Raw genomic sequence first — 72,089 nt, forward strand, 5'->3', positions numbered from 1 at the left:
GTGTATTTCACAAGCATTTAAATCATTTGGTGTGGGAAAAAGAGAAGTAACTAAGTAGAGACAAGGTGGGTGGGGTAATATGTTTTATTGGACCAACTTCTGTTGGTGAAAGAGATAACCTTTGAGCTTACACAAAGGAAAAGGTATTTGGCGTCAGTTGGCATGCATGTGTGTGTGTTTTCTCTCGGTCCCAGCTCTGAGCAGAAAGCTGGTTCAGCAGACCTCGATACTACTACCCAGAAAGACTACAGACTCGGTGGCGAAGGCACTTATCTAGGTTTATTGCTGACGAAGCATGGTCCTACTACCCTGGCTCTGTGGTTACAGGTACACTAACATGCATGCCTGTGACAATGGACTCAGCTCAGTCAGCAGCGGGACTTTCTGCTGCCCCCTAAGCTGGATGAAGGTGACCCTCCTATGATTTCTCTTTTATCCATTGATACAAACAAGTTATGTATAACACTCCTGACATGTTTAGTTACTATTCCTACACCTTCTACCTGATGGTTCAAACAAATATCTCCATCCATCATCCTGTCCTCCTATCCTTGTCTTACTCAGGGTCGGTGTGTTACTGTACCATCTCCCAGGATTGTGTTTATGCCAGAACTCTATGTTGGGGTGTAACTGTACTGGCCTTCTGGCCATAGGCGCAACTCTGTGGGTGCTCTGGGGCTGGAGTACCCACTGGGAAAAAATGGTGGGTGCTGCACACCCACCGGCAGCCCCCTATCAGCTCTCCCCATCCCCCCAGCATCTCCTGCCCACCGGTGGGCCCCACCGATCAGCACCTCCCCCTCCCTCCCCACCCCTCCCGCCTGACACGATAAGCTGTTTCGCGGTCTGCAGGAGGGTCTGGGGGAGGAAGGGGGAGGAGCAAGGATGTAGTACATTTGGGGGAGGGGTCGGAAAGGGGTGGGGTATGTGTGGCCTTGGGGGGAAGGGGTGGAGTGGGGGCGGGGCCTGGGGTAGAGCTGGGGGTCGAATACCCCCGGCACACTGGCAAGTTGGCACCCGTGCTTCTGGCATTTGTTTACATGAATACCTAGTACTTCTCAGAAGTGCTGTGTTTTAGCAATGCCAGCCATGCTTTTGCCAAGTTCATGTACCGGACAGTTAACTTGTAAGCAAGCTTCTGCTTTATGACAGGGCCTGACTTTTGCTCATTGCATGGCTTTTGCTGACTTTGGTTCAGGCCTCAGGCCTTGCACCAGGCCCAGCGCTCTAGGCTCTCTCTCTCTCTACTAGAGTACTCAGAGAGTAAATAAATAACCAAGTAAGTAGATAACTCAGCAGAACAATGTGCCTTCTGTAATACATGTTATGAAATAGTGTAGAAACTCTGGTGTGAATTCTTGACTAATGTTTTACTGAGGATATCCTGCCTCCTGGAAATTTCTTATTTTGCAATACATGGATCCTTGTTGGATGCAGATTCTATAATAAAAGAAGCTGACCCGTTTAGCTTCAAAAGAAAACATTTTGCAATCATGTTGGATAAGGAAATGTCCTTGCCAAAACCCTTATATGATTTTTAGTCAATATGACTTAGGAATAATGTTTTCTCGCTGTTTTTTTGGCCTTGGGTCAAAAATACATATTTTGGGGGGGCGTATTTCACAAGCTTTAGACAAGCTTTGTTAAATCCACAATATACAGTGTACTGGACAAAACACATTGGACGGTTGAATTTATGTTTCTGGGGCTTATCTCTTCTGTAGGCAAAACAGCAGAGCCTCTTTTACATTAGGCTTGCAAAATGTTAAGTACAATGCAATGTACTCTCACACTGAACTATTCTATCAGGTTAGCACAATTAAATATTACATCCTGGTTTGGGGTATTTATTTAAAAAAAAGTCACGTCATAAACCTGAGCTGCAGCTGGACTGTAAACACTTCACAAACAATTTGGAAATCTCAGATCAATTAGATTACATGCCATTTGACAGTGTCTAGCAGGTAGAGCCGAGGTTTAGAAATTATGGGACCTACATTCTCAGGGCTTAGAATTCTCACACACTATTTCCTGGAGCCTCGGGGCTTGGGGCTTCTGCCTCGCAGGGTGCGCGAAGGTTCGGAGGCTTCTGCCTCGTGGGGCTTGCTGGGGTTAGGGGCTTCTGCCTCGCGGGACATGCCGGGGCTTGGGGCTTCTGCCCCATGGGTTTGAAAATATTTATAGGAGCTCTTCTCTGGAGGGCTCTAGCTGAATTTAAGCTCTGTCTGCTCTTCATTCTGCCATTAGCCTGCTATATGTCCTTGGGCTAGAGCTGATGGGAAGTTTTCTGACTAAACTTGGTCCTGGTGTTCCAGGCTGGGCAACCCAACAGCAGACAGTCTGGCAGCCAGGGGAGCCTTGGCTGGAGCCCAGTCTCTAGGAGCTGTTAGGATTGCCACTCCACAGTAGGCAGCTTCCCAGCCCCCAGGGCCCTGGCTGGAGCTGGGACTCTCAGGGCTGGCTAGGGTCCTTGCTCTGCTGCAGCAGGGACCAAATCAGCACCGGAGCTGGGGCCCTGAAGCTTCTAGGCTCCCAGCTCTATCAGGCTCCCTGCTGCGGAGTAGGAAGCATAGGAACCATGAGAATCCTGGTTACATCAACCATTACAGGGCTTCCTGAAAGCCCTGGGAGCCCCAGATCTAGCTGGGCTTGGTTCTCAGCTCTGCAGGAGGAAGCCTGGAAGACATGAAAACCCTGAGAGCCATGAGAACCCCAGGCATGTGGGAAAAGCCCGCATACCCCACGAGGAGTTTCCCTCCTTGCGAGGCAACCAGCCCTAACTTCCCAGGGCAACAAATAGATAGAATGTTTGCAATATCCATGGATGTCATAGAATCATAGGACTGGAAGGGAACTTGAGAGGTCATCTAGTCCAGTCCCCTGCACTCAAGGCAGGACTAAGTATTATCTAGACCATCCCTGACGGGTGTTTGTCCAACCTGCTCTTAAAAATCCCCATGATGGAGATTCCACAACCTCCCCATCTCAAAAAAGATATATTGGAATTGGAAAAGGTTCAGAAAAGGGCAACAAAAATTATTAGGGGTATGGAACGGCTTCTGTGTGAGGAGAGATTAATAAGACTGGGCATGAGACTCATCAAGCCCTCGGATCACTACCCCTTCCTGCTTCTCCATGTGGGCACCAGTGATACCCCCAAGAATGACCTTGAGTGGATCACTGCGACTACGTGGCTCTGTGAAGAAGATAAAGGAGTTTGAGGAACAGTCAGCATGGATTCACCAAGGACAAGTCATGCCTGACTAACCTAATTGCCTTCTATGATGAGATAACTGGCTCTGTGGATGAGGGGAAAGCAGTGGACGTGTTATTCCTTGACTTTAACAAAGCTTTTGATATGGTCTCCCACAGTATTCTTGCCAGCATGTTAAAGAAGTATGGGCTGGATGAATGGACTATAAGGTGGATAGAAAACTGGCTAGATCGTCAGGCTCAACAGGTAGTGATCAATGGCTTGATGTCTAGTTGGCAGCTGGTATCAAGCGGAGTACCCCAAAGGCCGGTTTTGTTCAATATCTTCATTAATGATCTGGAAGATGGTGTGGACTGCACTCTCAGCAAGTTTGCAGATGACACCAAAGTGGGAGGAGTGGTAGATACTCTGGAGGGTAGGGATAGGATACAGAGGGACCTAGACAAATTAGAGGGCCAAAAGAAACCTGATGAGGTTCAACAAGGACAAGTGCAGAGTCCTGCACTTAGGACGGAAGAATCCCATGCACTGCTACAGACTAGGGACCGAGTGGCTAGGCAGCAGGTCTGCAGAAAAGGACCTAGGGGTTACAGTGGACGAGAAGCTGGATATAAGTCAACAGTGTGCCCTTGTTGCCAAGAAGGCTAACAGCATTTTGGGCTATATAAGTAGGAGCATTTCCAGCAGATCGAGGGACATGATCATTCCCCTCTATTTGGCATTAGTGAGGCCTCATCTGGAGTACTGTGTCCAGTTTTGGGCCCCACATTACAAGAAGGATGTGGAAAAATTGGAAAGAGTTCAGTGGAGGGCAACGAAAATGATTAAGGGGCTGGAGCACATGACTTATGAGGAGAGGCTGAGGGAACTGGGATTATTTAGTCTGTGGAAGAGAAGAATGAGCGGGGATTTGATAGCTGTTTTCAACTACCTGAAAGGGGATTCCAAAGAAGATGGATCTAGACTGTTCTCAGTGGTAGCAGATGACAGAACAAGGAGTAATGGTCTCAAGTTGCAGTGGGGAATGTTTAGGTTGGATATTAGGAAAAACTTTTTCACTAGGTGGGTGGTGAAGCACTGGAATGGGTTACCTAGGGAAGTGGTGGAATTTCCTTCCTTAGAGGTTTTTAAAGTCAGGCTTGACAAAGCCCTGGCTGGGATGATTTAGTTGGGGATTGGTCCTGCTTTGAACAGGGGGTTGCACTAGATGACCTCCTGAGGTCCCTTCCAACCCTGATATTCTATGATTCTAAGTGCCATGCAAATACCTGTTCTCACTTTCAGGTGACATTGTAAATAAGAAGCGGGTAGCATTATGTCCCGTAAATGTAAACAAACTTGTTTGTCTTAGTGATTGGCTGAACAAGAAGTAGGACTGTGTGGACTTCTAGGTTCTAAAGTTTTACATTGTTTTGTTTTTTGAGTGCAGTTATGTAACAAAAAAAAATCTATGTTTGTACATTGCACTTGAACGATAAAGAGATTGCACTACAGCACTTGTATGAGGTGATTTGAAGAATACTATTTCTTTATCATTTTTACAGTGCAAATATTTGTAATAAAAATAATAATATAAAGTGAGAACTGTACACTTTGTATTCTATGTTGTAATTGAAATCAATATATTTGAAAATGTAGAAAAACATCCAAAAATAGTTAATACATTTCAATTCGTATTCTATTGTTTAACAGTGCAATTAAAAGTGCAATTAATCATGATTAATTTTTTTGAGTTAATCGCGTGAGTTAACTGTGATTAATCGACAGCCCTAGTTTAAAGCAAATAGCCTAAGAGTGACACTTTGTGGTCACAAAAAAGTGACAGCATTCATCTTAGAGAAGGTGGAGCTTGAACTGATCTTTAAGCTAGAGACTTTGGTTGGATTTTCAGAAGTACCTAAGTCACTGGGAGTTTTGCTCTCATCAGTATTTTCAAAAATTCCATGTCTTACCACTGTTTAAATCATTGCTTGTATATTATATTGGGGGTTTAATGAACAGTAATATTGTATGTGAGAGAGTGAAGGTCTTAGCTATGAGTATTACCTTTGGAAGGATGATTTTGGACAGAATTGACATTTTTAGTAATTAGGTAACTGACTAAATTCCTAAGTTTTAACTTTAGCATTACACTGGTTGAACTGTTATGGATGTTCCCATAATATAATTGGCATATAAACTTAATTGGTAAATCGACAAGGGCTGGGAATCTAAGGGAATCCCTAATTCTTGGGTTGGGACAAAAATTGCTAGCCCAGATTTATATAGAATAGGATAGTTTCTTTATGTAACAAGACTGTCAGACTTGGAGTAACTGATTTGATCTATTGCCTATTGGACAAATTTTAACTTTTCTTGTCAAATTCATTCTTTTTAATTTTGTAAAAAAACCCTACCAAATAACCTTCTTTATTTTGTTTTCTGTAATTCTCTCAAATTATTTTTGCTAATGAAACTTGTACATTTACAACCCTCCTCCAGTCTGTACTTTAGCTAAGGAACAGAGGCACAAGAACCGTGAGAAAGGTGACATAGGTAACTGCTTAATTAAAACTACTTAACTAATGTGTGTTTTATACCTTTATTGTCCTCTCTGATTTGGCACCTGAAAGATCTTCTAAAGACAGATTTTAGAGGTAGAGACACAATATGGGTAAGGTACAGAAAGGTCTCTGGTTTTGCCTGAAAAAACTGAGAAAGAAATTAGCTCTGAGAAAATAATTAGCACGGCCATTGACTTATTCACAGATCATAAATTATAATGAAAGATCTGGGAAATGCTACCCAGAATCTAGAATCCGAAAACCAAGCCCTATGAAATTAATTGAAATGTCAGAATCCCCAGAGACTGAGTAATATATAAACTCAAAAGAAGTCCAGGAGGTAGACTATAAGGTGGATAGAAAGCTGGCTAGATTGTCGGGCTCAACAGGTAGTGATCAATGGCTCCATGTCTAATTGGCAGCTGGTATCAAGCAGAGTGCCCTGGGGTCAGTATTGGGGCTGGTTTTGTTCAACATCTTTATTAATGATCGGGATGATGGGGTGAATTGCACCCTCAGCAAGTTCGCAGATGACACTAAGCTAGGGGGAGAGGTAGATAAGCTTGAGGGTAGGGATAGGGTCCAGAGTGACCTAGACAAATTAGAGGATTGGGCCAAAAGAAATCTGATGAGGTTCAACAAGGACAAGTGCAGAGTCCTGCACTTAGGAAGAAAGAATCCCATGCACCGCTATAGGCTGGGTACCGACTAGCTAAACAGCAGTTCTGCAGAAAAGGACCTGGGGATTACAGTGGACGAGAAGCTGGATATGAGTCAGCAGTGTGCCCTCATTGCCAAAAAGGCCAACGGCATATTGGGCTGTATTAGTAGGAGCATTACCAGCAGACTGGTGAGGCCACACCTGGAGTACTGCATCCAATTTTGGTCCCCCCACTACAGAAGGGATGTGAACAAATTGGAGAGAGTTCAGCGGAGGACAATGAAAATGATTAGGGGACTGGGGCACATGACTTACGAGGGGAGTCTGAAGAAACTGGGGTTAATCAGTCTGCAGAAGAGAAGAGTGAGGCAGGATTTGAAGCAGCCTTCAACTACCTGAAGGGGGGTTCCAAAGAGGATGGAGCTAGGCTGTTTTCAGTGGTGGCAGATGACAGAACAAGAAGCAATGGTCTCAAGTTGCAGCGGGGGAGGTCTAGGTTGGATATTAGGAAGCACTATTTCACTAGGAGGGTGGTGAAGCACTGGAATAGGTTACCTAGGGAGGTGGTGGAATCTCTATCCTTAGAGGTTTTTAAGGCCCGGCTTGACAAAGCCTTGGCTGGGATGATTTAGTTAGTGTTGGTTCTGCTTTGAGCAGGGGATTGGACTCTCCTCCACCCTGATATTCTATGATTCTATGACTCTATGGTCTCTAGTTGAAGGGAATTGTCTCTTGATGCCAACAAATTGAAGCAGTATGAATACTCCCAAAAGAGGGCACTGGTCCAGGAACTTATAACACTGACCCTGGGTAAAAATGTCACTCTCAAACAGAGCTGAAGAGATTAATAAACATAACAGGAATTAATCATACACAACACGCATATAAATGATCTTATAGGCCTTAATTTTTAGGTAAACTTTGAGCGGAGTAAGAATACTGAACTATAGAACATGTCTTACCACCATAGAACGCAGTGGTAATGATGACCATACTATTCCAGGGCAGTTAGACCTTGAGGAACTCTCTCTTTAAGGGTTAAAACAGAGCATGATAACTCAGAGAGAATTCCCCTGGATAAAGTCATTATCCTCATGTAGAACGCAAGCCACATCCTGCAAAGGGGGTAGAAAGGTCCAAGAGACCTGCTAAATAAAATGGGACTCTGAATCCTGAGACTGACAAAATATGTTTCAACGGCTTTTACCTTAAGCCGGGAAATTCTAAGGATCCGCCATTAACACCTCATTTGCAGAAGTGGCTAGATAGGGAATGGGGTTGGAACTGCGACTTTAATGAATGCCTTCCCGCAGCTCTCGAGAGGGTCTGGCAGAAGGATGTTACATGCAGTGGATGGGTTGGATCTGTCACTGCCTTTGTGACTCACCAGTGGAACTGGTCAAAACATTTCAAAATACATATTTTTTTGATGAAAAAAGGGACACCTTTCTATGATTTTTTCCCTCCAATTTTCAGCTAGCTCTACTCATCAGGCACATAACAAGGCCAATAGGGTGGCCAGAACATTGGACTAGGACATCCACAGAAGGCTCATCTGCCCAGAAACCTAGATGCCAACACAGCTGGTTACAGCCTGTGTTAGATCAAATTCTAGATGCCAGGTGAAGCTTCAGGGACATTACTTATCCTTACACAGAAAGTTTAAGATCTTATGTATTCATAATAATGAAGTATAATGAATCAAATTGGTACAGGTCACCTTTCCTTCAGTTGATCCTTCTCAATGTGTTTTCCACCCCCTTCCTCCTCCTTTCTCATCTTCCCTTTGTCAGATCTCTCCAGGCCAGCTACAGGAAAGCACTTAAGCTTGTACTAATTTTAAGCATGTGCTTAAGTCCCATTTAAGCCACTCTGCTTTTAATTATTTTGTTTCCTGGAGCTCATACTTTGAGACTTCTTCTGCTGGGCTGTCACTTTTACACTTGGGGCTGCTTGGTAGTTTGTGTACTTGTATTTGCGGCTGTCTGATGGGGGCTTTGGTCTTCTTTTCAGTAACTACAGTGTGTATTACAGCCTTCTGGTCCAAGGAAAGCTGGCAACAAAGCTGCTTATTGTAATTTATTTCATTTAAGTAGGGTTATATATATGAGCTGCTGTGTAAATATTAAACAATTAACCTTAGTGTCAGGCTAACCTGCACGCTGGCTTGTCACTAGATTAAAAATGCTTTTGCACCTGTGCTTAGGAGTCATTTAAAAACATCTTGCACCTTCAAATAAAAATATGCTTTCTTGTCAGGGTTTTCCTCCACCTGCTGGTGGCAGCATGGGTGGCAGAACCGGGGGTGGAGGTGGGAGGGGGCGGGCGGACGTCCCTGCAATGGAAATATTGTGGGAGCTCTGTCCCCAGGTAAACTTACACGTCTGTGGGGGGAGAAAGGGACAGAGGGAGGGAGGCGAGAGCAGGATGCAGAGTGGCTGGAGTGGCTGCCGTGGGGCCAGGGAGCAGGGACCCAGAGGAGCTGGAATGAGCCCAGGAGCAGGTGGGAACACCTGAAACCCTCCTTCCCAGCCTGGAGCCGCCTGCCTCTCCCTTCCCCCTGATGAGCACTGCTCTTCACTCCCTCTCCTATCCCTTTGCCCCCTCCCATTGGCAGGGAGCTTCTGCCTCCCCTAGATGCCAGATTCCCTTGGGGACATTCCACAGACTAAAGAGGGTGCGTGCAAAAGTTCATACTCACTAGGAGCCTGATTCAAGGCCTGCTGAAGACAATGAGAGTGTTTGCATGAGGGTTTGGATCAGGTCAAAGGTCAATATTCACTTTAGTGAGGATTCTCCTTAGTGCTGGTGTGGGGGATGGTGCATAGACACTATGTTTTCCCACCCTCCCCCAAGCCCTGCTCCCTTATGCCTACCCCTGACAACAGCATGGATCCATGTACTTGTGGAGGGACTACCACGGAGGCTGAGAGAAGGGAAGCTACAAGGCCACAGAGGAAGCACCTCACTGTTCTGCTCTTCTCAGCAAGAGATCCACCAAGTTTTCATTCGTTCCACCCACAAAGACAGATGGGACAATAGGGCCCATAATTTTCTCAATTAAAACAGAATCCCGCATAGTAAGCAGAACGTTTGGAACACCTTGGGTGGCCTGTTTGTGATTAGAAATGAACCAGCCAAGCAAATATTTCAGTTACCTTGTCCTCCCAATTCCCATGCTGCCAGTTTGTTTGTGTTCCAACTGCTGTCACTTGTCAGATGTTTAGACTGCGTAATGTTTTGCGCACTAAGTTAAACCAACAGTGTAGCTCTAAATTTGCAACAGAGTTAATCGATACAAAATAAATCTATGTGCTTATTCAAAGTCAACAATAGAAGGTAAACATAGAAATCTGACAGATTTTGAGAACTGTATGTCCCAAGAATTGATGAGAAACAATTTGTGCTGTCCACAGAATATAGCATGTCTTGTGGCTATCTACACAACACCTCTGCCCTAGTGGAAAGTGCAGTCAAGTGGTAATAGGGCCAGATCCAAAGCTCATTTATATCAGTGGGATCTTTCCATTAACTACAGTGGGCCTAGGATCATACCTATAAAGCAGAGGGTCTGGAACTTTGAAGACTTGGATTCTATTCTTGACTTTGTCACACTGGCTTCCTCTCTGAGGGTCTATGCTACAGCAGAAAAAGGTTTGTTGATATAGCTATACAGGTCTAGTTATACTAAACCCTTCTAGTGTACATTCAGCATCTACCAGCAAAAATGTGCTTTTGCTGGTATAGCTTATACCAGTTCCCCAAACAAAATAAGGACTTTTATGCTGGATTAATTGCACCTACACAAGGACTTTTATCAGTATAGAAATGTTGTAAAAAAATCACACCCTTAATCAACATTATTATACCTGCAAAAGGTTTTAGTGTAGATCTGGTCTAAGAGTTAGTTGTCCCCTCTGTAAAATGGAGATGATAATAATATTAATCCACTGCTGAAAAGCTCTTTAAATTCTTCAGAAGGAAGATGTGGTACATGTGAAGTGCTGTTATTACTTAGAGGAATTGGAATAACCTCATATCTGGAAGGACACAGAGTTTCTAACTTGTTTTGTAAGTCAGGAAATAGGTGGGGTAGAATATTATGTTCCAATATGGGGCCCCTTTGCACTGCTCCACCAGCACAAAGCAGGTGAGAAACTTGACAGAACTGGCTGATGGGATTTCTCCTGTATAAGGGGAATCCCTACAGCTGCCATAGTGGCTTCCTTCAGCCTGTGCCACTTCTGCCTCACCTGCATACTGGGGGAGCTCATATGGAACACAGCTCTGCGGCACTCAGGTGTTGCGTACCCTCTGTGTAAGGTCTCAGAATCCTCCCCCTCCCTCATTTTCTTACACTTAAAGAAGCAGTACTCAGAAAACAGAACCCAAGCTGCATTCTCCACAATAAGTATGTATTATTTAAAAATACAGCTGCAGACACTAATTAAAGGTAGGGGAACTGACCTGAACTTCCACCCAAGCTCACACCTTGCCTTCATGCCAGTTTAGAAATGTCTGGATAGCCATTTTCATTCTTGCTTGCCTCTATACCTGGCTCCAGTGAGCACTGGAAGTGGAAGTGCCTAAATGCCATGAGACCGGCTCATCAATTGCCTGAATGTCTTGAAATCTGCTGGCAAACCATGCAGATCTTTGTGCTCCCATGCAAAGGGCTGTTCCACTGTGTGCTGTTCCCTGATCTCCCCTGCATCAGGAGCCATGGTACCAAAGCTGTAGGATGGGCATTAACACTGAATTGCAGGTCTGTTTTGGCTGTTCTTCAGCTCGGCCCCCTCTCCCATCCAATGGTTGGTTTTTAGCCCAAATTTGTGGAGCCCCATGTGCATTATGCTCATGTTAAAAGGCATCCAGAGGCTTAGAGGAAGGGAGAGATGCTCCTTTGACATTGTATGTGAAATGACCTACCTTGAGCTGCTTTCACCCCATCTGAGTTTAGAAGCAGGGCTAGGAAGATGATGTGGCCCAGGTTGTCTATGTGCTCCTGAAAGGATTTACAATAAAAATATGGATAAAAGTCCCATAAAAGGAAGCAGCTATTCTCCCCCCCCCCGCAAAAAAAACCCCAACCAAGAATGCATTTTAATTATTGCAGTCCTATCAAATTAATTGATCTGTACATTATGTACTTATTCCTTTGTGGCTCTCAGAGCAGAAGATTAGATATTGGGAATGAGGAAAGGCTTTATTTTTGACAGCAGGCAATAAATAAGTTATTATGTTTGTATAATAGCTGTTCAGTCACTTTCTGTGCCATGATTCACTCACCTGTATGAGAAGTGTCAATAAATATTACACATGTTCCTCTTTCAAAGCACCAAACTCCTACTGGGGGAATTCCCAGAGCACACTATAAAAGGGCTCCCGCTGTCCTTTCTCCATCATACCTGTTTGCTGAGAAGATGAAGTGTGCAAACCTGGCTGTGCTGCTGGTCTTTCTACAAAATGCCATTGCACAGAATGCAGCCACCACCACGCTCCAGAATGTGGTAAGATGCGTATTATGATTTTCACAGGCTCTAATGTATTCTTTTTTCCTCTCACTTATTCATGTTGCTAGGAAAATCTTTTAAAATTATTTGAGGCAAGTTTTCAGATCTCCATTCGTTCTGTGGACTCTCTATAAGTAACAAGTGTAAAATATCGCCTTTAACGAATGTGCTGGGATTTAATTATAAATCTGAAAACAAATTACACTGTTTTAAAAAGCCAAAATTCTGCCTTCAGTTAGGTGAATGCAACTCCCGTTGCAAATTGGAATAGAGTTTAAATGCAAAATGCAGGTTGTAATTAATTAACTATGGTTTGTACCTGAGATGAGCTCAATCCAAAACCACAGATGCAAACACCCCACAGACTTTTGGAGTGTTGAAGATCTGGATTTAGATCTCAGTGTCTCAGGTTCATTTGCCCAGCACTTTGAAAACATAATGCCCTATATGAGTTCTAGGTGATACTATTAATGCAGTCTCTTGGTCTAGTAGGCCTTGAAAGTGCTGTGGACTCAGGTAGTGAACTCAGCATCTAAGGGGAGGGAATGTTTTTCACTGCAGCATGATTAAGCAGTGGCAATTCCTGGCAGTAAGAATCAAGGCTGAAGTGTAAATATATAATGATAAGCTGAGGACGGGGGAATTTAGTATGTCAGAAATTTCTCCTCATTATGCTCACTCTTGGGTAAACCATAATTTGAGCAGACATTTGTAAAATTTATGATGCTCCTTGTAACTCTGCTGTTAATCACTATCAGCCTCCCCTGTACAACGCTATCAGGGGGCCAGACAAATGGCTGCGTATGTTATTTTTTTGACCATCTGGCACAAAAAAACCCTGTTTTTTCTGAATCAATTTAAACAAGTGGCCATTTTCCTGCCATCTTCCAGTTCCTTAGCTGTCCAGATGGCTGTTTTAGGGGCTCCTTAGGAGTGGGACTGTCTGACTGGCTGGGGGAGTGAGGGAGCAGGTGATGGGGATGCAGCGGCATGAGGCACTGAACGGGTTCTTGGATGGAGTAGTAGGAGGCCTGCAGGGGAAGCTGGCTAAAACTGGGGCTCCAGAGCTCTGTCAGAATGGAGTTTTGCTTCCGCGTGGCTTTGAAGATGTGCAGCCAGGGATGTCCCCTGCCACGCAGAGCTCCTGCAGGAATGGCGCATTGCTCTTGTATGGCTGACTAGCAGCTGCCTGCTTGTGCAAGCCCCTTCCTGCCCCACACGCCTCAGGTTTAATCACGTCTGTGACGGGTTGGATCACAGAAACCCCCTTGGGAGCTGCCACCTGACGTACCAAGACTACTCCTGCTTCTGTTTTCCCTGCCAGCTCAGGACTCCAGCACCCTGTCTTGCTGAGCCAGACACTCCCGTCTGCTCCAACACAGACCCAGGGTCTGAATCACTTGCCCCAAATCTGCAAGTTTACCTGAAAACAGCTCACAGAAGTGTGCTTGTCTCTAGCACTCAGATGCTCAACTCCCAATGGGATCTAAACCCAAATAAATCCGTTTTACCCTGCATAAAGCTTATGCAGGGCAAATTCATAAATTGTTCGCCCTCTATAACACTGATAGAGAGATATGCACAGTTGTTTGCTCCCCCAGGTATTAATACATACTCTGAGTAAATTACTAAATAAAAAATGATTTTATTAAATACAGACAGTAGGATTTAAGTGGTTCCAAGTGGTAACAGGCAGAACAAAGTAAGTCACCAAGCAAAATAAAATAAAATGCGCAAATCTATGTCTAATCAAACTAAATACAGATAATCTCACCCTCAGAGATGCTTCAGTAAGTTTTTCTCAGATGGGACACCTTCCAGGCCTGGGCACAATTCTTTCCCCTGGTACAGCTCTTGTTCCAGCTCAGGTGATAGCTGGGGATTCTTCATGATAGCTCCTCTCCCCCTTTGTTCTCTTCTACCCCTTTATATATCTTTTGCATAAGGCGGGAACCCTTTGTTCCTCTGGGTTTCCACCCCCCCTCACTGGAAAAGCACCAGGTTAAAGATGGATTCCAGTTCAGGTGTCATGATCACATGTCACTGCAAGACTTCATTGCCCACTTGCCAACACACACATATACAGGAAGACTAACAGGTAAGCACAGCCATCTGCAGACAATGGTCCTGGTTAATGGGAGTCATCAAGATTCCAAACCATCATTAATGGCCCACACTTTACATAATTACAATGGGCCCTCAGAGCTATGTTTTATATTTCTAGTTTTAGATACAAGAGTGGTACATTTCTACAAATAGGATGATCACACTCAGTAGATTATGAGCTTTGTAATGATACCTTACAAGAGACCTTTTGCACGAAGCATATCCCAGTTGCATTATATTCACTTATTATCAAATCTTTATAAAACTATCCCAGTTACATTATATTCACTTATCATGTTTTTATAAAACCATATAGACTGCACAACGTCACAACATCATTTGGTGCACAGTTTATCAAATGGTTTTGCAAGCATTGGAGATTGCCACGGTTCCCATTCGGTGGAGCTCAGCTGCGTACATTGGTGGGCTGCGTCCCTGCGGTATAGTGTTTTGTGCAGTACACAGGGCCTTGATTACTGTAGACTCCCAGGGATGCATGTTAAGATTCAAGAGTGACATCCAATCTTGCCAGTGCTCTGGAGGGGTAGGACCTGAAACCTTATTCCATAAGATGGCAGTGAGAGAGTATATATTACTTTAGCATAAATAATGCACACTGTTTTGGACAGACTGAGCATTTGCGGCCTTTCATTGATCACATGAAGCTTTTTTCAAAGGAAGGACTCCATGAAACAGAGTTGTACCAGAAGAAACATTAACTGTCTCAGCAGTCAGTCAGAACTCCCAATCAATGTTAGAGCTGCTGGAGATGGCTCCCTTCACAAAATCAAAGTGTTTCAGAATACTGAGGAATCTGGAATGCTGATTGTCTGTCGGGAGAGGGGGTCATGATTTAAATAGGGATGGGACACGTAGTATGTTGCACTGTAACAGGTATTTTTGTTTCCTTTCCAGCCTACACCTCTTCCTACCCTGGTGGAATATCTGACTGAACCTCAGGCCACACTCAACAAACCTCAGTTCATGCCAGAGGTATACCATTGTTTACTGTTCTTGGAAAGCTATAGTAAACATCATCATTAAGATAAGAGAGATGCGTGGTCTAGTATATTAAGCGCAGGACTGGCAATCAGGTGGTTTAGAGGTCTAATCCTGGCTGTCACAGGTCTCTGTGTCCTATGCCAAATTGCTGAGGCTGAAATTTGAGTGCAGGATTTTCAAAATTAATTTCCTAAATTTAGGGTCCTAAATCCATATAAAGTCGCCCAAATAAATGGCCTGGTTTTCAGAAATGCTCAGCACCCCACAGCTCTCATTTACTTTACTAAGCTACAAATATTTGGATCAGGCTGAATAATATTTCTTTTAGACTCAGATACCTTTATGTAATACATGATTTAATTTTACAAACAGAACTTTTGCAGTCAAGTCCTTGCTGCAGGCTAGGACAGTTTGCTCGCTGTTAAATACTAAATGAAGCCTATTTAGCTTTTAAAAATACACAAACCATCCAACCAAAAAGAGCTGAGCTTCAGCATATTTTTATATAGGACTTGGAAAGATGTTATGACCAAAATTAATAATTCTATTGACATTGTACTGTGATCAAAGGAGTCAGGGACCCAGGAAGATCTTTATAATAATAATAATTAATTAATTAATACTACTTATGGTTTCATCAATATCATGAACCCAGCATACAATAATGTCAATGGAAGAAATGAAACAATTCTGTCAACATCATATTAAGTCTGAGGAAGATATGAACTTGATGTGATGTTAATGTGCAAAGGTCTTGAAATCTGCAACCATTTTTCATGCTGAATAGTTCTACTGAAACCTGCCCCTCTAAATTCCTGTTAAACATTATCAGCCTTTAATTCTTAGGTCTTACAGGAGTTGAATGACTCAACCCAGGGCCGGCTCCAGCATTTCTGCCGCCCCAAGCAAAAAAAAAAAAAAACCCCCGCTCGGCGGCGGCAGTTCAGCGGCAGGTCCTTCGCTCCTAGAGGGAGTGAGGGACCTGCCGCCCCCAAATTGCCGCAGGTGCCGCCCCTCTCCCTTGGCCGCCCCAAGCACCTGCTTGTTAAGCTGGTGCCTGGAGCCGGCCCTGACTCAACCTATTGATACCATTTATTTTTTTGGAGGAAGGATATTCTTATGGTTAAGGCACTAGCCTGGGACTCAGGGAATTTGGGATGGTCCAATGATTGGGGCATTGGCCTGGGGCTTTGGAGAGCTGGATTCAGATTGCTGCTCTGCCACAGACTTCTTGTGTGACCTCGAGCAAGTCATTAACTTCTCTGTGCCTCAGTTCCCAATCTGTACAATGGGGATAATAGCACTTCCCTACCTCACAGAGGTGTTGTAAGACAAATACATTAAAGATTCTGAGGTGCTCAGATAGTAGGACAATGGGTGCCATAAAAGATAGAATTGTTGCCCCTGCCACAAATTTCATGTGTGATCTTGGCCAAGTTACTTATTAGGCTGGGTCTACACTACAGCGGGGGTCCGACCTAAGATACGCAACTTCAGCTACGTGAATACCGTAGCTGAAGTTGCGTATTTTAGGTCGTCTTACCTGGCGGTGAGGACGGGGGAAAGTCGACCGCTGCCGCCGACTCCGCTGCCGCCTCTTGCCGCGGTGGATTTCCGGAGTCGACGGCAGAGCGATCAGGGATCGATTTTATCGCGTCTTCACTAGACGCGATAAGTCGATCCCGGAACATCGATTGCCTGCCGCCGGACCCTCCGGTAAGTGTAGATGTACCCTTAAACTTTCTAAGTCAAATGCTGATTCCTGTTGAAGTCAATGGCAAAATTCCCATTTCCTTCAATGGGGCTCCTCATTGGTAAAACAGGGATAACAATATTTCTTCCTCCCACCCTTTAGCTATCTTGTCTATTTAGACTTTAACCTCTTTAAGGCAGGGGATGTCTCTTACTAGGTATATATACATCTTCTAGCATAATGAGGCCGAACCTCAGAAGGGGTAACTAGACACTCCTACAATACAAATAATATTTTTTTAATAAGTAGTTGAATCCATCCATTGAAGTTTGGTGGGTTTTTGATAGTTTAAATCCACTTTTAAAAGAGTTATTTAACTTATTAAATAAACATAGATAAAGGGCAGTTTGTAATCTGTATCAGGATAAAATAATGTCCCCTCCTCACAGGCTAGCACAGATGGGACCTTAGGTAAGTACAATAACCATATTTGTCTGTTCATTGGATGTTTTCCTCTCTGCTCCTTTTTTCACCATTCCTGCTGAGCAGAATGCAAATCCAGTAATGTGAGGAGTCTGAGGGTGACAGTTCCAAAAGCACCTAAGGGACTTAGGAGCCCAAGGCCCATTTTTAATAGTGACCTAGGCCCAGATTTTTAAAAACTATTTAAGCGTTGCTGCACTCAGTGTTGCAATGCCTAACCAATTTAGATGTCTCAATTTCATTTTCAAAAGGGATTTAGGAGCCCAAATTTAGGGATTGTGTTAATCAATAAAGGAAGCACGGAATGTGGAACAGAAGCCTGTTTATCTCACTTTATTGGAAGTGGACAAATTTAGTCATGGTACAAAACTACTCATAAAAGCGATATTCAACAGCCAATATTTTATTATTTTTTAACTCTAACTGCCCCAATTAAAAAACTTGTTTATGCCCTTGTGCACTGATAGAGCAGTGATAAATGTCCACTCAATACCCTGGAGTAGCAGACATACCAGCTCTCATGTGCATGTGGTTGAGTATGCAACCTGTTTACCAGGGGTAGCTGAAAAATATCAAATGAAACATATTCCCAGTGGGGAAAATAGGGTTTAGTCAAAATCAAAATTTTCCATGAAAATAGATCAATTTCTGTGGATTCTTCCATCAGTAAAATCCAAACAAAACTTTGTAAAGTGCTCTGAAATTAATGGACTAAAAGCACTAACTGGACCTGATGCAAAGACCATTAAAAGCAATGGAAAGACTTCCTATAAGATTTAATATGATTATTTCCTGCTCTGCCATTGACTCACTGTCTGATCTTAGAAAAATCATGTAACTTTCCTGTACCTCAGTTTTGCCAGTGTTAAAATAGTTATAATAGAATTTAACTACCTCTATAGAGGTGTGGTGAAGTTTAATGAATTAATATAGGAAAATACTTTGAGTTTATTGGAAGAAAGTTGTAATAATAATAATTAATAAATGCTTTCAGGGTCAGTATTATTATTAATTATTACGCTCAACTTTTCCCTGCTTGGGGACTGTTGTTAGTCCTTTGCTGTTGTTTCCTAGTAGCATATTGACAATTTTTTATTTGCTTTCTGAAACAAACTTGTTCTTACAGCCATTTGCCAACGTAACCGGTTCTTTGAATGAAAATGGAGTGTGCCAATGCTCAGTGTACCTGCCAGACACTGCGTTTCCTGTGCAGAAGGTCGAGATGCTGGAAATCACAGCCCGAGTGCTTTCTGAGAAATTTGAAATAGAACTTACTAAAGTAAGGATTTTTGGTTTTTCTTTTAAAAAAAATCTACCAGTCCTATTTTTAGTGAATCTGAAACAGTCCAGCAGTCAGAACTTTGCAGGGCCTGCCTTCCAAGCAACTGCAGTGAGGGGCATGTAAAAATTGCAAGGAAAAGGGTGATTAAACATAAAATGTTCAATATTGTAGCATGCAAGCAGGGCCTTATAACAACATGAGTTTCAAGTATCCTCAGGCCTTATTCCTGGGCCTATAGGCAGTCCCTACGGAGGTTCGGGGCCTGGGGCAGAAGTGATGGATTTGTCTCTTCTGGGACCGACTGTGCCAGCCAATTGCACCGGCCCGCAGGGCCTCCCAAAGCACGGGGCCCGGAGCAGTCACCCCAATTCGCCCTACCCAAGGGACAGCTCTGCCTATAGGCACATGGTGTTCTTGGAGGGATGGAGGAAGAGCTATGCTACTCTTTATGAACCGTGGAACAGTCTTGTTGGCTTGTAATTGCTATATACAGTCACAGAAGAAGCCATGATTCCTGCTCCCTCCTGTGTTATTACCAAGGCCGACGAGAGGGGGGGGAAGTCGGTACAAATTACTGGGGCCCGGCGGTCCGGAAGGGGGCCCGGGGCCTGGCTTCCCCGGCTTCCCCCCCTCTCGTCAGCCCTGTTTAGCCGGTCCACCCTTGCTGGGGGGCCCAAAAATTTTTTTTCACCGGGGCCTGAACCCGCTCTTGGCGGCCCTGGTTATTACTTGTATGTAACCAGCTTATGGGAGGGAATGAGGGAAAAGAGAGCAAATGTCAGCTCAGCCCAGGTTGAAGCAAAAATCCACCCCTTGACCCCCTCCATTCCCATAACAGTTGAAAAAAAAATCAGTTATTTTCTCTGTCAACATCTGATGCTCTAGCAATGACTGTTGAATTATGCATTCTAGTTAAAGACAAACTCCTTACCCTTACACTACTTTGCTTGTTTGTTACAAGGATTCAGATCTCATTTTTCTTGCAAAAATCAGGCAAAACTAGGGGACTACCGTGGTTTCTTGAGAGAAGGAGAACCTACATTTGATTTTTGCTGGTAGATGAATATTCAGGGTTTAAATTAGGTGTCCATGAGAAAGTGTTTGACTTCTCCAGGAGCCAGACATCTTAAGAAATGAAGTGTCCTTGAATTAATCAGTAGAAAAGGCACAGCAGTAAATTATAAATTCTAACCATAAATATTCATAACTCTCTTCTAGTATAATCAAGAATAGATAAGAAGTTATGCATAAAAACACAACAATGTGGGGGCATAATCCTATAGAAGGTCTTTTCAGTTAAAATAATTTGCTTTGAAATAACTAGTGTTAACGATGACATACATTCAGTTGTCAGTGAAGGTATGAAGGGCAATTTGACAAATCTCAGTGCCTCTCGGCACAAGAGCTACCTGATCACTTTAGGAGGAATATGGAACTTGACATTAATGATCCCATGAAAACACTAGGTATTTAAGGGCTCCAAAGTGCTCCCACTGTGATCAGTGGCAAAATTTCAATTGCTTGCAGTAGGACAGGATTAAGTCTATAATTCCCATCCTGAAACTTGGACTAATTCTGCAAGGCCCTCCCAAATCAGAGAGGACTGAAATAAGACCCAATTGAAGCCAATCTCCGATTGAAGTGAAACTCTGCATTGGGAGTTTTGCCTGACTAAGGACCAAGTACGGATGGCAGGAATTGGCTGATTTTTTGAAACCCTGTAGCCATTCTCTATTAAAAAAATGGCTGGACTCTAGTGACCAGATCCTCAGCTGATGTCATTTTCTTCAAGTCAATGGAGCTCTTGCAGTTCAGGAGTTGGCCCTCACTTTTCAACTCCAGTGGTAGATACCAAAAAAAAATCTTGACCTAATCCGAGTTTCACTGCACTTTATCATGTTGAGTTTGATCAGCCAAACAGTGTTACAATGCATCCAGTTAGATATAGTGTGACACATCCTCCAATGTGATCCCAGGCAAAGAGACATCAGGTCAGAAATGAAAACAAACAAACTGTATTTTTGTTTAACTACAGGGGTGTTACAATTTCATAGTTAGTTATTATGTTGCTTGATCATAGAACGAAAAAGATACCAGGCGTTGACTTGTTCGTCTCTGAGTTCAAGTAAAATTGAAATGTCTGGAGATGGGCAGAAGACGCTTGAATCTATGTGCATATCTGTACTTGTCTCATGTAAACATATTTCTCAGGCTCTCTTTGAAATGAGTTTCTTACCTTTCTAGTTGTAAAGATACCCCTCAGTGTGTAACCCAATGTACTGCTGTTTCCTGAAAATACTTATGGACAAAATGAAACAATAAAACCAAAAGATCTCCCAACTCATCCTAGTGATAGAGGGGTCTGAACCAAAATTCTGGGTTCCAAGCACCCCCAAACTATGGGGATGTTCAGATCTACATCCAATTTTGCAGCCCAGACTCGTCTTTACACATTATGGAGTGGGAGCGTCTACTGAACTACTGTGAAATTTGAAACTATGCAAATCATAAACACGTGGATTTTGGTTTTGAACCTGAGAACCACTTTACAAAGAGGGTTGGAATAACAAACAGATCCTCAACTAATTTAAATGGATGTAGCACCATGGAAGTTAGTTTACAACTTACTAATTTACACCAGCTGAGGATGTGACCCAAATGCCATAACTATATTTCAGCATCCCATTGTGGATGGGTTCAATCTTACCTTACTTGCTTAGTCAAAACTCCATTTGAAGCTAATGGGAGATTTTCCTGAGTAAGACTTGCAGGATCCAGCCCCTTAAGAGGTGCTATACATGTATTAGAAGTCCCAGATATACAACCTGATTGAATCTCTAAGCTTTTGTCTGATTGTAGGCTGCTAATTCAACAAGCAAGGGGGGCCCTTTTATAAAATCAGCAGGCAGTGAATTTCACAAAGAGATACTCTGATATTCCAAATCAGTAAAAAACTGTAGCTTGAAAATGTTGGACTAATTTTTTCATCTGTAATTATCATGATGAAAAAATTAACTTGTTAGACTAATGCAGGAATCAGCTTTGTTCGCAACAGTGAAGAGGAGTATGGCTCTCTTTGTGCACCTCATTAAAAGGGAAGAATAGCAACTTTAACCCAATGGGAGAATGTGCCTTTCAGTGCTTTGACCACAATGCCGAGAACATGCTTGAGCAATAAAATCAGGAAGAGCAAACACACCTGCCCAACAGAGATGAAAACTATATTCAAGATAGATTATTCTGTTGGAAATATTCCTCTTGATCTCAGGCTGGGTTATATGACATGCGGGTGGCATGCTCACCATGTGATCATGGAGGTCAGACTTGCCTGTGGCCAATGCACTTGCACGTGAATTGCTTGCTCATTTCATTTCTATCCCCCTTTCTCTCCCTCTCCATCTTTTTTCATTTTATGCCTTCCTTCTGCTTCCTCATTCCTCCACCCCCACCCTCCACCTGCATGCTGGAGGAGTGTCTGCTTGCATGCTGAGAAACCTGTGTTGATAAATACCAGTTTCGGGTAACTGACACAATAAATGAACATTACAGATTTTCTCCCTGCCCTTTTCAGGCCCTTAGTGTGACAATGCTTGCAAAGCAGGAAAAACTAGATAGGAATTATTCTTACGCATGCCTAAAATAGATGAATTTTATATTTTTTAAGGGTGAAATTCACCTCCTGCAGAGGTCCACCACAAGGCCTTTGCACTGCTCAAACCCCACTGCAAAGCTCTGTGATGAATGTGAGATGCATGGTGAATACTGATCTGTACCCCAAAATGTGGTTTATGTACTAGATTTCTGAAATGGTGTTTTGGCCTGTTAGAGGGGAGCAGATGGTTTCAACACAATCCCCCACAGGTAGATACAGTCACAAGCTATTAAGGCAAAATGGGTCTAACTGCCAAGCAATAGAGCAGCCATCATGGGAGGCATTCTCCTAGATGGCCTGGCTGGCCAACTGGGAAAAAACAGTCTGAGGTAGAAGGAAGACTGGGCATTCCGACTAAGTGGGCATTCACCCACGAAAGCTTATGCTCCAATACATCTGTTAGTCTTAAAGGTGCCACAGGACTCTCTGTTGCTGGTCTCAGACCTGAAGCTCTTACTTATGAGAGTAGCCCTTACTTATGCAGGTAGTCCACTGACTTCAACGGATTGCAGATTTGGCATATTTTTGGCAACTAGATTTTCTTTTAAAGCATTTATTTTCTTTAAGTATTTTAATATTATTAGCATTGGGATAGATACTCACATTTCTGAACGTTTGTGCCTGTGGTATAGGTAATTGTACACATCAGTACGCGCTTTCTCCACATGGTTGCCTACTTTGTACTCACCAGTTTGCAAATGCAAATGTATTTTTGTGCATGCTGTGGGTTCATGTGCAAATTTTACAGGCACAGTTTAGACACTAACTTTTAAACATCTTCCCCACAGAGATTACTGGGGAAATCTCCCAGCTCTCACTGGATTTTTGTGAGTAGCAAGGTAGTCAGAATCCATCTAAATCCTCTCTTCAAACAACATGGATCTTGCTCTATGGACTGGTCCATGTTAGGGTGGAGGTAGGGAAATTTAGACATACCTATGGTGAATGTCCAGTCAGTTAACTCCATATATAGAAATACATTTAAACAGACACTATTTATTTTGATTGCCAAGTACAATACATTTTATTATTCCTTAGCTTGAATTTATACAGGACTAAAACTATGAGAGCCAGATCCTCAGTTGGTGTAAATTGGGGACTCAGTTGGTGTAACCAGGAGATATTCAAAGACCCGAAACTCAAAAAAGAGTCATACAAAAGTGGAAACTAGGTGAAATTACAAAAGATGAATATTAAAAAAAACCAACAGAAGCATGAAGGGACAAAATTAAAAAAGGCCAACCCCCCCCCAAGATTAATCTAGCTAGAGACATAAAGAGTAACAAGAAAACATTTTACAAATATATGAGAAGCAAGAAGACGACCAAGGACAGGCGAGGCCCATTACTCAATGACGAGGGAAAGACAATAACAGAAAACACAGTAATGTCTGAAGTGTTAACTGCCTTTTTTTGTTTATATTTTCACCAAAAAAATTAGCAGTGATTGGATGACTAATATAGTGAACATCTGTGTAAATGGGGTAGGATCTGAGGCTAAAATAAGGAAAGAACATGTTAAGAATTAATTAGACAAGTTAAATGTCTTCAAGCTGGCAGGGCATGATGAAATACATCATAGAATACTTAAGGAACTGGTTGAAGATATTGCTGAGCCATTAGCAATTATCTCTGAGAACTCATGGAGGATGGGAGAGATCCCAGAGGCCTGGAAAAGGGCAAATATAGTACCTATCTATAAAAAGGGGAATAAGGACAACCCAGGGAATTATAGACCAGTCAGCTTAACTTTGGTACCCGGAAAGATAAAGGAGCAAATAATTAAACAATTTGCAAGCACCTAGAAAAAATAAGGTGATAAGTAGCAGTCAATCTGAATTTGTGAAGAAAAAATTACGTCAACCTAATATCCTTCTTTGACAAGGTAATAACCTTGTGGATAGTGTGGACACAGCAGATGTGATATATCTTGATTTTAGTAAGGCTTTTGATACTGTCTCACATGACCTTCTCATAAGAAAACTAGAGATATATAGCCTAGATGAACCTACTATAAGGTGGGTGCACAACTGGTTGGAAAATTGTATACAGAGAGTATTTATCAATAGTTCACATTTGAGCTGGAAGGGCATATTGAATGGGGTCCTGCAGGAATCTGTCCTGGTCTGGTTTTATTCAATATCTTCATAAATGGTTTGGATAATGGCATAGAGAGTACACTTATAAAATATGTTGACAATACCAAACTGGAAGGGATTTGCAAGTGCTTTGGAGGACAGGATTAGAATTCAAAATGATCTTGACAAACTCGAGAAATGGTCTGAAATAAACAGGATGAAATTCAATAAAGACATATGCAAAGTACTACCTTTAGGAAGGAATAATCAGTTGCACAAATACAAAATGGATATGACTGTGTAGGAACACATACTGCAGAAAAGGATCTAGGGGTTATGTGGCATCACAAATGAAACATGAGTGAACCATGTAATATTGTTGCAAAAAACCTGAACATCATGCTGGGAGGTATTAGCAGGAGTGTTGTAAGCAAGACACGAGAAGTAATTCTTCCATTCTACTCAGCACTGATAAAGCCTCAGCCGGAGTATGGTGTCCAGTTCTGGGCACCACACTCTGAAAAGATGTGGACAAATTGGAGGAAGTCCAGAGGAGAGTAACAAAAATGATTAAAGGTCTAGAAAACATGACCTACGAGGAAAGATTGAAAAGATTGGGTTTGTTTAATCAGGAGAGGAGTAGACTGAAGGGGGAGGTGAAAACAGTTTTCAGGTACCTAAAAGGTTGTTATAAAGAAGAGGGTGAAAAATTGTTCTCCTTAACCACTGAGGACAGTGCAAGAAGTAATGGGCTTAAATTGCAGCAAGGGAGATTTAGGTTAGACTTTAGGAAAAACTTCCTAACTATAAAGGTAGTTAAGCACTGGAATAAATTGCCTAGGGAGGTTGTGGAATCTCCATCACTGGAGGTTTTTAAGAACAGATTAGACAAACACCTTCCAGGGATGGTCTAGATCAGGGGTCGGCAATGTTTGGCACGCGACTCGCCGGGCCAGTTTATTTACCTGCTGACGGGAAGCGGCGTGGGCGAGGGATGTGCTGGCCATGGCTTCCTGCCGCCCCCATTGGCCCGGGACGGCGAACCGCGGCCAGTGGGGGCCGCGATCGGCCGAACCTGCCGCGTCAGCAAGTAAATAAACTGGCCCGGCCCGCCAGGGTGCTTACCCTGGCGAGCCGCGTGCCAAACGTTGCCGACCCCTGGTCTAGATAATACTTAGTCCTGCCTCAGTGCAGGGTTCTGGACTGATGACCTATCTAGGTCCCTTCCAATCCTACATTTCTATGGGTTTATGCTAAATGACTTCCCTCAGACTCAAAAAGTAGTTCAGTCACAGTTGCATAAAAAATTGTAACTCTGAAAATAGGGTCCTCTTATCACAAATTGCCATTTTTTGCTATATATGAAGAAACATGCTTAAGGCCAAGATTTGCTTTAATTTACACTGATTTAAATCCAGAGTAACTCCACTGACAATAGTAGAGACATTCCAAATGCTGTGTTAGTCTGGATCTGTAAAAAGCAACAAAGAGTCATGCGTCTGACGAAGTGGGTATTTACCCATGAAAGCTTATGCTCCAATACATCTGTTAGTCTATAAGGTACCACAGGACTCTTTGTTGCTAGTTGCAGAGTGGTGGCCTGACCAGTGCCCACTGAAGTCAACAGAAAGTCATCTTGGAGAAATTGGTGGATCTTTCGTTATCTTTTTCAGCCCCAGAGAGTACATCTATACAGCAAGTGGCAGGCCGCAGCAGTGAGTCTCTGAGCCCAGGTCAACAGACTTGGACTTGCACGCTGTGCTAAAAATAGCTGTGTAGGTGTTGCAGCTCAGGCTGGAGTGTAGGCTCTGAGGTCTAGGGAGGGGGTTATTTTTAGCACTGCTATTTTTAGCACGATAGTGAGAGCCCGCATTTGTCGACAGGCTCAGAGACTCGCAGACGCGGGCTTTGTAGACATACCCCAAAATTCTTCATGTACAGCACTTATCTGAAATAATCACTGCAGATTCCCGGGTAGAATCTGGCCCCTGAAATTCTATATAATCCTGGATAAAGTTAACTCCAAGAGGGAACATTAGTGAGTGTAAGCGGGTGGCTTGCCCTGTGCAGGCTGGAGGGCCTGGGGCTCAGGGCCGGATTAACCTTGTGTGGGCCTGGTGCCAAACATATTTGTGGGACCCCCTGAGGGATAGTGGAGCATGGCATGGGGAAGTTGGTCCCCAGAGCGAGGGGCTGGCTAGGGGCAATGGGGCATGGCATGATGGGGGTGGTCCCACTCCGCCCAGCCCAGTGCAAGGGCACTGTTTACAAACCGGCAGTTGCCAGATACACCATGGCCCACCCGGCCCTGTGCTGCCAGCATGCCTCTTCCCCTTGGGGGGCGGGCCTGGGCCGTGCCCCACGGTTCCCTGCCCAAACACCCCCCTGCTCCCAATGCCCAGCATCCCCTGGACCTGCTATGCCCATTTGTGGTGCCCCTCCACATATCCCCCACCACAAATGCACAGTGACCTGCACACCACCACCCTGCCCAGTGCACCCCCACCCACAGCCCCACCTAGGGTTACCAGATAGCAACTGTGAAAAAACGGGATGTGGGTGGGGGATAATAGGCGCCTATATAAGAAAAAGTCCCAAAACACGTGACTGTCCCTTTAAAAACGGGACACCTGGTCACCCTAGCCCCACCACAACTGCCCAGCACCCCCCCCACAGCCCGACCACAACTGTCCAGCACCCACACAGAACCCCCACTCTCTAGCACCCCAACACACATAAACCTCCCCCACTGCCCAGCACCCCCGCCCCCTCACAGCCCAGCACCCCCCACTGGCCCCCCAGACACACACTCCCCTCACTCCCCGCCCCCGGCCGAACTCACTGCTGCTGGGAGGTGACTGTGTCAGCCGGGGCTGGTCCAGTTCCTGGGATGGGGAATTGCTCTAGCTCCTTGGGAGCAGTGGGATCATCCAGGCGAGGGCCTGCCCCTGCCCTGGACAGCCTCTCAGGACCCTCTTGCCTAGAGGGGCCCAGCCAAGGCCCCCACACTGCCCCTTCCCCCTTACACTGGCCGAGAGTGGCCAGAGCCAGAGCTGCACTGGGGTCTGGCCAGGGGGCGGAGAGAAGGTGGGTGGGGCCAGGCAGCAGAGAGGAGCCAGCGGGCTGGCAGGGCCTCAGGGCTCAGTGCAAATGGAGCAGGCTGGGCCAGGGCCCCTTCTGAGCGCGGGGCCAGCCAGGGCCGGCTTCAGGCCGATTCAGCCGATTCGGCTGAATCGGGCCCCGCGCCTAAAAGGGCCCCGCAGCTGTCCACCCCTCCCCCAGCTCACTTCCCCCTTCTCCCCTCCCCTGAATGCTCTGTCCCCCTGCTCCCCTCCCTCCCCTGCTTCCTGCGAATCAGATGTTCGCGGGAAGTCTGAAAACAAGCAGGGGCAGGTGGGCAGCAGCAGGTAAGCTGAGGCGGAGGGGGACGTGAGGAGGAGGGCTCCGGGGAGGCGCGGTGCGGCCCAGTCCGGCCCCGGCTGAGCAGCTCCCTCCGGCCCCGGTGGCTCCGGCCTGGCCCAGGCCCTGGGGCACTGGCCCCGGTTCCAGCCGAGCGCGCCGGCCAAGCACCCCCAACCCCGGCGTCTCCGGCCCCGGCCCCAGCGGCTCCGGCCCGGCTCGGGATCAGGTGATTCCCCTATAAAAAGTAGCTGGAAGCTGAAGTGAGGGGAAAACTCAGGGAGAGCAAAGACTGCGGGAGTGAGGAGGCTTCAGCAGAGTCCTGGGATTTGTGACTATGGTTTATCTATACCAGTGGTGCCCAACCTTATTACACAGGAGTGCCACATAAACCTTATGTGGGCCAAACAGATTCTACATATTTTAATAAGATTTAAAGTTACATGTATTGATTTATATTTGAAGTTTAGCTTGTGTTGTATGTATTTAGATAGGTTGTTTCTATGTACAGTATTGTCGGTTTCAGGGCCGGCTCCAGCATTTCTGCCGCCCCAAGCAAAAAAAAAAAAAAAAAAACCCGCGCCCCCCGGCGGCAGGTCCTTCGCTCCTAGAGGGAGTGAGGGACCTGCCGCCCCCAAATTGCCGCACGTGCCGCCCCTCTCCCTTGGCCGCCCCAAGCACCTGCTTCTTAAGCTGGTGCCTGGAGCCGGCCCTGGTCTGTTTACACACTTGTGTAAACTAAAATGATGTAAACGTGATGACAAAAGGCTAATGAATTGGCCGAGTTTGGACCCCGGGATGTGAATAGCAATGCGCACCAGGATGATGAACTGTAACTCACTCGTGTAGATGCTGCAGGTGCAACCCATAAGGTTCCTAGTTTGCCTTCATGTAATCCTCTTCAAACAGGACTACATTAATGGGAAGAAGGAACCTTTTAGTTCACACCCCCGGCATCCACACAGGGGAGTTACAGAGCAGTTCTTTGGTGCTCCCTGTAGTCCGAACCACAGGTCAGTATAGATGTAGCCTAAGATTCCAGCTAGGAAGTGCTGGCAATAGCCTGCTAAGGCAGGGAAGACCCTGAGAGAGCAGGGGAAAGACAGCCAAAGTTCTCCAAGCAGGGAGGCTTGGGAGCAGGAAGAGAAACGTTTGCTTGTTGGACTTTAATTTGGGACTCTGAGTTTTATTTTGAGTTTGTTTTGTGAATAAACTTAGGTCCAACGAGGGGTATTTTGACACCAGAAAAAGAGTGTGGAGTCTTCATAAGGGGCCCTTGAGGGGGAAACACGCAGGTGCTGCAGGGTGACCTCTGGCCATAAGGGGTTGCTCACAGTGTGGTTGCTCGTTACAGTGAGGAATAAAAAAGTGAAGATTATGAATGAAATTCTGCCCTCAGTAATGCACAGGGGTAAATGAAGGCAGAATTTGACAAATTTATATATAAATGCGTGTAATAAAGATGTCAAACATGCCTGTTATATTTGTTCAACTGAACTTGAAAATGTGCTTGTTTTTTTTTAGGTTAGCCAATATACCAAAGCAATTCAAATATATGAACAGAAAATCCGAAACCTAACCATCAAGGTGGAACATATGGAGTCAACCAGTGTTTCTTACACTGAGTTGGACTTTCAGTTACTGAAACTGGAAATCAATGAAATGCAGAGACTGGTCACTCAGCTGAAATCCACACTTGTTGGAAGCAATGTGATTGTTGAACAACTATACGTGGAGGTAGAGTATGAGGGTTATTCTGCCATTCAGAAACATTCAGTTCTCTGTTACACCAGTGAAATTTGGAATGTCTCTACTATTGTCAGTGGAGTTACTCTGGATTTAAATCAGTGTAAATTAAAGCAAATCTTGGCCTTAAGCATATTTCTTCATATATAGCAAAAAATGGCAATTTTTATCGTTTGTGTGACAAAGTTAAAGTTCTTGGATGCTGGTATATTAAATAAATATGCTGTCTAAATTATTATAATAAATATTAATTTATGGGCACCTATGCCTGAAAGCTTCTGTGCTCTAATAAACATAATTAAAAATTTAACATATTAGGGTAGTGACCCGATTAATATAAAATCAAGAACTGGAAAAGACTCATACCTTCCCAATATTCAATAAATCAAATTTTCAAAATTATCACTCATTCACCTGGAGTGAATAATTGTTTTTGATGGTAAGTAAAATATCATTAGTTTCTTCACTGTCCTCTTCAACATTAAATGAGTGTGTGAGTAGATTATTTATCTGGGCAGGTAAATTTTCAAGACATATCTGCAAGGCTGAAATCATTTATAGGTAACAGTTAATAACCAAGTAAGCCTTATTGGACATTTTGGGGTGATCTTTAGTATTACGGTATATGATTGAGAGCTAAAATCACAAACATTTTCTTGTAGTTACACACATCCGCATGAGACCTGATGTTTATGCTAAAACATATTCTTGGGAACATTTCCTAAAACTTGTTCTGCAGCACCTGTTGTGAAATGATAAATTCAGCCTAAAATATTTGTGAAATAAAGTTGACTGTAATTTAAAGTCATGCTAAATTTTTATTTCTCCAGATTAGGAATCTGACTGTCATGGTAAATGATCTGGAATCATTGGACAAAAACAATATCCTTGCAATCCGTCGAGAAATTGTGACACTGCAGAATCGATTGAAGGAATGTGAAAAGGATAGAAATCAAACCACTCCACCCTCCTATTTCCCACCAGGTAAGCATTCCGTGTAGAAATCACATGAGAAAGGATGGTAGAAGTAGGAAGAAGACTGAGTTAAATGAAATGACAATAAAGCACAGGTCGAAAAGTAACGTTTTGCCCTTCTTCCAAACTCTCTTTTTGTGGTATAATATAAGAACATAAGAATGGCCATATTGGGTCAGACCAAAGGTCCATATACCCCAGTATCCTGTCTTCCAACTGTGGCCAATGTCAGGTACTCCAAAGGGAATGAACAGAACAGGTAATCATCAAGTGATCTCTCCATCCCTGCCCATCCTGGCTAATAGCCATTGATGGACCTATCCTCCATGAATTTATCTAGTTCCTTTTTGAACCCTGTTATAGTCGTGGCCTTCACAACATCCTCTGGCAAGGAGTTCCACAGGTTTACTGTGTGTTGTGTGAAAAAATGCTTCCTTTTGTTTGTTTTAAACCTGCTGCCTATTAATTTCATTTGGTGACCCCTAGTTCTTGTGTTATGAAAAGGAGCAAAAAACACTTCCTTATTTACTTTCTCCACACCAGTCATGCTTTTATAGACCTGTATCATATCCCCACTTAGTCGTCTTTTTTCAAAACTGAAAAGTCCCAGTCTCTTATTAATCTCTCCTCATATGGCAGACGCTCCACACCCCTAATAATTTTTGTTGCCCTTTTCTGAACCTTTTCCAATTCCAATCTATCTTTTTTGAGATGGGGTGACCACATCTGTATGCAGTATGCAAGATGTGGACGTACCATGGATTTATATAGAGGCAATAGGATATTTTCTGTCTTATTATCTATCCCTTTCTTATTGATTCCCAACATTCTGTTTGCTTTTTTGACTGCCACTGCACATTGAGTGGATATTTTCAGAGAAATATCCACAATGACTTTAAGATCTCTTTCTTGAGTGGTAACAGCTAATTTAGACCCCATCATTTTATACGTATAGTTGGATTTATGTTTTCCAATGTGCATTACTTTGTATTTATCAACATTGAGGGGGGCACTTAGGGATCTGGGGCAAAATCAGTACTTGGTCCTGCTAGTGAAGGCAGGGGGCTGGACTCGATGACCTTTCAAGGTCCCTTCCAGTTCTAGGAGATAGGATATCTCCATTTATTTATTTATTTATTTATTTATTTATTGAATTTCATCTGCCATTTTGTTGCCCTGTCACCCAGTTTTGAGAGAGATGTTTTTTCTGACTAAGTCTGATCATGATTAACTTCTGTTAAAGTGATTTGTGTCTTGTCAACGTCACTCTACTGCTGCTTGGGAAATTTGAGAAGCAGCTGATGCATGGAGCTGTTTGTATGCAGACTCAAGAAGACAAAATTGCGTAGTTTACATTTTTCATTAATATGCAGAAATTTATTCTGAGCCATAAAGGCTAGAATCTTAGGGTGAAATCCTAGTCCCATTGAACTCAGTGGGAGTTTTGCCATTGTCTTCAATGGAGCCAGGATTTCACTCTTTTTTTTTTTTTTTTTAAAGAAAGTTTAAATTCTGTAGCAATTGATAGCTCTCCTTAAGGGAAAGCTTCCCAGTCACTAATGAGTAGGCAAGAGGATTTTTCAAGCAGTGTTACTCCCTTTGTATGCATTTTTATGACTTCTTTTTGCCAAATTATTCTAAAGCAGAAGGTATTACAATGTTCATAATACAATGGGGGAAGAAGACTGCTTTTTCACCTATACCTAACAATTTGGCTAGCAAATCAGAGGTGAACCAGACTAATAACAAAGAGTTTGGAGAAACCTTTGAACAAAGCAGAGCACTTTCCACTGTACAGATAGTTCACGTATTACCTACCGGTACTTGCCTCCTACCACCTTCAGGTCAGTTATTTCAAGCTTCCCATTAGCAGGAGAGAGGAACTGGTAGAAGTAAAAGTTTTCCCTCTGTGGCCTCTTCAGGGCTTGCCAGCACTGCAGGCAGCCAGTGCAGTTTGTCTCTGATAGGAAAAATGAACAGCACTTTCTCTGTTGGGTCAGATGATGCGGGGAGGGGGAGGGAAATACACTCTAAAGTCCTTTGCTAATCCTTAGGAAAGGCTTACCAATTGTTCAGTGGAAAGTGTAGGATTTAAAAAGCATTTGAAGGGCATTTCATTGATTTATTGAGGGTGATGGTGTGTAGAGAGAGGCTGCCTCTTTCTTCTCAAGCCTGACAAGTCTTTCTTACAGTTAAAAAGTGCTAAAACCTTTAACCATAGTGCTGTGTTCAGCAGGTGTATGTAAGAGGAGGAGGGGCTCATTTCAGGGTTAGTGGACCTCTTTCTGGTTGACTTGAATGTGGCATGCCTGCAGGGCACACAGGCCCGGCTCCAGGCACCAGCTTGGCAAGCAGGTGCTTGGGGCGGCCACTCCGGAGAGGGGCGGCAGGTCCAGCTATTCGGCAGCAATTCGGTGGATGGTCCCTCACTCCCACTCGGAGCGAAGGACCTTCCGCCGAATTGCCACCGCAGATCACGATTGCGATTTTTGGTTTTTTTTTTGGCTGCTTGGGGCAGCCAAAACCCTGGAGCCGGCCCTGAGGGCACAGCAGCTTTCTTAGCACCGGGAATGACATGGAAGGCCAGCTCCTCAGCTGGCATAAGTTGCCATAGCTCCATTGACTTTGGTTGGACTATGACAGTTTATACCAGTTGAGGACCTTTTTGGATGGTTTCTGGGTTCAATTCCCCCATTGGCACAGAGGCTTCAGAAGGCCCCTATTGCAATGAAACCTCAGTGGTTCTCTTGTTTGAGGGGGGTGTGAAGCTGTGGAGAGGCCATAGGGAGGGACTCTGTATGTCTTGTGAACAGTAGAGGTAACTTGCCACCAATTTCAAATAGGTCAAAACAAGGTTTGATGGGAGTTTGGGAGCAGGGTGGGATTGTGACTTCTGGGTGTGCCATTAGGGGGAGATCCAATGACAATAAACCATGCTGAAGGGGAGTATATCAGTGCCATGGTTCCTACTCCAGCCCAAGACTGGAATAGCAACTGTGGAGAGCCTGGGAATTTTCCTGTCTGTTAGGGAGTGGAGCTGCTCAGCTACTACTGTGTAAATACCTAGATAGAGACAAAGATTCAGATCCCTAACCTGCTGTATAATTGACCACACAAAGCCTGCTTAGCCTGACTTTGGATACGTCTATACTTGCCTCCGGGTTCGGCGGTAAGCAATCGATCTTCTGGGATTGATTTATCGCATCTTGTCTAGATGCGATAAATCGATCCTGGATCGATCCCGGAAGTGCTCGCCGTCGACGCCGGTACTCCTGCTCCGCGAGAGGAGTACGTGGAGTCGACGGGGGAGCCTGCCTGCTGCATGTGGACCTTTGGTAAGTACCTTTAAGTTCGAACTAAGGTACTTCGACTTCAGCTACGTTATTTACGTAGCTGAAGTTGCGTATCTTAGTTCGAACTGGGGGGTTAGTGTGCATGGTGGGGAGGGAAGGAAGGAAGGGGAACAGATAAATTGCACTCTCTTTGCAGTGGGTGCAATCTTTCATTTCATGTCATATTGTTCAAAACTTTCTACACTGATTGCACACAGTATAGTCCATTTCCTTAACAGAGAGAAAGTGGGAGGGAGAAGTTGCTGTTTGGGAACAGGGGGTGAATAAGTGAGCTTGTTGGATTTCCTGGATGGGTCCCTTTGGAGGATGCGAATAGTTGCACACACTAGACTATCAAAACTCCCTAGCACGCCTTTAAGCAGTTACACACAGATTTCCATACATTTCCTCCACAACTTTGATTCCTGTCAAACCACTTCCTCTGCTTTTGGCTCATACTATATTTATAATATTTGTATTACACTGATCCTTTGTCCTGCTTTCAGATCTGTTCCCCCCTCCCCTACTTCGTATTTTGGTTGGGTAAAGTGGACTTGGGAGAGCCTGAAAAATCCCTAACTTGTCTAAGGAGGGTTTAATTAAAGTTACTTGCTCTTGCTCTTTGGAATACAGCCCCTCAAACACTGCATCCCAAGGTGCTGCTCACTGACACGCTGTGTAGTGAGAGCAGGCCTATTCTCAAGCAACCTATCAGAAAGTAAGTACTGCTCTCCATCTGGCCTGCTCTCTGACTGCAGTTTTCTAGTGCATGGCCCAGTCTGAGATGGGATTCAGTAAATGTGTTGATAATAAAAACTCATTACTTTTACCATGCCTGCAGCAGTTTCCAGCACCTCTGTCACTATTTACTGCCCCAAATCAGCAGAAACTTATCCAACCTCTTCCCATCCCTTTGACAAACTGAATGACTGTCTCTCTTTTGTGTTGATTTCAACTGATTGCATCAGGGCAGGAGTACAGAGACGAGTTCAGTGAGGGCTCAGCAGCAGGCTTTTTGTCACACTGGACTAAAATTATCTGGTAGTCAGCGGAGAGTCATGAGCCAAATGAGACACTAACAGGCAAATGGAAAGGAAAAGCTGTTTTCCCCCCCCCCATTGTGCCTTCATGGACTAATATACCAGACTTCAAGTTATTGGCAAACAGCTCTCACGAGGGTGGGAACATGGAATTAGCCTCCATGGAAGCTCAGGCATCTTGGTATGAGGGTCACACTGATTTCATGCCCTCCCCCCCATCTAAGTAAAGCTGGGATGTAGGAAAATAAATGCCTATAGTCTGGTTGTCTTTTGGGGTAAGGTACCAGTTATCACTTGAAATGTTAATGCCTTAGTTACGGATATGTTTATTTAGAGCTGGATATTTCCATGGTGTTTGTACAAACACAGGCCCACTCCAGAAATCTGATCTGGGTGGGTGGATCCCTGTGCCCCTGATATCAATGGGAATCAATGTGGGTATAAGGATCTGCCTGCATGGGCCAGATCACAGGAGTAGGACCAAAATGTAATATGTTCCTTTCCCCAGGGAGCTTACTATTTCTGGGTTGGATGGTGTCCCAGCCCTTTAGAAGAGGTGGCACATTGCCGGGCTGCCCCAGGAGCAACACAGGAAAAATTGTGGTGCAAGGAGTCACATTTTCCCTTTCTGCCTTGTTCTTCAAGGGGCACAGGCAATGTTCCCTCTACTTTTTTCCATCCATGTGCGGAATGAATTTTGTTATGTGCACCAAATTATCGAGGTAATGTGTGGATGTGTGCTACCAGTAGAAACAAAATACTTAGATATAATATATATTTTTAAAAAGTTACCATAGGGATAATTACTCCATCCAGGACAGGTTAGGCATTTTAGAACTCATTAAACAAAGCATTAAATTTAAGCGTAAGAGAAATAAAAATTATGAAATGCACAGATGAGTCAAAAAACTCAAATAACAGCATGTTGAAAGAATAAAATTACAGAGACTATATGTGCATTGCAGGAAGTATTAAGAAGTAACAGCAACAACAACAACACAAGTATGTGTTGGGGAGGTGAGTGTGAAAGACTGTGTGTGTGTGTGTGTGTGTGTGTGTGTGTGTGTGAGAGAGAGAGAAACACACAGTGTGTGCGTGTGTGTGTGAGAGAGACACAGTGTGTGTGTGTGTGTGACAGACGCTGCCCCTTTAAGTATGCTGCCCCTTTAAGTAGATCGGCACTCACCAGTCTGAAGCCTGCTTGTTCAGACACAGCAGCAGCCACCAGCAAGCTCCGTCCCAGTTCTGAGCTCTGTCGTGTCCCTCCCCCGCTCTGCAGAGATGGTGGGGCAGGGGAGGGGGACACCCTGACATCACACTCCCTCCTGTCCTCCTGATCTGCACAGCAAGCAGGAGGCTCCCGGGAGCAGCTGACCAGGGACTCCAAGGCATAGGGCAGGAGCAGTGCAGCAGTGGGGGGAAGAGGGCACCTAAAGTGCGCGGCACTTGATAGACTGCTGGGCGGCCGCCTGGCCACGCAGCTTAGAGGGAACTATGGGCACAAGGATATCAATTCACTGCAGTCACAACCCCCAGCCTGCCAGCTTAGCTGTGGTGACTGGCACACTGGGGCTATGGAGCCATGGCTTCCCGCCTCTCCATGCTCACTCCTCTGCCCCACAGAAGTGGGGTAGCAAGCAGACATGCAGCGCCACTTCCCCCTGCGCATCCTGACCCAAAGTCTGGGTAGCCTGTGTGGGGGAATAAAGCATATGTGTTTTCTTAGCTCCCTCTACCTTATTCCCCCACGTGAACATGCAGCCCACCTCTGAAAAAGAGACAAGACACGGCTTTAGCCCTGGGACTTCAATGATCAGAGGTCTAACACAGTAAAAAAGGAGTTAAAATGCTAAAGTCTGAATAATTCATATGGATTTATTTCAAGTGCCGCCCAATATTTACAAAATGACATGACATTTTGTTTCTTTTGTGTATCTTTTTCCACAAGATCCAGACAGGAAGGCAAGTTAAGATTAAATAAACAACAATGAGTTCCTCTGAACCTGTGCAGAAGACAGATAACCCACCCTGACTACCACAGAGGGTTTTTTTTAAACACTTTCTGGGAAAGTTTTCAAAAATCAAAATCAAACATCCACTGTATGGAACTTCACACAATTTCTCATGTCATTAAACTAAACATGCTCCTAACTTTATTTTAATAATTCATACATGGTTTCATAAATAAGAAACAAACAAGTGTTCAGCAGAGAGATCTCTTTAAGGGAAGAAATAATAATTTATTATTTCTTTTGTAAGAAACGGTCTCTCTGCTGAACACACGTTTGTTTTTTATTTATGAAACAGTGCATGAATTATTAAAATAAAGCTGGATTGGGTTCAGTTTAATGACATGAAAAATTATTTGAGGTTGCATATATATGAGTTTAGTAGTACCTCAGTACCAGCAATATTATTTGGAACAAATCACAGATTTATAGAAGCACTTAATAACCATTTAATTTTGAAATAAGATTGCTGTGAGTTAAGTTCAGTAATAGATTCAATATGTCGACAGTTAAGAACAAACCATAATGCCGGAGGTAGCGATACACAATAGAGATATAAGGCAAATGGCTCAAATTGATTTATGAGTTGGCAGGCTGCAAGCCACTGTGCATCATCATCTGCATTATCTTTCTTGCACTGCATTAGCTGAGGTATGAGCACCTCCAAACATCAGTATGTGTGCCAAGTACTGAGGCCATGTTCTTAGCCATGCTAATTGCCATTTGCAGAGCTACAGCCTGCCTGGCCGTACAGTGCCTGCATTGTGTGCTATATCTGGAAATGAGGTCTCAGGTCTCAGCGGTCCATTCCCAGTCAGTAAAGCACTTAAACACGTGTTTAAATGCTTTGCTGAATATGAGCCTAGAATGCTGATTTGCTGTAATTGGAGCATTATTTGGTAGTTTTTTCAACAAGGGAGCAAAACCCAGGGCTACACCATCTTCTAGCAGTGTGTCCTCAGAGCAGAAAATTGATCAGGGGGGAAGTTACAGTGGCACAGAATGGCTGTAACCTCTGCTCTGGCCAACCAAGCCCCACAGATGGCTGGTGCTGACTAAGAAGGGGCATGACCCAGGTGGCCAGGGGAGGCAGCAATTCAGCACAGCCTCTCTGCAGCTTCCATCAGCAGGGCTCCATAGAAGCCCCACGAAGAAATGAAATCTGCCTCCCACCCCCCCACAGTGAGGGCAGTGAGTGAATTCCTGATCCCCACCTGCTTTGACACCAGGGGTCAGGCTGGGCTAGGGAGATGTGGGAAAAGCTATACAACAGAAGAAAGGAGACAGTGGAGCTTAGGAAAGGGGAAAGACAAAAGGAAGGGAGACATGGTGAGTTTCACTGCAAAACCGTATTTCATAGACTGCCACAAATGTTACAATTACAGTTAAATGCACATTAATATTGGATTCTGCAGATGTTACCAATAGTTAGACTGAAAGGCCAGAAAGACACTGTCCTGCCTCTAGGGCAATGCATCCCTCCATCTAGATGCCGATAAATCATCCCTGCCAGGGATGACTTTGATCCCTCTATTTCTGAAGAAGAAATGTTTTGCATTTGTAAGCGCCAGTTTTCTCCAAGTGGCAGGTGTGTTCCAATCATTTCCCAGAGAGAGCATCTTCAGACCGGCCATAAGGGGTTTTCCCCCCTCTGCATATTGCTTTGTATTTTGTGGACTGTTCAGAAGATGTTTCTGGCCAAAGGAACCTGCTCGTCTGGGTCTGTCAGTGGCAGTATGCGTTTCCCTATTCTGCTCCATGGGTGCTGTTCAACCCTCCTTAAGGGGGACCAGCTTTAGGTATGAGAGCATAGTTCTGTCTTTGTGTTATCTCAGTTCTCAGTGCTAATAAGGGGGTGATGGTGTTATTTGTGCTGTGGCTACTTCTCTGTTAGGAATAGATTAAGGCCAGCAACTCTTTTCATATAGGCTTGCAAACAGCCATCAAATGATATTCACTGAAAAGATAAAATATCATGAGTGATGTGGAGAAAGTAGACAAGGAAAAGTTATTTACTTATTCCCATAATACAAGAACTAGGGGTCACCACATGAAATTAATAGGCAGCAGGTTTAAAACAAATAAAAGGAAGTTCTTCTTCACACAACGCACAGTCAACTTGTGGAACTCCTTCCCTGAGGAGGTTGTGAAGGCTAGGACTATAACAGCGTTTAAAAGAGAACTGGATAAATTCATGGAGGTTAAGTCCATTAATGGCTATTAGCCAGGATGGGTAAGGAATGGTGTCCCTAGACTCTGTTTGTCAGAGGGTGGAGATGGATGGCAGGAGAGAGATCACTTGATCATTACCTGTTAGGTTCACTCCCTCTGGGGCACCTGGCATTGGCCACTGTCGGTGGACAGGATACTGGGCTAGATGGATCTTTGGTCTGACCCAGTACGGCCGTTCTTATGTTCTTAAGTGACTTGTGTCAAAGATACACCCCTCCCCCACTACAGCATGTGCAACCTCTGCACTGATCTAGGTGTTTATTATGTAATCAGCTGTTGCCATGAATTGATCAATTAATAGAAACATGAAACTCAGGTCTTGGCAGGTAAAATTTCCTTCACCTCTAAGAAGGAGGGAGCATTGTCTAGTGGTGAAAGCACCCTAGTTAAGAAATGTTTGTTCTAGTCTTGGCATTGCCACTCACTTGCTGTGTGACCTTGTGCAGGTCACTTAGCATCTGTGTCTCAGATTACCATATTTTTAAAGGAAAAAGAAACCTGGCACATGTACATGGTGACATCTTTTAGGGCTGGAAAGAGTCAGACAAAAGGACACTTTTATTTTAAAGTGTGCTGGTGTCACCACGGCCAGCTTCTGACTCAGAGAGGGACATGTGTATTTTGGAGTAGAGGATTTTTTCAATTTTTAAATCAGCTTCTGTACCGAATGACTGGAGGATAGCTAATGTGATGCCAATTTTTAAAAAGGGCTCCAGAGGTGACCCCAGCAATTACAGGCTGGTAAACCTGACTTCAGTACCGGGCAAACTGATTGAAACTATAGTAAAGACCAAAATTGTCAGACACATAGATTAACATAATTTGTTGGGGAAGAGTTAACATGTTTTTTGTAAAGGGAAATCATGCCTCACCAATCTACTAGAATTCTTTGAGGGGGTCAACAAGCATGTGGACAAGGGGGATCCAGTGGATATAGTATATTTAGATTTTCAGGAAGCCTTCGACAAGGTCCCTCATCGAAGCCTCTGAAGCAAAGTAAGCAGTCATGGGATAAGAGGGAAGGTCCTCTCATGGATTGGTAACTGGTTAAAAGATAGAAAACAAAGGGTAGGAATAAATAGTCAGTTTTCAGAATGGAGAGAGTAAATAGTGGTGTCCCCCAGGGGTCGGTACTGGGACTAGTCCTTTATTCAACGTATTCATAAATGATCTGGAAAAAGGGGTTAACAGTGAGATGGAAAAATTTGCAGATGATACAAAACTACTCATGATAGTTAAGTCCCAGGCAGACTGCAAAGAGCTACAGAAGATCTCTCAAAACTGGGTGACTGGGCAACAAAATGGCAGATGAAATTCAATGTTGATAAATGCAAAGTAATGCACATTAGAAAACATAATTCCAACTACACATATAAAATGATGGGGTCTAAATTAGCTGTTACCACTCAAGAAAGAGATCTTGGAGTCATTGTGGATAGTTCTCTGAAAACATCCACTCAATGTGCAGTGGCAGTCAAAAAGGTAAACAGAATGTTGGGAATCATTAAGAAAGGGATAGATAATAAGATAGAAAATATCCTATTGCCTCTATATAAATCCGTGGTACGTCCACATCTTGAATACTGCGTACAGATGTGGTCGCCCCATCTCAAAAAAGATAGATTGGAATTGGAAAAGGTTCAGAAAAGGGCAACAAAAATTATTAGGGGTGTGGAGCGTCTGCCATATGAGGAGAGATTAATAAGAGACTGGGACTTTTCAGCTTGAAAAAAAGACGACTAAGGGGGGATATGATAAGAGGTCTATAAAATCATGACTGGTGTGGAGAAAGTAAAGAAGGAAGTATTATTTACTCCTCATAACGCAAGAACTAGGGGTCACCAAATGACATGAATAGGCAGCAGGTTTAAAACAAACAAAAGGAAGTATTTTTTCACACAACGCACAGTCAACCTGTGGAACTCCTTGCCAGAGGATGTTGTGAAGGCCAAGACTATAACAGGTTCAAAAAAGAACGAGATACATTCATGAAGGATAGGTCCATCAATGGCTATTAGCAGGGCAGGGATGGTGTCCTTAGCCTCTGTTTGCCAGAAGCTGGGAATGGGCAATAGGGAATGGATCACTTGATGATTGCCTGTTCTGTCCATTCCCTTTAGGGCACCTGGCATTGGCCACTGTCAGAACACAGGATACTGGGCTAGATGGACCTTTGGTCTGACCCAATATGGCCGTTCTTATGTTCCAATGATGTAGTGTTCTGCGTTCATTGTGAAACATTGAACAAGTGTCACCAGCAGTCGCTTTGAGCAAAGGAATAGCTTTGATAGCATTCATTCACGTTCTCTTCATTCCAGACATTGTTCATTCCACTGAATGCTCATTCCACTGTGCTGTTTGTTCTCGGTAAACAGTGTAAATTCTACTCAGCATAGCAATACATCTTGAACAAGCATTGTGTAACTATAAAAAACCCAAACATTTTGGCTGATGAAATAAAAAAAAAAAAAAAACCAGAATATTTTAGTCATCCTGAAGCTCCTGGGACATCATAAGAAACACCAGGACTGTCCTGTTTAAACTATGTAAGGTCACTTTATAGTTACCTCACATGTAAACTGGGGATATTTAACTCCAGCTCACAGAGCTGTTGTAAGGCTATGCTCATTAATGTCTGAATTGCTTTGAGAGCTTCAGATGGAAGGTACTGTGAAATATTGTTTTAAAGTGGTGATTTTGACAGCAGCATGCTAATCTGAAATGAGCCTCTAGAACTAGTGCTGCTAATTCTCCCTCCAACTTCTAAAACTCACTGTTGTACAATGAGACAAGATGTTCCTTTTTCTTGTTTCCTATATTCTCAGAACTAAGCTCCACTGCAGGAGCAAATGACCTAAAATGCTTCTGAAATTGTATTTTCTATGTGATTTCCCAACCCATCTGATCATAAACTGATCATTTATCTGAAACAGAAGCTGATCACGTATTTACTGCAAATGAGTACTGACTGAAAACAGAGGTCCCTATAATTTGGTGCTGGATTGTTGGCTGTTTTTTCAGTATGACCCCCGTTCTAGTGGTATGGGCCTTTGACCGCTGTATCTCAGTCAGACTGGAACAGCTACAGTAATGAAATCCATGTGCTGTTTACATGGTGCAAAGCAAGTCGTTGACAAAGATATGAATGTATTTCTGTCCTTGCAACTAAGCTGATTCTTATAAAGCACACACTGTAAATCCTCTCCCCTAATCATGCCATTTGAAAAGCCCGAATTTTCTTTTTGCTTACAGGTAGTTGTGGTCATGGTGGAATTGTGAATATCAGCCAGCCCTATGTTGTACAGCTGAACTGGAGAGGATTTTCCTTCAAATATGGTGCCTGGGGTAGGGATTACTCTCTTCGGACGCCACAGAAGGACCTATACTGGGTTGCACCTTTGAACACAGATGGGAGACTCTTGGAATATTACAGACTTCATAATTCCTATGATGATTTGCTGCTATTCAAAAACGCTAAAGAAAATAGAATTGTATACGGGGAAGGCAGTGGCATTGCAGTTTACAATAATTTCATGTATTATAATATATATAGTACAAGAGATATGGGCAAGCTCGATTTAAACACAAACACATTGGCTTTGAGGAAAACTCTGCCCAACGCTGCTTATAGTAACCGTTTCTCTTATGCTGGTGTTGGGTGGCAAGATATGGACTTTGCTGTGGATGAAAGTGGATTATGGGTAATTTATTCAACTGAGGAAACCACGGGTAACATTGTGATTAGCAAACTCAATGAGACCACACTTGATGTGCTCCATACTTGGAAAACAAGGCAGTACAAGCCATCTGTTTCCAACGCTTTCATCATATGTGGTGTTCTATATGCCACAAGACCTGTCAACACTAGGAAAGAGGAAATATTTTACATGTATGACACCAACACTGAACAGGAAGGTAGAATTAGTATAATTATGGACAAAATGTTAGAAACAGTTCAGAGTATCAACTATAACCCCTCAGACCAAATCCTGTATGTTTACAATGATGGCTACCTTGTTAGATACAATCTGATTTTTCAACCTGCGTTACACTGATATGAATTTACATAACAGCTAGAGATCATAGAAAGTCCAATTTTGTATCCCTGTGGACAATGTTAATGTCCTAATCCTACCAAGAGTAGCTACTGGGCATAGGGTTTATTACCATGAGCTGTCCCATTGAAGGGATTACTTACACTAATAACCTCTATGCCTGGTAATAACTAGTTGCAAGATTGGATTCTTAGCTTTTTAACTGGTGTTTAGATACAATGGTGACAGGTGTACTAGAAATGCCTCTGCTGTAAAGATAAATAGATGACTTATTGATGGACAGAACATGCATAGCAATAGGCTCACACACTGATGTGCATTTGGAGGAATGTATGTATTTGGATAAAACATGGAAACTGAACTGCTGTTTTGTCATCATTGCTCAAAATATGGAAGGCCATAAATATATTAATCACTAGCCTCAAATAATTACTAAAAGATTAAAATTAGAGGAGAATTAAGACTTGATCTTTAAAGAGCAGACCATCGGTTAAGATGAAGCTATGGAAACGGTTGCCATGGCGCCTTCCTTTCAACCCATCAATGTATTTTAGATGGCAGGGCTCCAATGGACTACTTTCCTAAAGTTGCACTCCTGGGAAAAAAACCTTACCCATTTTTGGATGGTTGCATTTTCTTAGCACTGTGTCCTGGGAGCATGAGCCATAGCCCACTGAAAACAATGGAAAGAGTTCCATTGACTTTCATAGTCTCTGGCAGTCCCTTGGTGTATGCCATATGCTGCAGTAGAGCAGAAACTATGCCACTCTACATGCTTCCATTGAGCCATTTGGCATTCTGCAATTTACTGTGACCTCCATTAGCATCTTTCAAAAACACTCCGAAAACAAGGAGCCAAAATTCATTTCCAGTATAACTCCATTGGCTTCAATTATTTTACATTGGAGGGTGAATCTGGCACATGATCTGTCAGTTACAGAATACTGAAGTTAGGACAAAATCAGTCATATGATCTTTATTTTTAAAATGCCACATAATATTTTTTATCAATATCTGTACTGTAATCATGTCAGAAATACTGACATGTACAATTATGAAAATGCAGTGAATGTTTGCTGGTTTTGTTTTATTAACCCTATCTTTGTTTTCTTATAATCTGGATCAGTAGATGTGAATGATTAATTTTTGTTTAATAAAAAGTGTTCTAAAAATCCAAACCCTACAGTTATTTAAGTCATTATGTGACAGCTGGGAAACTTTTGGGATGCAGCAAAAAGCCAGCTTGACCAAACAATATTGGAAACAGAGATCATCATACTCCATAGTTCCTAGAACAACACAAAGGTGTGAATCAATCTGTCAGTAACTAGATGAAGGACTTTATTTCCTCCCATTGAAATATGTTCATCAGTTAGATTAACATTCTCCACCAAGTTGAGATGTTACTTGAGAGGTCTGAGGCTGATGACCCATCTTTAAGTCAGGTGCTGCCGTTTACCAGGTATCTGCATCTTTTTCCTGAAAATCTGTGAAATAAATTTGAAAGCCAGCTAGCACTGGCACAGTAATCTGATCCATGAGCATGGGCCTATAAGGAATTCACAATAGCCCTACCAAAGGATGTTTAAAAATAAAAAAGCTAATAGCAGAATATTTCTTGCTTCACATTTTTTGGCGAACCAATAATTCCCAAGGGTTGCCCTAATCACAGGCAGCTCTATATGGCAGCTCTATATGGCATCACATTTTAAGGAGAAATTTGGGGCTAGATCCACAAACAGGACTTAAAGTTAGGTGTTGCAACACTGAACCTAGGTCCCCTGCCACTTACTGGAATCTTCTGCTCTGACTCAGGTACACAGGCTCCCCATAAATCAGTGGTTCCCAAACTTTAGCAACCCATGAATCCCTTTCACTAAAATGTCAAGTCTCGTGAACCACCTCCTAAAAATGAATATTTCCAGGGATTTTCTCCCTTACCTCAGCATAAATTATAAAAGCAGTGATCTTGGAAATTTAAAATTTGTTTTTATGACATGCTTATTACACACTATTAATTATTATTTATCATTACAATATTTTTATTACATTATGAAAACGGGAACACCCTTCCAAGATCCCACTTTTGTAGCTTGTATCACTTTTGATTAAGCCTGTTATAAGACAAGGCTCCTATCAGAGGCACCAGTAGAAAAAATGGGGGCGGGGGCAAAGCCCCCCCCCCCCATCCTGGGGTCTGGGGGGCGGCACTGCCAGAAAAGTGGGGTGCCCTACAGGGTCTGCCAGAAAAAAAGGGGAGGGACCCGTGGGAGGGGGGCGCAACACGAGGACGACCCGTACTGGCGCCTCTGGCTCCTATGTTTCATCAAGGAGTATCAGATGTGAAACAGCATGAAAATATTTAAGAAGCCAGCTCAAAGAGTTCCTCCTACACAAGCATTGAGGTCTTGAGCAGTCCAGGCAAACAAACAAAGCTTAAACTTGTTCTTCATAATAATTTAAAAACAACTCTAGCAGCCTATTTAATTATAAAAACAGCAAAAAAAACCCACCTCCCTTTCTATTTCATATAAGGAGTCTTGAAATTTAAATCTCCTCAGTGTGATAGACATGCTTGCTTTGATCTGCTTAGCTCTTGGAAGTCCCCGGGCTGCTGACCCGTGCTGCCCAGGGTCCCTATGGACAGCTCTGTCTGCCATTAGGGAATTTTTTTCTCCTGAGAACCCCCTGTAACATTTTGTGAACTCCCAGGGGTTCACGAACCCCCATTTGGGAACCACTGCCATAAATGTATGCGGCGATTTAGGCACCTAAGAATGAGATTCCCAGAAGCTGAGTGGGACGCTGCTTAAGCTAGCCAGTAGCAAATGCTGAGTAGAGGGTTGGGCTCAAGTCCATTTAATGCCACTTGGGATTCCAGCTGTGAACCCTTTCCTGGAATTAGGTGTTTAAACCAGGTCAGCCTTGTCTGAATGGGGAAAAGAAAAGACAACTTGGAGGTTGTGATGCCTTTTTATACACAGTATTTAGAGCATTCAGCTTGGATGTGGGAGATCAGGGTTTAAATCCCCACCCTTCTTGTGTCAGAGCAAGCACTTGAACCCAGATCTTTCACTGCCCAAGTGAGTATGCTAAGCACTGGACTACAGGGAGGGTGGGGGGAGGGGTTTTCTCAATCTCAGCTGTTGAAGCTGCTTCACTTTGTATGGAATACTTAAATAGTCAGTGGGCCAAAAAGTAGTCAGAATGACTCTGTAGTAGAGGGATTACAGTATCTAGTTACAGACCGAAGTTCTAGCCCTGCACCAATGACTGTTTAAACCCGGACCACTACTTAGTTCTAAGCTGTTACAGCATCTTATTGTCACTGTGAGAAATCTTGTGATTGGCAACAAACTTGCTAGTAGCAGGCATGGCCAAACCACTCGACTTTCTTTTGTAGGAGGTTCCTATTTACCAAATAGGCTGTGCAATGTCAGCTCATTCTGTATCTAATATCAGAAAGACTAAAGCAAAGGGCAAGTCTAGCTGATTTTGTGCATTTCCCACTTGCAATTTTTGAGTGTCACATCAGCTGGACAGTTCCATACCTTTCTGTACTGTCCAAAGAGAGAGTGCCTCTTCACAGTCATGGAGGTGCCTAGTTTGGGGTAAGGCCCAAATGGCCTCATACAGTAAATGAGTTTCTGATATGGTACTCTCCAATTTACAAAGAGGAGCACAGTGTCCCCAGTCCCAGCACAGGCTTGCCAGATTAAATGGCAATGCAACAGGAAAGCATGCGCCTTCCATTGAAGCAAATGACAAAACTTGCTTTTTCTTCAGTGGGAGAGAGACTACAATGAACCAAAACCTGGACACAAATTCAGTTGTTTGGAGATCCATTCCTGACCTGATTCCTTTCCACAGTCTTGCATCTTGGCCTGTCTCTGTGTCATCTCCTTGTGGATATTTTGCTATCTATTTAATTGTAACTTGGTTAAAATTGAGCTCCTTTCATTCCTCTCAAGATCTCCATTGCATTCTCAGTCACCATTGATAGTACTACCATCCTTCCTGTCACTCAGACTCATCATGAGAGTCATCTTTGACTCTTCGCCCTCTGTAGAGCCATACATCCAAGCTGTATCCAAGCCTTGCCACTCTTCCTCCCTAGCATTTCCACTATTGGGCCTTTTCCCTCAGTCCACATGACTAAAACTCTCTCTGGTGCTTATCTGCCTCCTCTCTGACCTTCCTGGCACCCACCTCACTCTCCTGTCTAGTCAAAACGATGTTGCAAAGTCACCTTTTTGACCTGTCACAGTGACAATGTCAGCCCCCTTCTTGAGTCCCATAGAATATGTCATATGCAAGCTTTTTGTTCCTCCTTTATGGCCTTTCACAAACTGACCCTTCCCCACTTGTCTACTCTTGTATCCAACCCTGCCTCTTCTGCTCTGCCAATGCTGTCAGCCCCCATCATCCATTAGTTCACCTGTCACACATACACTTTCCCATTTTCTTCCATTCTGACTCTTATGCATGGGCACTCCCTCTAAACTAATCCATAAATCCACTACACTGTGCTCCTCCAAATAGCTCCTTAAGACTGACTTCTTCCAGATGCCTATGGTAAGTTGCCAACTGATTACAGCTAAGCAGATCTCTTCAGTAGGAACCTCTAATATTTATCGTATTTAATTATATTAAAGACATGAACCAACTCAAAACCATCTATCCGTGCACATAGCTGGCCTCTGCAAACTAATGATCTTGTTTCTTTTACCCTCACTGTTTATCCCTCATTCTTTTCAATTGTTACAATTACTTGTTGCGTCTTATCTTAAATGTTGTTGTATGTTCTTCTAGGGAGGAACTGCCTTTTTGCTCTGCGTTAGAACAGCATCGAGCACCAATTGTGGTCTCTGGGTACTTCTGGGATACAAACAATAAATAATAGCATGCCTGGGATTTTTTTGTGCATCTGTGTTTTTGTCTGAAATTTCATGCGTGCGGCTATGTGGATTGAATATAAATTGGCTTTGAAAAGTAGGCAAACAATATGTTTCCAGACAACTGTGTAAACATTCTGTTGCACATAATGTGCACATAATGACATTTAAATTTCATGAATTCATCCCTAAATTTATAAGGTGTAAGAGATGGGGAATCTCTTTCTCCTGTAGATATTACGTTGTTTTTTTGTGATTGAATATTAGTGCTCCTGAAAGTTAGAGACTAACAACACTAGTCAGAAGCAATCACAGAGCACAAAGCCAACAGGAAGTCTTTTGCACACTGCACTATTGGTGGGACTCAGTCATAAAAATGACATTTAGCATGTCTCTTGAGAATAGATTGAAAAAATCATGAATTGTAGTCTCTGCTGAAGATTCTTGAGGAATTCTGTTCCTATTTGTTCTTAGTCTGTTTTCAAACTCTAACAAATAGTTCTAGTGTTAATTACTTAACACTCTTTAGTTAGTTATTTGCCAGTGTAGCGCCCTTGGAGTTCAGGGAGCATGGCCCCTTTAAAACTTTGTTCTGAGGCAGAAGTAGTGCATGTTGTTTCAGGGGCCTGGGGAGCGGAAGAGTGACAGGGCAGGTATGTCCATAGGTCCAGACAAACGGGCTACACCGAGCAGGCCCTCATGTAATGAAGCAGCGGAGAACGAGCCCAGAGCTTGGGAGGGACAAAGCGGCTGACTGGGGCCACCCCGGGACTGGAGCCAGGAGGAGCACTGTGCCAGGGAGGAATCACCCAAGAAGGACAAACAAGATCCTGACCCAGAGCTCTATGGGGCTAGGAGTACTGGGGCTTGTAACCTTGCAGTTGGAATAAAGAGGGAGGCTGTAGCAAGTTAAGTGGGGAGGTTGTTGCTCTGTGTGGCTTTGTAGAGAGTGGCAGAAGAGGGCACTGGAAGGGTTTGCTGGGGAAAGTTTACTGGTGCCGAAGATGACCAGGAGCACCAAAGATTCACTGCCAGACTGGAACTTTGCCCAGGACTCCTGAACTCTGAGTGTAGATGCATTTTGCTCAGTGTCTACCCCTTTCAGACTGTGGTACCACTGGGGCCTTGTGTTGTATGTAAGCCTGTTTTACTGCTCCTCCTATCTTCCCCCCTGTTGTTTTTCCCCATTCATCCCTCTGTGAGGAAGTATTTCCCTTTCCTATATTCCTTGTACTATTCTGGTGCGTGTGTATTTACTCCAGGGGATATGGAACAGATACTCCTGGGTTGGAAGGGAGTTTCCCTGCTGCATTACTGCACTCGCCTTTTCTTGGCTGGAGCTGCCTGAAAAGCAAACTCCTTCTTGGCCACAAGCTCACTAAAGTTACACTAGCATGTTAAAATAGTTTCCTCAATTATACACTCTTTTGGCTTTATCTCCACCTTCAATTTTCAGTTCCGATTGAGTTAGCCTTGTCATTGTACTGGTAATGACTTACATTCTTACACGGCCACTGATATTGAGCTTTATCTCCAGAAAGATCCTAAAGAACCATACAAGCCACATTTGTGTATGTACATGTAACTCATGGTGAATGTGTGTTACAGGTCCCCCGCTGTAGCTGATCTGCTCTATCTTTCCAAGAAGTAAGGATTTGTTCACACAAGGAAGCTCTATCACTTTAACTACACGGGTAAGTGGTACAACTGCTAGTAAGGGATCAGTTATATTATCATCATCATCATCATCATCATGTTCCTATTACGCCTCTGGCGTTTAGGGCAGTGACGAAGCTCCTCCACTCCTGTCTGTTTCTGGCAAGTCGTTCAATGGTTCCCCAGCTGTGCCCCAGGTTTTTCAGCTCAGCTTCCACAGCTGTTCGCCATGTTGTTTTCAGGCGGCCTCGTTTTCGCTTGCCTTCAGGTGTCCATCTTATTGCTACTCTGGTGATGGAATCAGTTTCCATCTGAAGCACATGACTGATCCATCTCCAATGCCTCCTGGCAATGATGGTGCTCAGATCCTTGTCGCTGTACTGTGTCAATAGATCTTGGTTTGAAATTGTTCTGGGCCAAAAGATAGAGGATTTTTCTGAGGCAGATTGTATGGAATGAAGACAGTTTGGACATGTCATACTTTCTCATTCCCCAGCATTCCGCACTATAAAGTACTGTTGAAAGTACACAGCTCTGATAAATCTTGAATTTGGTTATGGTGTTGTATTTTGAAGATTTCCAGACTGTATTTAAACTCCAGAAGGTGTTCCTGGCTTTATTGATTTTGTTCCAGATGTCCTGGCTTGTTCCACCATCTTGGCTGATGGTGCTGCCCAAGTATGTGAATGTTTCTACATTGGTGAGAACATAATCCTCTATCTGTACTGGAGATGGTGAGGCAATATTAAGGGTCATATCTGTCTTATTGTGATTGATTTTCAGTCTAATTTGCTGGCTGAATGTGTTGAATCAAGTTGTTTTTGCTTGTATATGGTGTTGGGTATGTGAAAGGAGAGTGACATCACCTGCGAAGTCCAGGTCTTCAAGGGATGAGAAGAGTGTCCATTTAATGCCTCTTGGCATGTCTTCTATTGTATGCCGCATTACCCAGTCAATGGCAACGTTGAAGAGGATTGCAGACATGACACACCCCGATGTACTCCTGTTTTGACTTCAAAACTGAGCTCACTGTGATCAACACTGCATGTAAAGTTGAAATAGAAGCTTTTGATGATGCTGATTATATGGAAAGGAATTCCATATGCCCACAGAATGCACCATAGGCTGGTCCTGTGAATGCTATCAAAAGCCTTTTCAAAGTCTATGAAATTTATGTAGCGTTGCCCTTAATGGATGGTCTGTGCATCCATGCCCTTTCCAAAAAACAGCTTGCTGTTTTCTGAGAACGCTATCGTCTGCCTCTGATATACGTTGGACTATGATCTTACACAATACTTTGCTTGGCACAGATAAAAGTGTGATACTATGCCAGTTATTACAGTCACTGAGAGTTCCTTTCTTTGGTATCTTCACTATAACCCCATTGGTCCACTCAGGGCCGGCTCCAGGCACCAGGCACCCAAGCTGGTGCTTGGGGCGGCACCTGGAGGGGGGCGGCGCGGCGCTCCGGCCGCCGGGGAGAGCGGGGCCACAGCCGGGCTCGCCGCCCTCCCCCCCCCCGTGCCCTCCCCCCGGCCGCCGGGGGGAGAGCGGCGAGCCCCTACTGGGGCTCGCTGCCCTGCGCTCTGGCCGCCGGGGGGAGAGCCGAGCCCCCACCGGGGCTCACCGCCCTCCTCCCAGGGCTCCGGCCACCCTCCCTTCCGGCGCCCCCCCCTCCGGCCGCCGTGGGGTGAGCGGAGCCCCACCGGGGCTCCGGCCGCCCCCCCCCCATGCGGGGGGGGGGGGGGGGGGGAGCGGCCGGAGGCTTTTTTGCCTGGGGCGGCAAAAAAGCCAGAGCCGGCCCTGGGTCCACTCATCTGGCACTTTTTCCCTTTCCCAGACTGATGTAAATAGCGGGGCCAGGATAGATGCTGCTAATTTGGGATTTACCATGAACAATTCTGCATTCAAGTTATCCTTGCCAGGAGCGTTCCCGTTTTGTAAGGATTTGATGGCTTGAATGATCTCTTCCTTAGTTGGGGTGTCTGTGTTGATATCAAGATCTTCTTCTGCCTCCTGGATGTTTGCTTCCTCTTTAGGTAGTTCCCTGTTCAGCAATTCTTTGAAATGCTCTGTCCAGTGCATTTCTTGTTCTTTTTCGGTTGTTAGTAGGTGCCCTTGTTTGTTCCTGATGAGAGTTTGTTGGTGTCTGCCATTTACCACTGATAAGCCGTGTCATTTTATAGACGGTTCCTTGTTCACCACGAGCAGCTGCATCCTCTGCTTGTATTGCCAGATCACCAATATAATGCCGTTTGTCCGCTCTCATAAGGCATTTGAACTCCTGGTGTGGCTTGCTGTACTGCTCGTGGTATTTGTTCTTTTGCTTCTGGGATTTTGTGTCTAAAACTTTTTTCTTCAGGGCTCATCTGGTTTCTATGGAGTTCCATGTGCTGGGTGTAATCTACTCCTTCCTTCTCTTCTGCCTGTAGCCTAGACAGGCTTCACTGCTCTGTTTATAAAACTGGGAATTAATATTTAATCTCACTGAGGAGCTGGGAATCTCCTCTCACCAAGAGGCTATAACACTTGTTACTTTGTCCCACTTTTTGTTGATCTCCTCATCTGCATTCCCCTCCTCTTCATCAAGGTCTGCAAGTGCTTAGCACCTGTTCTTTAACTGCAGAATGAAGACTTTCTGTATTTCAAGGGACTTTGGCTTGTCAATATTATAAAGTCTATGTCCCTTGTTTGGTGGACCCACATTTCTCAGTTTTAGCTTGATGGAGGCTGTCACAAGGTGGTGGTCGCTGCCAACATCTGCACCCCTTCTCACTTTCACATGTCAGTGAGCATCGCCATTTGCCATTGATCAAGATATGGTCAATCTGGTTCTTATCTCTGCCATTTGGAGAACACCATGTGAGCTTGTGAATTTCACGATGTTCAAATAGGGTTCTGCCGATGACTAGGTCATTCATATTACAGAAATCAACAAGCCTTTCTCTGTTTTTCATTCATGGTGCCACACCCATGTCTTCCCATTGCTCTGTTGTTGTTTGTGTTGTCCTTACCGACCTTGGCATTCAGGTCTCCCATGTTGATAGTTAGGTCGTGGCGTGGTACTCTCTCTAACTCCGCCTGTAGTGTAAGGTAGAATTTGTCCTTTACTTCTTCATCACTGTCATTTGTTGGAGCATAGCACTGAATTGGAGTGATATTATTATGTTTCCTTTTCAGTCTGGCTCTCATAAGTCTGCTGCTGATGGATTTCCATTCCAGGGAATGCTCCACTCCCTTCTTCAAAAGTATGGCAACACCCTCATGGTGTTGTCCATCATCCCGTCCAGAAAACAGCAAAGTTTCTCCTGAGGCTGTTGTTAATCTTCCTGATCCCATCCATCTGCTCTCGTATAAGGGTCCTTTAGACTGTTACAGCTATTCTCGTACAGGAAGAACAACAAGTATACTGGTATCAGCATGCAGCATAGGTATAGTCATGTAGGTCCCAGGATATTAAAGAGACAAAGTGGGTGGGGCAATATATTTTATTGGATCAACTTCTGATGGTGAAAGAGTACCTTTCCCAGACTTGAAGAAGAGCTCCCTGTAGCTCAAAAGCATCTCTCTTTCACCCACAGAAGTTGGTTCAGTAAAAGGGATTACTTCACCCACCTTGTCTTTTTGATATCATGGTATAAGTCATCTTTATACCACTGCAACTGCATCCACATTAGGGCTTCTAATGGTATAACTATTGTAGTAAAAAAGTAACACCTATTTGAAATAGTTATCCTGGTTAAAAAAACTAAAATATAAACAGGCCTAAGTCTAATGATGTTCAAAACTGCTGAACAACTTCAAAGAGCTATTTAAAAAAATAAAATAAAAATCAATGAGAAATATAAAGTTCTCTCTTCCTCCACACTCTCTAAAATGTGGAATTCCCCCTCCAAATGACATTGAGGCAAGGTTCAGGATGGGAAATATGCAGTCTTGCACCAATGAGAGGAGTAATATCCAGTAGCTTGTAAACCATCAGGGCTGGGAATTAATATTTAATCTATTGAGGAGCTGGGAATCTCCTCTTTCCAAGGGACTATCACGCTTGTTCCTAGCCTATCCAGGTTTTGACATATCAGACTTTTTTTTTTTTTCTACAAATCATAATGTGATTTAAAGAAAAGAGAGTGTGTGTGTAGCACAAGAAGTCCCTCTCCTCCCTTCTGGAGTGCAGACAGTAAGCAAGCTGTTTTTCATGCACAGGGCTGCAAATGGAATGAGCAAAGCTGAATGGGCAACCATTCTTAGGAACTCTACTGGGAACAGCTACAGCCATTGGCCTGGTTTCTCTGAACTAGCTGAGTTGTGCTTGGCTCAGGTTCGGCATGTGGAGGAGTCAAAGGTGACTTGCAGCCATCACCCCAGTAATGCGGCTGGAGGGTACTGGCCTTGGCGAAAGTCAGGGCATCTTTAAGTCTCTTATCTTATGCTGGCTGCTAATGGCCCCCAGGAGTCATTCCAGAAGCTGGGAATCAGCTGGATGAGGCAATATCCTGACGTCATGCCTTTCCTCCTGCCCCATCTCCTGTGCTAGGATTTGAGTTGGGTTACAGCTTCTTTGTGCAGCTAGAGTGGTGCAAAGCAGTCAGAAATCACTAGAAAACTGGGCCCACCATTTGGTTCTTAGGGAATCAATCCTGCTCCCACAGAACTGATTGCAAAACTTCCATTGACTTTAGGCCTCAAATCTTATTCATGATTTTCATGAAGCAAACAGTGAAGGAGTTTGAGAGGGAAATGTGATAGAGGTCCAGATTTAAAGGAGAAAATGAACTATTCATGTGCTCTTTGCAAGCACAAGTCTCAGAACTGAGTTGTTTTACTGTACTGAATTTCAAAATAGGTGGGAAAAGGGAAGTGGAAGCTTAATGTTAGCCCATATAATTATCTATCTAATCCAGGGGTCGGCAACCTCTGGCATGCGGCTCGCCAGGGTAAGCACCCTGGCGGGCCGGGCCGGTTTGTTTACCTGCCGCGTCGGCAGGTTTGGCCGATCGTGGCTCCCACTGGCCGTGGTGCGCCGCCCCAGGCCAATCGGGGCTGCGGGAAGTGGCGCAGGCCAAGGGATGTGCTGGCTGTGGCTTCCCGACACCCCCATTGGCCTGGAGCGGCAAACCGTGGCCAGTGGGAGCTGCGATCGGCTGAATCTGCGGACGCAGCAGGTAAACAAACTGGCCCAGCCTGCCAGAATGCTTACCCTGGCGAGCTGCGTGCCAGAGGTTGCCGACCCCTGATCTAATCTATTAAAATTTTTTTTAAAAGCACCAAACTGAGTGGTACCAAAAAAATTTTCATGCAGAAAAAATATTAAAAAGATGAGGGATTCAAATAACTTTTTATAACCTAATAAAAGTAAGAGGACACTAGATTTGTGTGGAATGTAAGTGACTCTGGGAATGAAATGTATGCAGTCCCTTGCAATAAGGGGCATTTTGGAATCTTAAGTCATAGTTTTGGTACTTTGGTTCTCCGCTCATTATAAGTCCATAGGTATGTCTTCAGGAGAATTCCAATTTCCAGTTAATCAGAGTAGTGCCTTGCTTCTGATTTGGAATCAGGGCTGATTCATCAAAATAAGAACCATGGAAAATTAAGGCCAATCATTGTGCAAGAGCATATCAGTCTACAACAGTGTTAAAGACTGAGATTTAAGACTCAAGTCTCCCTATGAATGTCAAAAATGCATATTCAAACAGCACAGATTGTTACCATCCACATTCTGAACAGAACCCAGAGCCTTAAACTGTTCTATTTGTTGTATACATATGGAAATATTGTTTACAGCAGAAAAGTAGAGGTGTAAATCCTTTTTATGCATTAAATGTGGGACATTTAATACATTCAATAGTAAAGCAATTTTATACATTTTGAATGGAAACATTGTTTGCTTATTCTTCTCACTGTGACAACCCCCCTGGAAGGGGGTTAAAGGCTCAGACTTTTTGGAACTCAATAAAAAGGCTTGAGTGATACAATTGCACTCTGATTTAACAGTTTCTGATTCTCCCCTATGGCAATATTCTACAGAGCAGGTAGAATATTCCACTGTCGCAGGGTCCCAGAGCTCAAGCTCCAGCCCAAGCCCAAAATCTCTATACAACAATTTTTCAGCACCACAAGTTCGAATCAGTTGACTCAGGCCAGCCTGAGTTTTTATCCCCATGTAGATATACCCAGAGGAGATGGAAAACAGTGAATCCACTACTGTCTTTCTCTTCCATGCTCCATATGAGTTCTCTTCCTTCTCCCTTTTTAATAGGAGGGGACGAAGTGACACAGAGGGATTTGGAGACATGCCCATGGGCGGACAGGAGACAGCCAGTCACTGGAAGACCCAGGAATCAATCCCAGGAATTACTTCAAACATTTCTTTTAGTTCTATTCTCTTTGAACGAATGTTCATTCAGATTCAATGATAATCGCCACAGTGTACATACCTAGGAATACAGAGTGCCACTTTGTGTTGATTTTTAATTTTATTCAGTGTTAAATCATTACATTTCCATATGGAGAGATCAGTAGCATAATTTGGTTTTTAAGTATGTACAGTCCCCAATCAGCATTGGAACTATGTTATGATTCACAAGCAGTTCATGAATATTTTCTTTGCATCTCGGAGACATTCATCTGGAGGATAAGAGATGAGTTTTCCATGTTTCTCACAGTCAGCATGTGGGCAGGTGAAGTGGAAGGGAGTTTGGATCAGTGGATCATATGTGATTGAAGGGAGGCAAGTGAAGATTGGTATTGTTATGAGCTGGGTGAAATGCTGTTATGAGGTGAGTCAAGAGATTGATGGGTGTGAACTCACCTTCAATTAACATAAATGTAAGCATAAGCACCACCTAAGACAAAGGAGGTACCTACCCAGGAGCTTTTGGCTGAGTATTGTTTTTTGGTAGGTGTGCATGGGAAAAGAGATCTCACAGAAACTGAGGTCAGACAGGAACATTTAGATAGAGAAAGGCTGCCTGAAGGAGCAGCTATATGTATGTGTCTGAACCTGGAAGAAACCAGGGAAGAGCTTTTGGGTTGGAGTGCAGGCTGAAAAGAGTGCTCTTGGCATTGTGATCCAAAGAAGTCATTTCCTATTATCTGATTCCTTCTGCATTCGCTGGACACTGGACTTTGTACATTCTTTGTAAATCAAATTGTATCAAGAAATACTTAACTACCACCAATTTCTGCTCCCCACAGGGTACCAAAATGACTAGCCGCTCAGGTTGAAAAGGGGCAACAATATTTACAGTATGGAGGAGAAGGTTTGTGGCCCCCATTACTGTTGAAGAGGTACAATGGCACAGAAGTATGGTGGTTAGATTTCAAGGGATCATTGGTGGGTAGATAAGGAGGATAGGGCAGAGTTTAGGATGTTTACGGAGATTTAACTTAGAATTGCCCAACTTGCAGATTGTTAAGAGAAAATAGACTTGTGAGAATTCAATTTTTTTAAATATAATTTTGATGGATATCAATGTTTATTTTAAAGCATTTTTAAAGATTTTTTTATTAATTTCTCATGACACTGAAAATTTAAATTATAGGGGTGTCAGACAATGGTGGGGGGTGAGGTCAGATTATTTAATGACAGTAGATGTTGATAATCAAAAAGTTAGCTTTATAACTATTAAAACAAATTGTCATCACCACATGTCAACATATACAAAATAAATATCCTTACATCAAACTCCAATAAGTTCGCAAGCAGCATTTTTCTTACTTATCTGTAAATTTTGATTATTGTGGATGGAAATACGTTTTCATTGAGTCATAGAATCATAGAATATCAGGGTTGGAAGGGACCTCAGGAGGTCATCTAGTCCAACCCCCTGCTCAAAGCAGGACCAATTCCCAACTAAATCATTCCAGCCAGGGCTTTGTCAAGCCTGACCTTAAAAACCTCTAAGGAAGGAGATTTCACCACCTCCCTAGGTAACGCATTCCAGTGCTTCACCACCCTCCTAATGAAAAAGTTTTTCCTAATATCCAACCTAAACCTCCCCAACTGCAACTTGAGACCATTACTCCTTGTTCTGTCATCAGGTACCACTGAGAACAGTCTAGATCCATCCTCTTTGGAACCCCCTTTCAGGTAGTTGAAAGCAGCTATCAAATCCCCCCTCATTCTTCTCTTCTGCAGACTAAACAATACCAATTCCCTCAGCCTCTCCTCATAAGTCAGGTGCTCCAGTCCCCTAATCATTTTTGTTGCCCTCCGCTGGACTCTTTCCAATTTTTCTACATCCTTCTTGTAGTGTGGGGCCCAAAACTGGACACAGTACTCCAGGTGAGGCCTCACCAATTGTCATCACCACAGGTCGAATAGAGGGGAATGATCACATCCCTCGATCTGCTGGCAATGCCCCTACTTATACAGCCCAAAATGCCGTTAGCCTTCTTGGCAACAAGGGCACACTGTCGACTCATATCCAGCTTCTCGTCCACTGTAACCCGTAGGTCCTTTTCTGCAGAACTGCTGCCTAGCCATTCGGTCCCTAGTCTGTAACAGTGCATGGGATTCTTCCGTCCTAAGTGCAGGACTCTGCACTTGTCCTTGTTGAACCTCATCATGTTTCTTTTGGCCCAATCCTCTAATTTGTCTAGGACCCTCTGTATCCTATCCCTACCCTCCAGCGTATCTACCACTCCTCCCAGTTTAGTGTCATCTGCAAGCTTGCTGGGAGTGCAGTCGATACCATCCTCCAGATCATTAATGAAGATATTGAACAAAACCGGCCCCAGGACCGACCCCTGGGGCACTCCACTTGAAACCGGCTGCCAACTAGACATGGAGCCGTTGATCACTACCTGTTGAGCCCGACGATCTAGCCAGCTTTCTATCCACCTTATAGTCCATTCATCCAGCCCATACTTCTTTAACTTGGTGGTAGAATACTGTGGGAGACCGTGTCAAAAGCTTTGCTAAAGTCAAGGAATAACACATCCCCTCATCCACAGAGTCAGTTATCTCCTCATAGAAGGCAATTAGGTTAGTCAGGCATGACTTGCCCTTGGTGAATCCATGCTGACTGTTCCTGATCACTAATTTCCTCTCCTCTAAGTGCTTCAGAATTGATTCCTTGAGGACCTGCTCCATGATTTTTCCAGGGACTGAGGTGAGGCTGACTGGCCTGTAGTTCCCCAGCTCTTCTAGACCTGCTGCTCACAAACCAGGAAGAATTAGTAGGGGAAGCAAAAGTGGATGGGAACCTGGGAGGCAGTGACCATGAGATGGTCGAGTTCAGGATCCTGACACAAGGAAGAAAGGAGAGCAGCAGAATACGGACCCTGGACTTCAGAAAAGCAGACTTTGACTCTCTCAGGGAACTGATGGGCAGGATCCCCTGGGAGAATAACATGAGGGGGAATGGAGTCCAGGAGAGCTGGCTGTATTTTAAAGAATCCTTATTGAGGTTGCAGGAAAAAACCATCCTGATGTGTAGAAAGAACAGTAAATATGGCAGGTGACCAGCTTGGCTTAACAGTGAAATCCTTGCTGACCCTAAACGCAACAAAGAAGCTTACAAGAAGTGGAAGATTGGACAAATGACCAGGGAGGAGTATAAAAATATTGCTCAGGCTTGCAGGAATGAAATCAGGAAGGCCAAATCACATTTGGAGTTGCAGCTAGCAAGAGATGTTAAGAGTAACAAGAAGGGTTTCTACAGGTATGTTAGCAACAAGAAGAATGTCAAGGAAAGTGTGGGCCCCTTACTAAATGAAGGAGGCAACCTAGTAACGGAGGATGTGGAAAAAGCTAATGTACTCAATGATTTTTTTGCCTCTGTCTTCACGAACAAGGTCAGCTCTCAGACTGCTGCACTGGGCAGCACAGTATGGGGAGAAGGTGACCAGCCCTCTGTGGAGAAAGAAGTGGTTCGGGACTATTTAGAAAAACTGGACGAGCACAAGTCCATGGGGCCGGATGCGCTGCATCCGAGGGTGCTAAAAGAGTTGGCAGATGTGATTGCAGAGCCATTGGCCATTATCTTTGAAAACTCATGGCGATCGAGGGAGGTCCCGGATGACTGGAAAAAGGCTAATGTAGTGCCCATCTTTAAAAAAGGGAAGAAGGAGGTTTGTGTGTGTATGGTGAAATTGATGTTTATCAACTTTTACTGATAAAACCTAAATTCTTCCATACCTATCTATAGATGCCACATTTTAGCACATTTTTCTTAATTAAATTATGCATGTTTACAGCTATAAAAAGCTTGAGTATTTTTGTTCTGAAATTTTGCATTTCTAAAGTCACATACTCTTATTCTACACAGCAAAAAAATAATTTTTTTTTTTAACTACACAGTGCATTGAATAGACTTTGAGGGCTAAATCTCTAAAGCATTCCAAGGATTTAATCTTGTATGTATTTTAGTGAGTGAATGCTAACAGTCGGTGATAGGATCAGAGCAAAAGCATCAACACAGGTAGTGCTGTGAAACATACCTGGTATGTGGGACAAACACAGATTTGGTTGATCAGGTATGACACCAAGGTTCCAGCGTTGTCAGTAAAATTCTGACACTTCAAAGAGCACAGTCTCAGCGCAGAAATTGCAGATGAAATCAGCAACAAAGAGGTTAATGTGATGAGAACTGGAAAGCAGACTATGGCTAAATCGAGCAAAAATTGCCATTTTGTACCTGACTCTTTCACAATCCATCATTCATTTGCAGCTATATTGTGCTATCAATCCATGTGCATTCCATGGGGTTTCAGCAGCACAACTCCCATTAACTTTAATAGGAGTCAGGAGAATAAAGTGCTGAGCTAAGCACTTTTAAAATGTACCCTTTCATTCTTAAAAATATATTACTCTGCTTTGTGCAGTGGGGAATCTGTAGGAAATAGAGCTGAATGCTTCATAATGGCAGTGTGCTTTGTGTCTAATGTTTACAGTGTGGTTCATAGGCTGCTTTATATTACAGTGGACAATAGATTTCATTACTCAAATGACCAAATGATTTAGAATTTATCCACACGAAGCAGACAAATATCTCTGAGTGAGATAACAATTAGGTGTGTGTGCGTACATGTAGGTAATGGAGGAAAGACAGACCATTTAGGAAAATTCACTGCTGCTGCCTCTTTTACAAAAGCCAGTTGCCAGGATACAGTCAAGACCAATGCTGTGGCGCAGTTCTGGTGTTAAATGAAAATACCCCCCAGCCCCCATCAGCTACCAAACGAGACTCAGAGCCAAATATTTAAACCCTAGGCCAGAGGACCAGTGCTTAATTTGTGCCAGGGTTTGCTAGGGCTGAGCTCCAGCACCCCTATGCTTGGCAGTTCATAGCCCCGGCACTTCTGGGCTTGCTGCATCAGTTATGAATGTAAAAAAATTGCTTGAGCCCCAGCACCTTTTTCCATTACAAATTAAGCACTGCAGAGGACCATGTGCAAGTGCATCCATGCCCCCATCTTCTCGTGAACAATTATAGTAAATGTGTGTGCATATCAGAAGCTTGCACATACCAACAGCTGCTGACGTACCTCAAAGCCAGATCCTGCAAGATGCTGAGTCATCATCTCTCATTAACTTCACTGAATGGGAGTTGTGGGTGCTCAGCACCTTACAACCTCACAGGGTTGGGTTCTAACTACCCGGTCATCTACTTTGCTTCCTAGTTTTTATGCACAATTGCAATGATTCTGACAAAATTAGCTATTCTTACATATGGATCTACATTCTTGAACACACAAGTCAACTTCGATCTTTGACACGCCCCATAAAGTGAAGATAAAAAAAAAACAGTGGAGATTTCCTGTGGTAACTTAAAAAATACAATAGCCATAAATGCCTCTGAAAGAGGGATACAAACTGTCCTCTTAGTTGCATACACAGCCATATTTCTTATTCAGCAAGACAGTTTTTGCACAGATGTCAAGTTTTGCTGCTCTAGGAACGTGAGAAAGGGGACAGAGTTTTAAGTGCATTGAGATCAGTAGGCACGATCAGCTCTCAAGACTATTCTCCTTATCCAGATAGACAGTAATTCTTCACAATGATTTCTGAAGTGTACCATGTTCCCATTTACTTAGACACGCAGTGCATATAGTGAAAACCATTGAAAAGTGTTGTCCTGCATTATCTAAGGGATTCCGAAGGAAATTGAGGAAATCTGCATTACAATACATTTTTCCTGAGCGGAGGGATCTCACAAAGCGTAGCCTGCACAACGGAGGCAGCTTTTCAGGGTAATTTACATTATAATTGTATTATTCCTTCCCAAATATGGTGCACCCCTCAACGACCTCCACAGTCATATCAGGGATTGTTCATCCCAGACGAGGGGGATGCAATGGTGGGTGGAAGTCTCCAGATCCAACAACATGAATATATTCTTCCATTTTCAAAATGAAAAATTAACATTACCCTTTCCCATTGCCAGCAAAAACTAATCTCAGTCAGATCTGATGTTGGATTCCCAGGGATTCGCTGCCAGGCCCAGATCAAGGTGAACTGGTAGATCCTCCTGCTCCCCAACAAACTACAAGCTCAACCCTAAAGGTGTTCCTTGCAGGTCAGGAACATGCATTAAAAATGCATTGCTGGGGGATTATGGAGGAACCTTGCACTGCAATTGATTATAAACTTCATGTCCTTGTTCAGGTTTCCCTGCTGCCAAACTAGCATCTCTTCCAAGCATTAAATTAAACTGAACCTGAAAGCAAAGGACATAATTGTTTCCAGTCCCTGCACAGGTCTGTGGGGCACAAGAGTCTCTCTTTGTATCCCTGTGCATGGGCTAGGCATAATCATAATCCTTCATCAGCCCGAGGGTAAATGTTACTCAAGTCTAGTGCCACTGGACTCCCTAGAGTCAAGAAAGGGAAGGGCAAAGTGGAGTTGGTCCTTCCCATGTAAAAAGCGTGCATTTCACTAGTACAGCCGATGTGCTCTCCCTCTGCCCCTGGTGAGGTTATGCTTGCCTGAGTTGCCCCAACACAACGTTGGCCAATAGAGCCCAGTCAGAGGATCAGCCCATCAGCATCTTTTTCTAACACTAAGTTCACTTAGGGCCTGAACCATTTCCATTGACTTCACTGGGGGTGGGCAATGGAGAATGTAAAATAGGACATGAAGTCCATTAAAATAGTATTTTTATTTTAGCTGAGCAAATAATTTGCTGTGAATAATTTGTAGATTTTCACCCTTTTTTCCTATTTGTGAAATTATTGCATTTATTCATTTGTATTCCTTCATACATTTTTCACCTATGATTAGTTTGCTGTGAATATTTTATATTTAAACTTCACACTTTGCACTGTGTTGGTTCGTTACGAGTTACAAATATTATAATGAGATATATTATTGTAAATTCACTTTCAGTGGATATTTCATCCTTCAAGTTTAAAACCCGCTTTCCACAAGTATGCATGCTACAGAAGATTGATCACCCAAGTATCCCCTGAAAGCAAACACAAGAAGGGCTGTGAATATTGGTGAATAGAATTTTCAATTGCAAATACATAGTGGTGGAACATTTTTCCCACTCTTTGTTCACCTCTAGTTTTTAATAAAGAATGTAATGAAAACAAGAAATAACTTGGATTGCTAAAAGCTGTCTTAACATACATTGGTGCTACCCCATTGATCAGTGCTAGAAATGGAAAGATATCAATCTGAATATGTAAATAAGAATGCATGTTCATATCTGTAATTGATTCTTCCATGACATTTCCCCCCTGCATCATAGTCTGGCACGCATTTAGGGATTCTTGATCTGGAGGTTATCACCAGGTCTACAGGGTACAGGCAAACTGTTGTACAACCATGGGACTTTGTCAAGATGTAGGAGGCAAGTTGAATTTAAGTAAAAAGTTGCTATTGACATGTAGAATATTTTCTCCATCTTTGTCATAGAACTTTTGCAAGGAAAGTGAATTGTGGTTAAAGCACAGGACTTGGGATGAAGGCACCAAGATTTTATTCAATTTTCTGTATGACTTTGTGCAAGTCATCCTTTGTGCCTCTGTTTCCCCATCTGTAGAGTGGGGACAATAGTGCAGGGGTGATGCAAGTCTAGATGTGGATACACCCACATCTTGAATATTGTGCGCAGATCGGGTCACCCCGTCTCAAAAAGTTATATTGGAATTGGAAAAGGTACAGAGAAGGGCAACAAAAATGATTAGGGGTATGGAACAGCTTCCGTATAAGGAGAGATTAAAAAGATTGGGACTTTTCAGCTTGGAAAAGTTACAGCTAAGGCGGGACATGATGGAGGTCTATAAAATCTTGACTGGTGTGGAGAAAGTGAATAAGAAATATTATTTATTCCTTCACATAACACAAGAACCAGGGGTTACCCAATGAAATTAATAGGCAGCAAGTTTAAAACAAACAAGAGGAAATATTTCTTCACACAATGCACAGTCAACCTGTGGAACTCATTGCCAGAGGATGTTGTGAAGGCCAAGGCTATAACAGGGTTCAAAAAAGAACTAGATAAATTCATGAAGGATAGGTCCATCAATGGCTATTAGCCAGGATGGGCAGGGATGCAACAACATGCTCTGAGTGTCCCTAGCCTCTGTTTGCCAGAAGCTGGGACTGGACAACAGGGGATGGATCACCTGATTGTTTGTGTTGTTCATTCCTTCTGAAGAACTTGGCATTGGCCACTGACAGAAAACAGGATACTGGGCTAGATGGACCATTGGTCTGACCCAGTATGGCTGTTCTTACGTTCTAAATTCACTGATAATTGCAAAGTGTGTTGAGATCTGCAGATGGAAGGCAGGTACAATAGAAGTGCCAATAAATCATCATTATTGTATCATTATTCATTCATTGCAGTTTCACCATTCACTACAAACCACATTCTTTGGAACTCAGAGTCAATACGATAGACTGGAAAATAAGTTTGTTTTCAAAAATAAAAATGTGCAGCGTTAAGGAAGAGGGATGAAAGAGATAAGTAATTGGATTGTAGCATCCCTAGTATTAAATAAGGGCATTGTGTATACTTATTTGTTATTGCGGCTTGTAAAATTAGTGGTGATTCTCTGAAGGAGAACAAGATGTGGAGAAGAGAATAAGAAGGAATCGTTGTGTACTCTTGTGCAGACTGAATAGATCTAGAGCAGAGGTCGGCAACCTCTGGCATGCGGCTCGCCAGGGGCGGGCTGGGCCAGTTTGTTTACCTGCCGTGTCGGCAGGTTCGGCTGATCGTGGCTCCCACTGGCTGCGGTTCGCCATCCCAGGCCAGTGGGGGCTGCAGGAAGCGGCGCGGGCCGAGGGATGCGCTGGACGCCGCTTCCCGCCGTCCCCATTGGCCTAGAACGGTGAACCGCGGCTAGTGGGAGCCGCGATCGGCCGAACCTGCCGACGTGGCAGGTAAACAAACTGGCCCGGACCGCCAGGGTGCTTACCCTGGCGAGCCGCGTGCCAGAGGTTGCCGACCCCTGATCTAGAGACTGGGATATAGAACTTTCATAAATGCTGTCACTTTGAATGTGACCTCTAGGGGTGATCCCTCCAGGTCAGGGTTGAGTTACATCATGGGATGTGGTGTCCCTTTTGTTCCTGCCCAGGCTGTATAATTTCTGTGGCTAAGCAGAGAACTTAAGTTTCCAGGTCTTGCACTCTGGCACTTTTCATAAGCAGTAAATTCTCTTTAAAAGTAAAGAGGATACAGAGCCAAAAGCCCCAGATCTGGACACTCCTCAACTCTGAGAGAGGAACATGCATGGCATTGAACCTGGACCTGTAATTTTGCAGCTGCCTTTATAACAGGCCAAAACAAAACCCCAGAGATGAACACCCCTCACCTTCTGGTGCTGAAAACTTGGATTCACATCTGAATTTGGTATCTTGAGCCATCTCTGCTTAAAACACACAAACATAGAGGGGTCAACCCTCATCTGCAGTAAGCTATAATAGCTCCCTTGAAGTCAGTGGAGTCATGACGATTGGATCTGACCCGTGTTTTGTGCTGCTTCCTATAGCAAATGAATGGTACAGGGAAGAAGCCATGGAAAAGACAGACAGACAGACAGACAGACAGACAATGTGGAGGGGTGAAGTGGGGGAAAGAATTAAATAAATGGAGAAAGGAAGCCCTAGAGCCTACCTCAAGGCTTTCGACACAAACACTACCATACTTGTGAGCCCTTTACGCCCACTATGCGGTTGAAAAAGGCAGGGGGCAGAAATGGCATCATGTTAGCTACAAAAATACAGTACTTAATGATTTTCAATAGTCAGTCGAGTTTTGCTTGGAGTCTGTGTTCCTTCTGACACTATAGGAGTTCTAGCCCTCACTAAAAAGCAGCCCCCGCAACAAAAGAGATTGCTAAGAAAATTGAAAACAGACTCCTAACAATGGAGGCTTCAGTTCTACTGCACAAGTGTTGGGAAAGCATGTCTCGGGACTTCCATAGGGCTGCTCTGAATACATTTGAAAAGCAATTAAGGCTGGCAAATAGCTACTAAAGTTTTGCATCACCAGTCCTGAGAGTGCCTCAGTAATGGTGTGACTTACTTAATTCAACGTAGGCTTGAAAAGGGACCTCTAGGGCTCAAAAATGCTGTTGTGTAGACCACTCATGTGCCTCAAGGGGATTGTCACAACATCTCCATGGCAATTGATCTAGTGAGCTGAGAGACTTTCAGGGAGCTGCCACATTATAAAGACTGCATGGTACGTACTGGTGTGTGTGACACACACACACACAGTGAGTGAGACTGCCCTCTAGTGGAAGATACATTAGACCTACTGATGTGTCTGAACTAGTGGAGGTGTTGTTTTAATGGTGAAGTGCTGTGTAGATCTATTCCTATGCTTCAAGTGGATACATTTGCAGAAATCAGGCCTGGTTTGTGAATTATTTGTCAGTAGAAAAAATGGCTAAATGCATCAGATAAAATATTCAGTGAATAATTTGACTATTTGAGACTGACTTTTTAAGCCATCAGCGTAAGCTCGATGTAGACAAAACAGAGCTCTTAATATTTCCCCCTAACCCCTGCCTTCTCTCTCATTAACTATGAATGACACAATAGGGCAGGGACCGGCAACCTTTGGCATGCGGCCCACCGGGCCGGTTTGTTTACCTGCCGCATCCCCAGGTTCAGCCGATCGCAGCTCCCACTGGCCGAGGTTCGCCGCTCCAGGACAATGGGGGTGGCAGGAAGCGGTGGCCAGCACATCCCTCGGCCCACGCCGCTTCCCGCCACCCCCATTGGCCTGGAACAGCGAACCGTGGCCAGTGGGAGCTGCGATCGGCCGAACCTGTGGATGCGGCAGGTAAACAAACCGGCCCGGCCCTCCAGGGTGCTTACCCTGGCGGGCCGCATGCCAAAGGTTGCCGATCCCTGCAATAGGGCCTCTCCTCTCAGTCCACACAGCTAAAACTCTCATCCAGGCCCTCATCATTGCATATCTTGAGCACTGCAACCTGCTCCTTTCTGGCCTTGACAAATGCCATCTAGCTGCCCTTATATCCATTCAAAACGCTGCTGCAAAGATTTTTATCTTGGCTTGCTTCTTTGACAACATCACCTCCCTCTTTGCATCCCTTCACTGGCTCTCCCTTCTCCATCACAACACAAACAAGCTATTTGTCTTCACTCTTTTAAGGACTATCCCTACTCTCCTCTAACAAATTAGAAGAGGTTAACTCCCTCCTCTGCTCTGCCTGTCATGCTAGCCTTCATTGTCCATTTGTCACATTTTTCCGCAACATGTGCTTTCCCACCTTCTCCCATGCCCCGCCTCATGCATGGAAAGCACCTCTCAAACATCTGCCAAGCTGTCCCATTGTCTACCTTCAAATCTCTCCTTAAAACTCTCCTCTCATGTGATGTCTACAAGAGACTTGACAACCGTTAGGCAGCTGGTGTGCTGTGATCCCTGCCTATCATGCTGATCAGAGCCTTCTCATTATTACCTTTTGCTTCCCAAATCGACCTGTTGTATCCACCTGTTGTCTCTCATCTTATAGTTGGACTGCAAACTCCTTAGGGCAGGGACTCTTTATGTTATGTATATGGTGCCTCGCACAATGGGGCTATGGTTTATAAATGCTACCACAATACAAATAATGATAATAATTAAAAACCAACTTCAGTGTCAGGCTCCATAGGCCTTCTTATAGAGTTAGCCTCTGCATTCAGCCTCCTCTTTGTAGAGACTAGCTATTTTCTTGGCCCTGCAGTTGGCACACCTTCCAGAGCTGTCCATGGGCATGCCTTGGATACGGAGTGCTATGGGACAAACCTCAGCAGTGGCCACAGTTGGGCATGAACTAATTGGAGCGGTGTTTGGAATCAGCCAGCACTGTTTCACCGAGTGTTTTTTCTGTTGTGCTGGATGTCTTTTTGGATGGCTGAGAAGTGACTTTATCTTATGGCAGGTGGTGAGATTACCCTACATCACAGCATTGACTTAGGTGCCCTTATCCCCCCATTTATACCTCACTTACCATCCTTTTGGCCACTAATTCATGACTATGAAAACTATTTAGCTTATTTTACATTACCACAAGTTTGTGGGACTTCTCTGTTCACATTTTCCATCTAGTTACACCACTTGAGGGTCTAAGTTGCACCAGCCTAACTAGTTAAGATGCCTTTTATGCTGGCTTACAATGCTGATTCACATTTCTAGCCCCTGTATCTTCAGTCCACTCTAGTTACCTTTAAAACTTCCCTTCTCTAGTCTGTAGAACCATTCAGTTCTGGATTCATTTTGTGTCTTTGGATTTGTTTAATCTCTGCTGTCATATCCCAAGCACTTTCAGAATCAGCAGGTAGTTTACTCCTTTTAGCACCTGACACAGAACTTTCCCCACTGCACCGGGAACCTTGCTATTATATCCAGTGGATTTTTACAGTTAATTTCTTTTCATATTTCAGATTCTAATATAGTCTGAAAATCCCAATGACTCTCAAAGGCTTTCTGGAGGTCTATTATCTCACTATCTTTTATGCTGTATATGGGGACTGCAGTCACCAGTACTGCTGAGAGAACATTTATAAGCTTTCCAATTCCCACTACTGCCTTAAAGAATGAAAAGTGCGCAGGCATGTGTATGTGTGGATTTTTTTGTTACACTTCCAACCAATATCTCCCTCTAAAGAAACCAAGACACTATAAGAAATGAAAATCTTCTACGACAAGTGCTCAATTGCCAATAATGAACATAGAGTGCAAAAGCAAATTAAAAAACCCTATGCCAGGAGAGACCATTAAGAGCAATTTGACATTTATTGAACAACAGATGGTGATTAAAAGCATAAAACCGAAATTGTCTTGCTAAAAAAAGGGCAGTTCTATTTAAAAAAGTCTAACATTTCAATTAAAACACCTCTAGACATCAGTTAAATCATGTGAAGATCAACCTCATAAGAGCTTCTATCTGCATTATAATCAATAATGCAGTTAAAAATCGGCCATCTAAAAGCCCCAGTTTTTAGCTTGACAATTTGCCCAAGAGATTATCCAAAGCTTGAAGGAATCTTCCCCTACCAGGCAGAGCTCAGTTTGTAAACACCGAACAAGGAAAACTGTCATTTATATTAAACAAGGGGAACTGATTGCTCTTCCCTTTTCCCCATTCCTCACCCTATTCTCCTAATCTAGCCTGGTTTTCAGGGGGGTCAAATCCTGATGTACTTCTCTGCAACACAGACCCTGAACTGGGATTGTCCCATTGTACTAGGAACTGTACAAATGCATACTGAGAAACAGTCCTGGTCCTGAAGAGCTTACCTTCTAAATAGATAAGACAGGTAAAGGTTGGGAAAGGAAACGAGGCACAGAGAGGTTAAGTGACTTGCCCCAGATCACAGGCAGAGCTTGGAATAGAACCACATTCTTCATATTGACTCCCAGTCCAATGCTCTAGGCACTGGACCACGCTGCCTCTCATTTGCATTCTTTTCTGGGTTCTTACATGGTCTCCAGCACTCTGAGGACTTCTGTAGCCCGCCTGGGTTCAGTGGCTGGGGAGGCAAAATGGAATCCTGGCGGAGGCCAGGTTTCCAGTCAGCCGAATGCATGCTTTCATGCCTTCACAGCTATAAATAGCATCTAAGGCACTGGCATCAGGCAAAGCAGTATGGGTTGGGCATGACAAGTAACAGCAGTGCCCCAGAGCTGGCAGTCTGAGACAGAAATGTCAGCCAAGTCAGACAGGCCCGTTAGGATAAGCCCCCTCCATGCCAATGACAGACAATCATTGCTCCTTGTTACTGTTCCAGCCTGTTACAAATGTATCTACATACAATTCTAATAAGCCCAGTGATGAGTTTTGCCTCATCCCTTCCCCACAATCCTTTGTGCTGAACAACTATCTTTGTATTTTGGAAAAAAAAAGAAACACAATGAGGATCCTGAGGGAGACCTCTAGGAGCTACATAATAATGAAAGCGTAGGATAACTCTGCTTACTTAACTGTGTTTTATTTTCTGCTTCCCCAGTCCCTATCTCACGGCCCAATCATAACCGGTCAGCCATCAGCTATCTAGCATATCCTTCATGCACACCCATTAGAAACTTGGACCAATCATGATTTGCCTTTACTCTTCCTTTTCTCTCATACTAACACCTCTCCTCTGCATTAGCATCTCCTTTCTTCTCCTCTGTCCCTTTCACCTTCCCTCTTCCCCACCTTCTGTATTTTGTCCTTGTTTCTACCTTTCCCTCGTATTGCACCCACCTTAGTCAATGAATTTTGAATTAGTAATCACAGGAATTTCCACTGAAAGCCTGATTAAAATAGTTATATTCACTCAATCAGTGAGCAGAAACATGCAGTGTGACCCTATAGAAGGTCGCTGCAGCTCCTTTATGGTAGCAACTGTGGAAACTCTTGTGTATATAAAGGTGCTGGTCACTCCTGACATTTTAACCACCGGGCTGTCTAGACCTGTCTGAGGAGGGTTGGACAACATGGTGCTGGCTGCCTGGAGCACTGGTGTTCCTACTATTGCTCCTATCAGTGGAGTTGTGTTTACGGTAGAGTCAGAAATTTCTGGCAAAGGAGCCTAAGATAGGCCCAGCCAGTCTGCAGACAAAACAACTTGAATTCTGAATACGTGAAGCAAACAGCTTGTGACCAGGATAGAGATGAAGCATTATTCCCCAAAGTTATGCAGTGAATAACTCAGAATAATGAATACAAGAGAAAAACCACAATCTGCTCACAACGCTTGCAAACAGAGGGGAAAAAAAGGGGGCAACATTTGTCAAATCAATTATTCATGCAGTTTTCACTCAGCTCTAAGAAAGAACAATGACATGCTCTTTGCTGGGTTTCTATACTCACCTCTAGCCTCCCGAAAATAATAATAAAATACGAAATGAGAGGATTTTACCGGGCAATGAATTTGCTCATTACATTTTGCAAAAGGGTAAAGAGTCTACAAAAAAAAAAAAGTTCAAAACTGGGTAACATATTAAAGCTGGTAACAAGATGGGAAAACAATTACGAGGCGGTGGTGCACCATGAGAGATATAGTTTGATCAGGGAGCCCAGCCCACAAAAGGAAATGGAAGCATGAAACGTTTAAACTACAATTCCCATGGAGGTACCAGGGCAGCATTTCGGAAACAAAATAGTTTATTTTTTGCAAAAATATTTCAGATTTTGATTTTTCCTCAAAAAGTTGCAATATTGCACAGGAACACACAAACAAATAAAACAAGCAACCGACTGACTCTCTAAATACAGCTTACCACATGAGTTCAAGAATAAGAAGGGGGTAGAGACCTGGTTGTTAAGATCATTCTTCGATGGCATCATGAAAGCTTGCATGTGGTTAGCGTGACATTGTTCTAAATGTAGGCATGAAAAATTGCACAAAAACTGAGGGCACCCCAGCTAGTTAATGAAGCTCCATTTACAATTTACAACACCTGAGGATCTGGCCCTGAGAGTGCAAGGAGAAGATGATGAGCAGCTAGGCAGGACGATAGAGAAGAGCATAATGAGAGAGATGAAGGGGCTGTAGGGGGGGAGCAAAGGTGTTGGTGCACGGAGAGTTTTGAAGAGCCTTGAAATTGAGGATGAGGAGTTTGAAATGGATGCAGAAGGCAAGGGGAGAGCCAGTGAAGGGAGTCAAGGGGGAGAGCCAAGTTACATGGCTAGAGTGGCAGGAGAAAAAAAATCTGAATACTTTTTTATGCTCCATGATATTGTATAGGTTTTTCTGGTCCAAACTTCAGCCAAGGAAGGTCAGTATTTTAACCCAGTTTGGCTACCAAACACAAGCAAATGGAAGCATTTCTTTTCATTGTTACTTGCCTGCACTTGGAGTCCCAATAATGCCACCACTGACTCAGCTACCACCAATGGTATCACAGATTTTTCTACCATTTCCTATTGGAACCAGAGAAAATCTTATTCACCAGTATAGGTTTGCAAAAGTTAACATTCTTGTACTGCTACAAAAGGAGAGAGACAGAGACAGAGGGAGAAAGCAAACATTTTCTTTCTGCTTATGCCAGCAGTATGAAATAACAATATCAGCAGTAACAAACTATTAAAGGACCACGAATTAGTATCTGA

General features: G+C 43.7%; 1 protein-coding gene across 1 annotated transcript; it reads left to right on the forward strand.

Annotated features, from left to right (window-relative positions):
• The first annotated feature begins 14,957 nt into the window (after nucleotides 1-14,957).
• On the forward strand, nucleotides 14,958-44,085 carry LOC113406586 (olfactomedin-4-like). Its single transcript, XM_026652080.1, has 5 exons — nucleotides 14,958-15,030; nucleotides 18,342-18,494; nucleotides 29,150-29,362; nucleotides 30,202-30,355; nucleotides 42,212-44,085. The coding sequence occupies exons 1-5, from the start codon at nucleotides 15,022-15,024 to the stop codon at nucleotides 43,012-43,014; spliced, it is 1,332 nt and encodes a 443-aa protein (XP_026507865.1). The 5' UTR covers nucleotides 14,958-15,021; the 3' UTR covers nucleotides 43,015-44,085.
• Nucleotides 44,086-72,089: the final 28,004 nt, after the last annotated feature.

Source organism: Terrapene carolina, unplaced genomic scaffold, assembly GCF_002925995.2.
Source record: "Terrapene carolina triunguis isolate 2854851 unplaced genomic scaffold, T_m_triunguis-2.0 Scaffold18, whole genome shotgun sequence".
Lineage (NCBI taxonomy): Eukaryota > Metazoa > Chordata > Testudines > Emydidae > Terrapene > Terrapene triunguis.

What these genes read in the sequence shown, in the direction of transcription:
- LOC113406586 (XM_026652080.1), top strand. An exon ending in TTGAAATAGAACTTACTAAA is followed by an intron (nt 18,495 to 29,149) that starts GTAAGGATTTTT and finishes GTTTTTTTTTAG; the next exon opens with GTTAGCCAATATACCAAAGC. An exon ending in TTGAACAACTATACGTGGAG is followed by an intron (nt 29,363 to 30,201) that starts GTAGAGTATGAG and finishes TTATTTCTCCAG; the next exon opens with ATTAGGAATCTGACTGTCAT.